At 39.9% G+C, this 72,089-nt stretch overlaps 2 protein-coding genes and 1 long non-coding RNA gene across 3 annotated transcripts in view; 2 read left to right on the plus strand and 1 right to left on the minus strand.

The window, feature by feature from the left end:
* Positions 1 to 12,999: 12,999 nt before the first annotated feature.
* Positions 13,000 to 49,510, minus strand: LOC124270632 (cell division cycle and apoptosis regulator protein 1-like). The gene is made up of 21 exons (XM_046705669.1): positions 49,441 to 49,510; positions 48,895 to 48,952; positions 43,303 to 43,490; positions 42,019 to 42,245; positions 35,419 to 35,533; positions 32,532 to 32,748; positions 29,057 to 29,327; positions 28,168 to 28,393; positions 27,429 to 27,700; positions 26,857 to 27,061; positions 25,563 to 25,649; positions 24,994 to 25,122; positions 24,475 to 24,546; positions 22,940 to 23,131; positions 21,575 to 21,862; positions 20,565 to 20,648; positions 20,262 to 20,301; positions 19,978 to 20,144; positions 17,777 to 17,921; positions 16,113 to 16,334; positions 13,000 to 14,912 (listed from the first exon to the last, which is right to left on the minus strand). Exons 2-21 carry the CDS (start codon positions 48,947 to 48,949, stop codon positions 14,620 to 14,622), a joined length of 3,495 nt encoding a protein of 1,164 aa, XP_046561625.1. The 5' UTR covers positions 48,950 to 48,952; positions 49,441 to 49,510; the 3' UTR covers positions 13,000 to 14,619.
* A 1,931-nt stretch (positions 49,511 to 51,441) lies between these two features.
* On the plus strand, positions 51,442 to 57,932 carry LOC124270633 (60S ribosomal protein L38). Its single transcript, XM_046705670.1, has 5 exons — positions 51,442 to 51,499; positions 53,780 to 53,799; positions 54,564 to 54,624; positions 56,829 to 56,951; positions 57,876 to 57,932. The coding sequence occupies exons 1-5, from the start codon at positions 51,457 to 51,459 to the stop codon at positions 57,899 to 57,901; spliced, it is 273 nt and encodes a 90-aa protein (XP_046561626.1). The 5' UTR covers positions 51,442 to 51,456; the 3' UTR covers positions 57,902 to 57,932.
* Positions 57,933 to 69,342: 11,410 nt separating this feature from the next.
* LOC124270584 overlaps positions 69,343 to 72,089 on the plus strand; it is a 3,126-nt gene continuing 379 nt past the window's right edge. Inside the window, exons 1-4 of the long non-coding RNA XR_006896830.1 lie at positions 69,343 to 69,487; positions 70,682 to 70,894; positions 71,016 to 71,334; positions 71,943 to 72,046. This is a non-coding gene — a long non-coding RNA (uncharacterized LOC124270584). The remainder of the gene's footprint in view (positions 69,488 to 70,681; positions 70,895 to 71,015; positions 71,335 to 71,942; positions 72,047 to 72,089) is intronic.

The raw sequence follows: 72,089 nt of genomic DNA on the forward strand, positions 1-72,089 counted from the left end.
TTTCCATTTTTTTATTAGAGTATATTTTTTGTGGTTTAAACACACACAGAGAGTCCATGGTTAGGGTCAAAGTAGGGTTTGACCATGGTTGTCATCAAATACATGTAAATCTCTCCGTTTAACTCGTCGTAATACTGAGCGAAAACAGCACGGGTAACGCAAAGTGTATGTAAGAAATGGCTGTGGATATTTTACGGACGCTTCTATAACCGGTCCCTCTGATATCGCCTGACCCGTGTCAATTATGAAATAATCGACAACGCAGTTTGACTAAAATGTTCCCGCTGTCAGGATGCGGGTTTTATTGGTCCATTTCCGACGTCTGAAATCATCTGAGGTTATGTTACGTTTTGTCAACATAGGGAGGTCGGCATTTGATACGACTCTAACAAAGACCCCCATACACGGCAGCTTTCACTCACGTCATCTACATCAACCACGCTGTGTTTGACATCACTCGTGACAATACTGTCAATTTGCGGAACAATTACGAACACCTGGTCAATAATAGAATTGGGAATATTTCATCAGATTTGTTTTTCCATCACAGAAAATGATTCTCAGAACGTATGGTGATACAGATTTAATCCGCGAGGAGACTTACAACATGTGAACGAAGGGGGTCTATGAACGCGGGTACCCGGTTCGGTGAATAAATGTATCTGGGTTGAAATTAAGTCATCCCGAACAATAGTGAATTTAGTTGGGTAGCTTTGGTTAACAGACATAAATTGCAATATGGATACAAGATAGGTTGGAGACTGCAAATGTTTTTGTGTTCTGTGTCTGTCTGTCTGTGTTATGTGTTATGCTTTGTCGGGTTTCTGTGTTTACGTTTGTTTGTGTTTATGTGTTTGTTTTTATATATTTTTTTCTTTTATGTGTTTGTGTCCATATACCCGGTATATGGTTTTGTGTTTATTTGTGTTTGTTCATATATGTTTGTGTGTTTATATGCGTTTGTGTGTTTATATGCGTGTGTGTGTTCATATGCGTATGTGTGTTCATATGCGTCTGTGTGTCCATATGCGTCTGTGTGTTCATATGCGTATGTGTGTTTATATGCGTTTGTGTGTTTATATGCGTTTGTGTGTTCATATGCGTTTGTGTGTTTATATGCGTTTGTGTGTTTATATGCGTTTGTGTGTTCATATGCGTTTGTGTGTTCATATGCGTTTGTGTGTTTATATACGTTTGTGTGTTCATATGCGTTTGTGTGTTTATATGCGTTTGTGTGTTCATATGCGTTTGTGTGTTTATATGCGTTTGTGTGTTTATATGCGTCTGTGTGTTTATATGCGTTTGTGTGTTATATATGCGTTTGTGTGTATATATGCGTCTGTGTGTTTTTATATGCGTTTGTGTGTTTATATGCGTTTTTGTGTGTTTATATATGTGTCTGTGTGTTTATATGCGTTTGTGTGTTTATATGCGTCTGTGTGTTTATATATGTGTTTGTGTGTTAAGATGCATTGCTACAAAATACCTGTAAATAACTTTCCTTTTTTTTCACCTGCTTAAGGGATTTCCGGAAAATTATTATAGAACCTGGTCTGTATTCGTCAGGTAAATTATTTAAAACGGGTAAGGAAGTAGAGCAGGGCTGTTGTAATGTTGGCCCACGGGTTGTAAATGTCTACTATTTCCCAGTCCAGAAAGAAACATTCTCAGAATAATAAAGCTCTATTCGAGACTTCAGTTAAGGCATGGTAAATTCTTCATAGCGCGAGCCGGTGAATATCCAGACTTCCCGATGTACTTTTATACCAATAACATAATTGTCAGGCAATGTTTGTATATATTTTGATGTTGGAATGTTTTAAAACTACTCGTTGCTGTTCCATTTAAGGTGTTCAATATCTGCGACGTTTGTAGTGGGGAATATGTATGTAATATTGAACACAGGTGAACATGTTCATCTTGAGATTGTTTTAAATTCAAGTAGCTTCAAAGTTATGATATTGTTTACCCATGAATGACAGGAAAGAAGATCAATATATTAAAATATCTTTTACGTATTTCGACATCCACAGAAATGTTTTCAATTAAAGTACAATGAATTTAATGTGACTCCATTCTACAAGCAGCGAGGGTTTACCCTATTCTAAACAGTGAAGACGTCGTCGTCGTCGTCATCATCATCATCATCATCATCATCATCTTCATCACCACCATCAGCATGAAATACTGAAATCCAGAGACCCGTTTCACAAAGCGCTACGACAGTCGTAAGTCTATGTTAAAGTATGGGAGTTACGATCACCTTAGCGCTACGATCGCTTTGTGAACTTGGGCCCAGAAGTCTCCATATGGTATGGTATGGTATGGTATGGTATGGTATGGTATGGTATGGTATGGTATGGTATGGTATGGTATGATGTAATATGGTATGTTATGATATGATGTGATACGACAAAGTATGTGAAATGCGATGTTATATGATGTGATACATTTTGATGTGATATGACATATTGTGATGTGACTATATTATGCTTTTCTATGATATTGTGTACTATGTTCTTGTATACTATGGGCCTGTGGCCTTCAGTATGAATAAAGATTGACTGAAGTCTCCATGTTATTAAAAATATTCTAACCTGTGTTTTGGTCCACTTGATTAATGCTATATGACCAAAGATAACAAACCCAAAGTTCCAGACAGGCACCGCATTTCTCGTGTCCATATTGCGTAGATCGATGCTTGTGTTAACGTCTTTGCACCGTTGTCAGGCAAGACAAGCTTAAGCCATAAAGTTTGTCTATGTCGATGTTCATGTTGTTGATCACTGAAGACTCGATGTTTTACAGACCGCCGCCTTATAGCATTAATATTTTTGAGTATGGCGTTAACCAATAAACAAACTAATTTAAACCCTATCGTGAAATTGTTAAAATATAAATAAAAGTAGCACAATATCCAATTCACTTAAGATAACGAGTGCGTTCATGAATCCATGCGATCAAAGTAATGATTGGTACAATGCAGGACCACGATGACGTGTGTAATTACGTCATCGAAGATATTAAGTTACAAAGTGTCATTGGAGGGATAGTGACATGAAGAGCATCTCGACACGACTCTCAATGTGTACCACACCATCTTCTTTACTTCAGCGACAGTTTGTGAAGTGCAGATAATAACTTAATGGAAATATACATCCGTGTGTGTTCGGTGATTTTACCAAAAGGACGTCTTGAAATCCATGTTTTTCACTCGTATAAAAGTTTTATCCCTTTCGCCAAGCCAGTATACAAATCACTCCGTGTGATGATCACCATACATTTCGAATAGGTTCACAGGTACTGATACAGGGGAACTATATACTGTAATTGTCACGGGACATTGTCGTTTGTCTTCATAAAGGTTGGATTGGTCGTAGCAAAGTGAGATCATGTGAAAACTTGTTCAATGTATTGGCGATAATAAATCACTGTTTATGACGACACATATATTTTTGCTGACGGCGCTCTATCAAATAATAGAACAAGTGAGTGAGTGAGTTTAGTTTTACGCCACACTCAGCAATATCCCAGCTATATGGCGGCGTATAATGACCAAAGTCGATGTCAGCGCAGTGACCGGAAAAGCCACGTTATTCTGAAATATATTTTCTAAGAGAAAGAATATTGAAAATATACAGTAAAATGTAGGGATTAGTGAATTAACTGTCTCTCGTGAAATTGGAAAATGTCACTTCATAGTAATTTACATTAGAAAATATAATGATATTTCATGCCAATTCACACTGGAGAATATATATACCACATATGGTAATTTACACTGAAATATGTCATGTTACTTCCTGGTAATTTACATTTGAAAATATAATGTCAATTAATGATAGATTGGAAGATATAATATTTCTTAATGGTAATAATATTAGGAAATATAACCTTACATCTAGGTAATTTTAATACTGTTATACTGTTTCCACAGTTAGCAATGAGTCACGTACTAGGATGCCGTCGTTTCAGTGTATCGACGCGAACAATAAGATACCATCCATTGATTTGATAAGCATCGTCAAGACAATAGACTGCGTTAATGGATATGTCTGCGTGAGTGGTGAACCCACCTCCACTTCTATTTACCAAACTCCTGGCTGTTGGAAAGTTAATGTAGTTATTTACTCAAAATAAATCATCCGTAATTTCACTGAAAAACAATCGAAAACCTCTCTGAGAAACTAAATTTTATAAAAGCATCGTTTCCCTTATAATACCTCTCTGTATCTGATGTTATTTAAGACTACAATGTGCAGGTGTTAATACGATGCAAGTTCTTAATCATAGGAGCTGTTTAGAAACCCTTTCCTCATTTGCCACACTCAGTATTTTTTCGACCATCTTTCTCCCTTTGATGTGGTGTTTTCTGGATTTTATTTCAAATACTAAAGAAATGAATTTATTATATAAATCGCAAAAATAAATGCTTAATAAGATATGTTTCAAAGGTGAGGATTTATGTTTGTCAACTTATTTATTTTGAGGGACACAACGTTTCGGAATATATTCAAGCTTACACCTTCATCATCATTTATTATTATTATTATTATTATTATTATTATTATTATTATTATTATAGGATATTTATATAGCGCACATATCCAGGCAACTAGTGCATGCTCAAGGCGCTGAAGAAGAAGTAAGAATATACTCCGAAACGGCGTGTCCCTCAAAATTTCATCCATAAATTCATCCATTTATTGACATCCATAAATTCTCGCTTATATGTGTATCACTTCCAAGTGCCGTTCAAAGACACAAGATATGTTTTCATATAGAATGGATAATGCCATCATGGAAAATTGTTGTACTTTCAAAATAACATATCAAATATAAAGGTTTTCAAGTGATGGTTGACAAGTATATACAAGCATGTGTTAGCGTAAAGTGGGCAAGTAAATAAATGGTTCTGTAATTCTTCAACTGCGTTAGTTTTGTTCGTTAAATCATGTGTCTACGTATCATAGTGTTATCTCTCCCTTTAATCAACGTCACACTGATCATGAAACTTTAAAGCATAATCTTAAATCCTTAACCATTGGGTTATTTTGTGAATGAATTTAAATATTTTACTGTAGTTGAGTTTTAAACATAATCTAGGTTCGGCTTCATTATAATTGACTCTTGATATATTTCTATTTAAATATGTTAAATTGTATTTTAAACGTGGCCTTTATTTTAGTATATTTTAAAAAAAATGTACATTATGTGCGAAAGTTATTACAATATAATACATATGAAAAGATATGTTGTGAAATGAGATTCTCTTAGCCAGTCTTGGCTTATCTGTTGTAAAAAGGTCAAGCAAGGCGTATGGTCAAAGTGCTCGGTTGTTAAACTTATTGGGTAAAACTTTACTTTTCGCGACAGTGAGGTAGCCCAGTTGTTAAGGCCATCGCTCAACACACAGAATACTTGGGTTCAGATCTCACAAGGATACACTGTCTGAAGTGAACCCTTGGTGTGCCTCTTAAATAATGCTAAAACCGGTGTGAAACTCACTCACTCACTCACTCTCGCGTCCGAGGCAAACAGTACGCAAATTCCTCATCCCTAATGACATTTTCCTTTCATACCGAACTACAGCCAACAGATTCTGTAAGCATTTTATCGGATTTTAGTTTTTACGTCTACAATTGAGTCTGTCAATTCTCTCACAGTTCGATTTGACCAGATTGTGATGGTGTCTTTAGCCTCCGTGTTTGACTTCCACGCTCCGTCTTCACAACCCGAGGTTGTCATCATCCGATGACTCCGAGCTATTATTCCGTATCCATTAGAATATATCTGCCTTAAAGATTAATTATATGGCCGAAGAAAGATGCGACAGCGGCTGAATACTGATATTAATAAACTGGAAATTTAATCAGCGTCGCCAGAGAATGAATTGTGATTTCTCATCTCCGAACTGCGCTGAGCTCATTGTTACAAAGGCCCGAGCCTGGAGCAGGTGAAACTCATTAAAGGTGCGCTGTAAAAGACTTACTTATAGAAGTAATTTCTTTTCAAATCTATCTTCCACTCGGCGTTAGGCTTGTAATCCGCTTACGATCGGGACGTACCTTCAAAGACTACACGAAGAAAGCAAAAGGGAGATTTTAAAACTTCCCAAAATCATTTTAATGTAATACTTGCCCGAAATAAACGTACGCGTCAGGATAGCAGAAAGAAAAAACCTTATGAAGTATTCAATTGTCACCTGAGGCTCTCGGAGAGAGATAGGATTCCTGTCTCAACAATAGACTTACTTTTTCAGATAGAAAGGTTAATAACTTATTTACACCGTAGCATTAAATGAGACTTTCTTGAGGCCTTTGATCATTAAGAGGCTACATGCTTATTTACGGTGTGCCATCAAGCAAATGATTTCATCTCACACCGAGAAACCACGGCGGGATTATTTCAACTTTGAAGTATACAAGTCTTGTCCTGGTGAATTAGCAAGTGATAATTATTATGTGTTATGCTGTTACCTTAATGTCTCTTTTATCCAAACGAACCATGATTGAACTTACAAAACCACATGTTTCTTTGCTTGTAAATACCGTTATTAGCGTGATTACTATCGGCCGAGATATGGGGAGTACACGGATTGAATTGAAAGTGATTAGACGTGATCTAAAGATTGAATTGTGAAATTTAAAAACCGTCGACGTGCTTTTTCGTTGCTGAATCCTAATTCTCCCAGATGAAATAGCATAATAGGAAAGGTGGCATATTGACAATCCTCTTCTGCTTTTATGTTATTTTAATATTAGTTTATTCAAAGGTGGAAAAGGAAATGATGTTATTGGTTTTTAAACAAGTTTTTCTTTACAAAGGTTGAAGGGGCTTATTATTTAATGCTCTCGCGAGTCAAAGAAATAGCTGCAATCCTATTTCACAGAGAGCAGTTAATCTTTATGTGTTGGTATTATGAAAGACTTGATAATCGCGCGATCGGTAGGCGGTGGAAGTAAACGCATTAGTCGAACTTTCGTTAAATAATGTCTGTTGATTACAGTGTAACAGGGACATGTTTGATTGAAGAGAATTATTTCACTGTACACGACAATTTTGGTTTTGCCGTTTGTTTTCAAAAGAATCATATTTACTATATGCAAATTATTCATGTATATTTTTGTGAGAACGTCATTGCGTTAAACAAAATTAATGTTCTTTCTTTTGTGGAATCAAAACTGTTATATAATAAAACAATATAATTCACGGAGTTGCGTCCCTTATTTGTGCAAAGATCCGCTGCTTTTGGCTTCGATTCCAATCGTTTTCCTTTTGTCTCCAAGCGCCCTACTCTTCATCGTTGGTTTCATCAAAATCGTAACCACCTACGATAAATGTCACTTATGCAAACACCTCATTTGAATTTACACTGTAAAATAAGCATATTTTTCATACCAACAGGTGTATTTACGTAAATGTATATGGTGTGTATGTTTATGTCAAGTTGATAAATATAAAACTGTTAATTCCGTATCGTGAAACAGTCGTGCAGCAATACGCATCAAGTAAGCAGTCATGATTACATTATACAACCGATGGTTGATAGTCTGAACATCGATCCACCGCGTGGACACGATTGGAGTTGGTTGAATGTGTGGCCTTGTGCATAGAGCACTTCTGTCCTGCTCCACATCGAAGCACCTCTATGGTCACACCTTAGGCAAGTGAGTTTGTTCATAATTGCCTCTGTTCACCCAGCCGAAAATGGGTACCCGATGGTATAAGTCATATGACTATGTACCTTCTAGCGCCTCACAGGCAGCCTGGGTTATCCGGGGTAATAATGTCCAGTATGTTTGTATGCGCTTAGAGCACGTCCCTGCGGAGTACATTGCTATATAAATGGTAAATTCTTATTTACTAAAGAGCATTCGATCCTAACTTTTTCAATCTTCTCAATTAGCAGAGTTTGTTTCGGGATCTTGCTAAACTTGAGGCCAGCTGTTCTGCATCTTAAGTTTTCAGTAGCTTGAGGAGTCGACACATTGAAAAAATAGTGGGTGTTCTCCATATCGTTTACAAACGAAAGAAAACAAAACTGCGGTTGTTTTTTAAAACACGTCGATAATATCCGGCGTGTTTGGTCTATAGGAGAGCCTCGGCTGTCCATCAATCGAAACGTGATTGTCAACTACTGGTCCTTGATACGAACTGTTATTATTCAGTACAAAAACATACAAATAAAGGATGAAAAGTAGGCAAAGAAATAAAGCATAATGGTAGACAGTCATAGCCTTCTGTGACGAACATGTTCTCCTTCCTACTTTGAAAACATATTGTATTGCTATAAGACAGAGACTGAAACTTTGATTCCATGGCCGTGATACGTCTTTGTGATAACAGTACCATTCAACTTTGACGCGGGTCCGATCAGAAGCAAAATTGTGCTTTTTATATTTAATGGTTAGTGCAAACCGTCATGTAGCGTTTGGTGGCTGCAAGAGGTGAGGTGAGGTGAAATTGGGTTTAACGTCGTGCTTGAGAATATTACGCTCATATGAGGACGTGCATGCGTGTGTATGTGTATGTGCGGCTGCTTGTACTAGCCCCGACTTAAGCTGGTTTTATAGTGCTAGCCCATGCCGCAGTGAAGCATGAATACCCCACTCAGACACATTATACTGACTCCGAGCCGACCAGTCCTTGTTGTACCCATTAATGCCGAGCAGGGATCAACAAGTACCATATTTTAACGTCTTTTGGTATGACGTGGTCGGGGTCGAACCCGTGACCTTCCGCTCTCCGGGCGGACGCTCTAACCACTACACCACCGAGGCGGTCGATGGCTACAAGAGACTTGTGGACGACAAAGTAGACATGTTATTAATGCTTTGATGACATAGGATGGGAACGGCAAAAACAGTCTCGAGACGAAACAGTAAAAAATCTTCAATGCAATGGTAGGTAATGTCTGAATATATGTGGTGTTATCATGTATTATTATCGATTTCTGAACTGTTGCAGGCTGCTTCGTTCTGAGTGGTCTGGGAAGTTCCTCGTGATGGTCTAAGTGAATGTTCTGTCTTGAATATATTCAAACGATACCGAGAGAAGGTAAGTGAATTTAAGTACAACAATATTTCAGTACCGCCACAGCTTGACATGGTACGGGGACATAGGTGGTAGCCACTTTGGTGAAACCACAAGCTTGGGTTTGGTGCTGACAAACCTAGAAACATAATTAGGCGAAAATGAGAGTCGAACTGCAGATGATAGGTTTCTCGCATAACAAAGGGAGACAACCCTGCAAAGCTGATTGCATCGCCTCAGACGACTGGATCACCCGTGTCCCTAAACGATGCCAAGAAAACGGACTCTATCCTGTGTCAACATAAGCCATATATACTACCCATCAAAAGTTTAGACTCACTAGTGTAAATGTATCCACTTACTTCAGTCAACTGATCTAGACTAGATTTTGCAAAATATTCTATATAGTTTAGAGGTACTATTTACACATGAACTGATGTATTGTAAAACAAATTCGTAACGTTGAAGAGAGTATTGCCATGAGTTCAATAAATGATGAAACTCAGTGAAAATTGGCAAATTCTTAACACAACTTTAAACCAAAACGCAGCTGTTCACATGCACGATATTTGCACATGCTTTTCAGCAATTTGATTCATGATCCTCGTGCAATTCATCTGCATAAGGTTTGCAGCTAGTTCCCCCAAGTTAGTTAAGAAATTCATCTTCGATGTAACCACATATATATATACATAACATATAGTGAGAGCTTTAAGTGAGTCTAAACTTTTGATGGGTAGTATATGTATGCGATCATTACCGTTACCATCATCGGTATCGACATCCGTATTGTTAACACTCTAATGTGGCCAGTCCTTTTATCCCTTTTATTTTCTGTGTCTATATGGCAATGTTATCACGATATATACTTTAATATCTGAGCAGGGAAATGAAATGAGATGATAGAGTCTTGTTCGGTGAGCAGGCAATAACAAAAGGTCTGGGTTGGCTGGGTAGTGATCTGAGATTGAAATACGGCGGTCTGACCATACACACCAACAAACCCGGAGAAAACTCAAACCCCCAGTTGAACACAACCCGGAAATGCCGATTACTCACATTGGACTAATGGACAAGAACAATGATTCTCCATCGTCAATACTTTACGAGCGAGGTCCTTCAGTTGTGCATGCACGCTATGTCATACATCTTTGTATAGTTTGGCATGAAATGCATGTGGACCCGTTTTTTTGTAAATATCTCTTCATCCAATGACCCAATCGATCTCAAACTGTGCAAGTGGATGTTTTGTCAGACAACCTAATCACATTGTAAATCACCGATTTTATGCATTTGTATTAAAGAATCTGTCTATGTAACTGTCAACAAAATCAACAGCAGAACGCAGACGACTTGCAGAGGGAGGGAGCCAATGACCTGTAACAGCGGCAGTGGTGGGTCATAAAGGTCAACGTTCGTCAATGTAGGTCAGCTATGCACGTGACAGGTATGAAGAGGTGTTCAAACTATAGTTGGTGTTGGCAGCCTTAGATGTCCCGTTTTCAGTCTCCATTTCCCAGTATGTATGTGTTGGTATTTAGCCAGTTCAGAGTCCATTTCCATCACGCAGAGTGCATGTGTGAAAATATAGACATTTCAGACTCCATTTCCATCACACGGAATGCACGTCTTAAAATATAGACATTTCAGACTCCATTTCCATCACACGGAATGCACGTCTTAAAATATAGACATTTCAGACTCCATTTCCATCACACGGAATGCACGTCTTAAAATATAGACATTTCAGACACCATTTCCATCACGCAGAGTGCATGTGTGAAAATATAGACATTTCAGACTCCATTTCCATCACACGGAATGCACGTCTTAAAATATAGACATTTCAGACACCATTTCCATCATGCTGACTGCATGTGTTAAAATATAGACATTTCAGACACCATTTCCATCACGCTGACTGCATGTGTTAAAATATAGACATTTCAGACACCATTTCCATCACGCTGACTGCATGTGTTAAAATATAGACATTTCAGACTCCATATCCATCACGCTGACTGCATGTGTTAAAATATAGACATTTCAGACTCCATATCCATCACGCTGACTGCATGTGTTAAAATATAGACATTTCAGACTCCATATCCATCACGCGGAATGCATGTGTTAAAATATAGCCAGTTCAAAGTCAATTTCCATCACGCGGAGTGCATGTGTTAAAATATAGACATTTCAGACTCCATTTCCATCACGCGGACTGCACGTCTTAAAATATAGACATTTCAGACACAATTTCCATCACGCGGAATGCATGTGTTAAAATATAGACATTTCAGACTCCATTTCCATCACGCGGACTGCACGTCTTAAAATATAGACATTTCAGACACAATTTTCATCACGCGGAATGCATGTTTTAAAATATAGACATTTCAAACACCATTTCCATCACGCGGAATGCATGTGTTAAAATATATATAGCCAGTTCAGACACCATTTCCATCACGCGGAATGCATGTGTTAATATATAGCCAGTTCAGAATCCATTTCCATCACGTGTAATACATGTGTGAATGTATGAACTGTTCATCAATCTTCTTTAATCAAATGATATGTGTTAATTGAGCCAGTTGCGTGCGGTAAAATAATGCCATTTGGAATCCACTCCCGTAATGAATGTTTATATATACATGTAGTCCGTTTCACGATTTAATATATAACCAGTTCAGAATACAGTCATGCATTCATGTGTCAATGAATAGACTCCAGAATTATTTACCACGACATCCACGTGTTAACATTCTATTCAAAAACTATTTCAAACCCGGCTAACCTTTGCTCTCATACAGCGCCTTTCGGCCCCTGTTTAACCTGTACAAATTGTGATTGTTATCGTACTTTACCTGTGCATCGAGATCACGGAAATTAAATTACGCTCAGAGCGATCCTTGTTTGGGGGTGTCCCCTGGCACCAGTCATCACGTTAATGGCATTGAAACTCCAAATACTGATTGGGCATGCCAGATTAAATCTGACGTGTATCAGCTAAATGAATGTGGCTCACGCCAGTCTTGCTCGGATACACGTACCAGGCCACTTTGGACGGTGCATTTAACCTCTGGAAATTGTTGGATATTGACTTATGTGTGGCCTTGGAGTAGACTGTAAGGGACCTGTGACCACGGTCTGGTGTCCATTTCAAGACGCTTTCGGCTTTGCAACCATTATCATATTCAAACACCCATGTGTCGAAGTTGAGGTAAATTATTCGAGTTATTCAAACAACCGGAAAACGATGAATAAAGAATGAATACTAAAAAACCTGAGTGTTTAGTTCGCGATAACTGCACGATCGACAAAAGAGTTCGAAGGAAAGGTATTTGATAGACATAATAACGTTCATATAATATATAGCGCCTTCTTTGAACATTTCCTGACAGACGCTTACTCGTCGGCTCTGTCGAAGTAAACTATTTTGAGATAATTCGTAAACGTGGAAACGTCTAGATACTTTCGATAGAATTGGGAGCCCATTCCACAGAAATGATCCAACTTTGGCGAAAGTGTTGGTCGTTGTAATGGCCCAATGACATGTGATTTAGACATCAGAGCTCGCTCTGGTTGGCACAGGGAGAAAAGATAAGTTGATCACTGAATCCTCTACCATTCCATATGTAGTGGATGTTTTTCAGATCTAGAACCAGGCAACGGCGTATCATTTAATTTCACTTCTTTATTCTTTTAGTGACAAGAAAGTGTGAAAAGCTGCAAACAGATCAAAAAGGGCCCGTGTGGCACCACTCTGACACTCACATTGAAAAGTCCTTAATATTTTTTAATCTGCAGCTCAACACTGTAAAAGCAACATAGCCACGGTTGACAGTCCATGACCTTTGTCCCTACCATACCAGTCGCTATATGGTTGAAATAATGCTGATGTGACGTAAACCTCAACATCAACACCCTACCATACCTGCAATTAACAACAAACGATTTGGATATAAATGATAATTTATTCATGTTTATCATTGTGCACAATACTGGACACATATCTGACACAAGACTCTCTGAGGTATATTCAATAGAACAAGAATGTATCGAATGACAGCCACCAGCTGGTCTTTATCCTTCTTTTATCCATGCTGGTTTCTAGGGTCTAGTCTACTTATGCCATCGGAGTAAAATATAAGGGGTGATGGTGGAAGAATTTCCCAAGACCAATACACACCTCACTACCAGGAAACTGCACAGTCAGTCAACACAGACACGTTTTTTACAAAAAGTATTTTTCAAACAAATTAACCAAACAGAAATATTTGATAACAATCTTATAAATTGTATAAGAATCAACAACCCTGCATATATGCCTTGCATTTTGTAGCATGCAGCAACATTCCATACCTACAAAATATCTGTGATGTTATGGTATGTCAAGAAACACCATGTCTTTGATGATCTGAATGGTTTCATCATATAAATTGCATATTTTTGTCTCAAATATTTGTATTTCATTCGTTTTGGAACACACAAGTACTGAGAGACGATAAACATCTATGCTGCTCGTGACAAGAAATGAAGCACAATGTAAAGATTTCACATGCTCTACAACATTGTTGACCTAACAGCAAAACGTTTGTTGACATTAAATAGAGATCACTGTTGACATCATGAGGCAGATGACGACATCACAACCTATAATGGCTGACATCATGTAGACATGGTGAAGCTAATCAACATTGTTTCAAAAAACAATACTTCTTCACCAACATTATGTCTTCACATAATCTATTACTTGGTTAACATTATCACACTCCTCAGATGAATACCAGTCAGAGGGTGAAATGAACACAATCATGTGGCCTCAGATATCGACACTTTCCAAAGAGATATTCCTGGGAAGTGCATGTATTTGGGTATGGACACACAATGTCACTCGAACGGCTTACCCAAGGAAACTCAACAAGGATAATCCATCTGAACTAGCTGCAAAATTGGAATATGTACAGTTACATTTTTCGCAATCTACAATCTGGCTGAAATATTGCTGATGTGACTATAAATCTTAACTCATTCACAACAATATCTGCCATGTCTGTTTGGCTTAACTAAATTGGGTTTCATTTCTGTAAGACTGGAATACATATACAGAAGTCTTTTCAGGAAATCATGTACATTCATATCTACCATTTGTATGATAGTGGTACACAGAATCTGACTGAAATAGAAGTATTATGCAATTTCACACCTTATCATGTGACCTAAAAACAACATGACCAGTTAAAAATACCCCAACAATCACGAGACTGAAAAAAGAAGCCATGACCACTTGCTAATCTCAAGACAATGTCAGCCAAAGAAGTGAATTTATGTTGCAAGGTACCTTCTTTTTTACGTAACTGTCACGTAAACAGCAGGTGTTCCATAAATGACTTTCTGACACCAGACCTTCAACCCTAGTGAACACATCCATGTACAGATTAACATATTAAATGCAGTTGACAAATGTTAATGAAACAATTCATGACTGATAAAATATGACTGAAATTTTGGTACAATGACATATGTCAACAGGTATGTATGCAAAGGTGAATATTTACATATGACATAATTATAACAAATTTATTTATTGCCAGGTTCCTTCTTGTGATCCTTAACATGATCTTTATCTGACTTCTCCGGTTCTGAATTGTGCACAACAGCTGGCTTGTTTTCCAGAAGAGCTGTCATGGCAGAGAGGGCAGTGGCGATGGTATCCTTGCTTTCTGTGACGACAGCAGTCCACTTCCTGTTACATGTGTCTGCCTCTTCACGCATAATATGCTCCTTCTCCAGCTCCGTTTTCACCTGCCTCAACTCGGATACCAGCTTCTGACAATTATACTCACTTGTATTCAGGGTGCTCTTCATGGAATCTGCCAAACACAAGGCAATATTGAAGTAAACAATGTGTTATGGTGGGGTGAAAAGGGAATTATTGCACTTATATCGAGACATGCATACATGTTCGTGTGGCTGCTTGTACTAGTCTGGGCTAATGTCGCTATACTTCTCAGATACCATGCTTAACATCTATACCCTTCTCCAAACCTACCAGTGCTTATTCAACATGGTCAAGCAGGTTCACAATAAATTCCATCTTGTAACATCTTTTGGTATAATGCAGCCACAGGGTTCAGCTTCCACTATGAGGCTGAGTGAATGTTGTTTTCCAGTGCAGATAGAAATGTCCCACGTTTATCTTGGCAGCTGTACAATGTCAGCTATTGTAATTTTTCAAGTAATTCCTTCTAGTCCTACAGTCCTCTGCAACTGTGTTGGAACTGGAGGACTAGCTGCAGTGCTTGAATAATCAAGTTTGGTCCAGGCAGACCAGTGTTTGATAAGATAAGCAGTTTCTGTGCTGGTTGGTTGGTTGTTAAACACCGCACTCAGCAGTACTCCAGCTATATGGCGGCGGTCTGTAAATAATCGAGTCTGGACCAGACAATCCAATGATCAACAGCATGAGCATCGATCTGCGCAATTGGGATACGATGATATGTGTCAACTAGGTCAGCAAGCCTGACCACCCGATGCTGTTAGTCAGCCTCTTATGACAAGCATGGGTTACTGAAGACCAATTCTAACCCGGATCTTCACGGGTAAGTTTCAGTGCTGTTCAGTATGATGACATAACTCAATAAAATTATCCATTGTAACCACCCATTCCCAATAGTAGGCTCTTCCAACAAAAAGGGTACCTAATAATCCAGAGTGCTCACAGGTATAAGACTCTTTTTCTCTGCTGTCTCTCTTTGAGTTCCACAATGAACACACCTTGTAACTACCTATTCCTAACCTACAGCAGGCTTGACAAACAAGCATGTCATACCTAGTACATAATAAGCCCTGGAGTGAGTGAGTGAGTGAGTACGGTTTTACGCCACTTTTCAGAAATATTCCAGCAATATCACAGTAGGGGACACCAGAAATGGTCTTCACACATTGTACCCATGTGGGGATTCAACCTGGCTCTTCGGCGTGACGAGCGAATGCTTAACCACTAGGCTACCCCACCGCCCCAATAAGCCCTGGAATTCACCACAGTGATTTCACCAGCCTGTTATACTCACAATTATCAGTTGTCATCTCCTCCATCTTATTCTCCAGATCTGCTCGACACTTCTCACTTTTGTCCAGTCTGGCCATGAGACTGTCGATATCCAGCAGGGAGCCCTTATAGTGGATGATGTGGGACTGGGGAGAATCCGCCTTGGCTGTACTGTTCCGAGTGCTTGGCTTTTCGGCTGGCTTGGAAGCTACTGTTCCTGCTTTCTTCAGGAAGTCTATGTTACCTGCAGACAACATAAGAGATAAAGTAGTTTGGAGAGGAGAAATGGATTGAGGTATTTGTATTCACAAATTGTCAGTAAACCAATATCCTCTCAAGACTGTTTTTGTCAAAAATGCTGAAACAAATTTTCCCAGAAATATCAAAGTCTACACTGAAATTACAACCAAATGATCAACAAGAAAGAAGATTAGTGAAAACAAGCTAACATCCACATGAGAAAATATCCCTTATTATCCAAGTATTAAACAATATCCAAACATCAACGTCAGTGAGTTGGCTTGAACACCATGAAGGTCTGGCAGCTAAAAACCAAAGATCAAAGCGATGCAGGTCCCAGATCTACTTCTCTCATCAGGCCCACAAAAATGCTGCCAAACTTTGATATATACCCAGATAGATTGGGGATTTTAACTCATGATTTCAGGTTGGCTTGGACATGCAACTCCGCTCTGTGTAATTGTGGTGCCATAGGCCCTGTATGAACCTAGCCTCACTGTTATGATAGTGTGTCAGGAAGGAAAGTAGATCAGTCTATAGATATTTCAAAGACATGTCTGTTACCATCCCAATTAGGGCTGTATTGATTCACTTGCCCTGTCCTTTCAAGAATTCAATTCCTCAGTCGCGTTCACAAGAAACATATTCATAATGTTTTATAAAAAGGAGTGTTCTTACTTGAATCAAGGTGGTATTTTTTAAAGCATTATATGCAAAATGGAATGCCTCCAAGTTAGGTAGGAAAATTGTCAACACTCATACATTTAGTTTGACATTAATGAGGTGACTGGTCCATGGCGTGAAAAACTTAACACTAGCATTGGGAATTGGTTAAAGTCTCACAATTGATCGTCGAAAATAACTGGTTAGCGTCATTTATCACATTTTCCTGGATATGTTTCTTAATGCACAAAAATAAAGATAAAACATGTAGTTCTTTTCAGGGTTTTTCAAATTGCACAAATTGCATTTGCAAAATTTCACATCTTTAAAGGATGACTAGTATGTTAGGAACATAAATTTCCTGGTGTCTTTAAGATAAATTCAATCATGACTTGCAACAAGTTGGTAACGCTTATGAAATGTAGCTGGCAAAACCAACCTTGTGAAAAATATTGTTAATGCATACAAATGTTCCAAAATTGTTTGTGTTCGATTATAAGAAAACATGATCGATTGCTTGGCCGTTAAGTCACAGCGACTAATCTTTGATTATTTCAATTAATCGGACCACCACTACTTGACACTGTCAACAGGGTCAAAACATGTCAATGAATTTGTGTTGTTATTATTTCACTGAATGTAATGAAAAATGTGTTAGCCTGAATTTGTATTTGTAACCCAATATTCATAACATGTATCACATTCGTCTCATAGTGGATTTGTTACAGCCCTAATCTGAATGTATTAAGATAAAAAACATAGCGTAGAGACTGGTTACCACACCTTTACATATCTCCTCTTCACTGACCGCTGTCCCTGCTGGAGCCTCGTCCACCTTGGTCTCGCCTTCAGACAACACAGGTCTGTCCGTCAGTTTACGGTAGTTCACAGTGTCCCGAGACACTATTTTCTGTACCAGTTTCTTCACCTGTTGTCACAACAAAACATTAGTGGCCTGCAAATGTCTAACAGTTTTCAATTATTATATAGAGTACAATCTGACTGCTGACAGTTCAATCACCGACCATACCGAGGAAATAAGAATCTGGCAAAAAAATGTCCACATACCTAATTTGGTCTACTTATGATCCACAAAGGTAATTTAAGGAGAATGAGTTTAAAAAACATTAAACCAGTGAAGTAATTACTCACTTTCCTTTCATTCCTAAAAGCAGCATAAAACTAAACCACTCACTCACTCCTTCTTTCCTTAACTATACAGACATGATTTTTAATATGTGCTTCTTGATGAACAGGGTTTTACACAGACTTTTAAAAATGTGAGAGTCATGGTGACTCACAATAATTATTTTTGAGAGTCATTTTCAATATTTGGAAGTTATGAAATTTTTTATATTTCTTTGTGTTAATCATTCTCAGTATGTAACTGTCTATGTCACACCACCAAATGAAACTACAGCATTGTTCAATTCAAACAGCCAGGATTACTATCTCCTCTGAGTTCTCTGTAATAATCTGACAGCTCTGTAAAAGTCAAACTATCATCGTACAATATCATTTTTTGTCTTTCGATTGTATCGATTTTATTGAACTGAATTGTGAGGGCCACCCATAAAACTTGCGTCAAGCTTGACTCGTATGATAATATTTTGAGAGTTGTTTACAAAATTGTTGCGTCAAATACGCAGGAATCACGCATCATGTAAAACCCTGGATGAATTACAAAACTGTGCCTGCACTGACACATTAACCAGTCGAAGACATGTACTGGTACTCTCTCAGTATAAGCTTCCTAATTAGAACTGATCTTCAGCAACCCATGCTTGTCATAAGAGGGGAATAAAGCAATCAGGTGCTCATACATGCTGACTGGGTTGACACATGTCATTGTATCCCAATTGTGTAGATTAATGCTCATGTTGGTGGTCACTGAATTGTTTGGTCTTGACTCGATTATTTACAGACTGCCACCATATAGCAGGAATAAAAATTTCTTAAACATTTTACTGTATAGCAGGAATATTGCTGAGTGGTGTTAAACAACAAACAAAGTAACAAACCAAATCAGGTTAATTAGAATTATCTTCATTAACCAATGCTTGTCCAATAGCATGAGGTAGTTGGGTTCACCTATCTGTTTGATGCATGTCATTGTTACCAATTGTAGTCAGTGATCAATGCTCATGCTGTCAATCACTTCACTGGTCTGACCAACTTATTTACCGCCTCCGTGGTGTAGTGGTTAGAGCGTCCGCCCGGAGAGCGGAAGCGGAAGGTTTCGCCTCGAGATTGTTTTGCGATTCCCATCCTATGTCATCAAAGCATTAATGACATGTCTGCTTTGTCGTTCACAAGTTTACCGTGGTGTAGTGGTTAAGCGTCCGCCCGAGAGCGGAAGGTCGCGTTCGATTCAAACCAAAAGACGTTAAAATATGGTACTTGTTGGTCCCTGCCTGGCGCTCGGCATTAATGGGTACAACAAGGACTGGTCGGCTCGGAGTCAGCATAATGTGTCTGAGTGGGGTATTCATGCTTCACTGCGGCATGGTATCTCAGTGGGCTAGCACTATAAAACCAGCTTCAGTCTGGGCTAGTACAAGCAGCCGCACATACACATACACACGCATGCACCTCGTCATATGAGCGAAATATTCTCAAGCACGACGTAAAACCCAATTTCACCTCACCTCACAGACTGTGGGCAAATAGATGGAATATTTCAGAGTGTGGCAACAAACAAACAAAAACAACAACAGTGAGTGAGTTTAAGTTTATGCTGCAGTCAGCTATATTCCAGCTATATGGTGCAGGTCTGTAAATACAAATGTGTCAACCAAGTCAACGAGCTTGACCACCAGATCCCATTAGTTGCCTCTTACGAGAAGCATGGGTTACTGAAGATCAATTCTAACCCAGATCTTCAAGGGAATAACAAACAAACAAACGAAACCACAATATTTTTCACTCTAAAAAAACATCAGCTAAAATAAAAAAGTACATCAACACTGGCTTGTTTTCATCACCTGAGCACGAGACAGATGAAGCCCAATAGTATGCAAGATTTCCTCTACATCCTTGTCCAACAGGTAGCCGGTGTGGTTCTGGTCGAAGTAAACAAAGGCGAGAAGCAGGGCAGGATCCACAGTCAAGTACTTCTTCTTATCTTTTTTCTTATCCTTATCCTTCTTGTCTAGGTGGAAAAAAAAAAATAAAATAAAACATAAATAAATGCAACAATTTCAGGAATTCCATACTGAAAGGTCATAAGCATGATAAAGACATATCAAGTAAGTTTATCAAGCCCTACCTTTATCTTTTTTGGAGTCTCCATCAGTTTTATCTTCATTCTGTAATGATAATGAAATGAAAGCTTTTCAAATCAGAAAAACCAACAAAAATTAAAGAAAGCAACAGTCAGATATACCCGAAGAACAAAGACAAGAGCACAAATGTAACACAAGGGGGACAACTCTGATTACAATTCTCACGATGTCAATAATCAATAATTGAAGAAAGGCACATATCCATCCTCCTTCTTGCTTTATCTCCCTTGATGTTCCCCGACCCAAACAGTTTTCAGTCAACCATAAAATGTTCCATGGATGCAAACCTCTTCATCATTGGCCATCTCCTCCGTTTCCATCTCCTCCTCCACCGACTCCTTCTTGGTAGCACCATCAAATGACTTCTCCTCCTATAAGATAAACAGATTCATTACAAACCTGATTTCACTCATTTCCATCAAATTATCACCTAAATATTGTTAAAACAATAAATGTTTGACTTACAGTACCCCAATACTACAGCAATATTGTCATCAAAATATTACTCTGAAGAAGTTAAAAATTCTTTCACATCAAAAAGGTTAATCTGCCATGCTATGACAAATTAACTACAGCAATTTGAAAAAATCGTGTTCTTCACAGATTAACCATAATAATTGTTCAGCTTCTTTTCAATATGCATGTATAACATCCTGAATACAGGCTGAAAGTTACAAACCTCAATTTCTTCCATTTTCTTCTTCTTGATGACAGGTTCCTGCAAGTGCAGTGGACATATTTCAGTGTTTGCAAAGAAAATGTGCAGTATATTATTGGATGGCAATTCACAAAACTAGTCCCAAATCATAACCCTCAACTGACTCAGTGGAGATGAGGCAGATCAGGTGACATGTCATCTCAAGACATCCCTATACATTCAAAAGTACAACCACTATGTTCAGACCACTTACGTCATACGTTAAAAATTTCCCCTTGAAGAAATATGTTGAAGAATTATGCCATCTAAACTGATGCCAATGAGACAAAACCCCTTCTTCCAATAATGTTTGTTTGATGTAGGTTCACAATGAATTAATACCTCAACAAAGAGCGTTATGAAATAGCAAGGCCCTACAATAAAGTGCATTTAACACAGACTGGTTCTTCATTGTTTGTGCACTGAATCACATCTGCCAAGTTCATTGATACCTATACCAGAGCTTCAAAACTGCACCAATCTGGATTTTGAATTGAAGATGACAATGTAGCAACACTATCAATAATACATATTATTATTACAGTACTGATACTCTTAAAACATCATTATGTACACCTGTTTATAATCAAACTAAAGTACAAACCTTAGTATCTTTCTTCTCATCTTTTTCTCGTCCTTCTTGTCTTCTTTTCTCTCATCTTTCTTCTCGTCTTTCTTGTCATCTTTCTTATCGTCCTTCTTATCGTCCTTCTTGTCGTCCTTCTTGTCGTCCTTCTTATCATCTTTCTTATCATCCTTTTTGTCGTCTTTCTTGTCCTCCTTCTTTTCTTCCTCTTTTTTGGGTGGTGCAAGTACAAGAGCTTTGTAGATTTGGAAGCCAAAGTCCCGCATCAACATCTCATTAAACAGCTCAGCAAACAGAGACACCTGAAAATAACCACAAATGGGAACATCTCTGGTGAAAACAATCAACAAAAAACTGAAAAAAGACAAAAGCAATTTATTCATGAAATAAAGTGTAGTGTCTTACACAAAAAAACACACAAGAATTTTAATCTGTAGTGTATAGTTTGAGACGTCCTTGGTTAGATTGTAATAATTGAAAACAATACATCTGAAGAGAAAACTCCCTCAATGAATCATGGTATACATGTTGAGATAACAATAACATTTTAAGCAACATTTCGTGTCTTTTCAGAGCAGCATTTAGTCATGTTAGTGTGTTCCATTATACGGAAGTAATTCTGATGCTTTGCTATTCAGGAGGAGACTGTAACTAACATAGCATGTTTGGAATATTTGAATAACAGTTGGTGAGTTTTAGAAGATTATGAATGAATGAGAGTGTGTGTATGAGTTGTGATGGTTAGGACAGTTAGTATCTAGGATGTCTGACTTGTCTGTCAGTTATATGTTTGAGTTCAAGCTTTCATCAATGTTGAACTACAGCTTGGACACTTGTTTGTGTCAATAATGAAGTGTGTCTGGAAGCAGGATATTCCCTAGAACTATATCAGTCAGTACTCACTGAATGTCCCACAACGTCCTTGATTCTAAGATGAAAAAGAGCAATAAGAGCCATGCTCAATGACCCTAATTATCGGATTTTTCAGTGTCATATTTCTTTATCAGTTAGATAAAGCTGTTGTACTCACAAATAAATACAATTGATCGACTCGTTCTGTCCATAAGCCTTGGACTGCCTGTGTTTTTTTTTATCCTTTTACAATTGCTTGTTGTCTTTGTTGTCTCATCTGTTAAAGCCAACTCAATATACTAGTTAAATGATGGTAGCCTGTAATAAGACTCTAGGCCAGACAATCAAGTGAATGCTGCTTTAAGCAATGAAACAAGCAATGCCTCTTATGATCAGCATAGTTTCCTGGGAACCGATTCCAACTCCCATTCAAGCTCGATGACATCATCAAGTTCTATTTGTCCCCCTATGATACAGAGCACAGCACCAGATTGTGGACTAAGACAATGCTGAGGTGCAGATCTCACCTCAAAGGAGTGTTCCTTGTTGTCCTCTGGTCGGTAGTCTAGCAGGACACTGAGGGACATGAGGGAGCAGTCAAACTTGCCTCCCTTGGCTGTGGGGGATGGGTTGATAATGATTGCTGGGTTGCTAGGCAAGCAGTACTTCCTCTCAACTGCTGCCTTCTCTCTCTTTTCTTTAGCTTTCTTCTCTTCTTCCTGGAAATAAACAAGTTACATGGAATAAGGGAACGTACATAATTTATGGTTAAGGTGAGAGAGAGAGAGAGAGAGGAGAGGGAGTGTGTGCGTGTGTGTGTGATGATTTTTATGGTAAAGCATGACCAATGTGGATTGGAGTGAGTGAGTGAGTGAGCTTAGTTTTACGCTGCACTCAGCAGTATTCCAGCTATATGGCGACGGTCTGTAAATAATCAAGTCTGGACCAGACAATCCAGTGATCAACAGCATGATCATCGATCTTTGCAATTGGGAACCGATGACATGTGTCAACTAGGTCAGCGAGCCTGACCACCCGATCCAGATAGTCGCCTCTTACAACAAGCATAGTCGCCTTTTGTGGCTGAAGACCTATTCCACCCCAGATCTTCACGGGTCATGAAGGTTGGAAGCCCATGCACCCAGCATACATTCATTCCACTAACCTAAATAACAAAAGACACAGCTATCTTGTCTAAGCCCACAGAGGACAAAAGAAACAGTACAATTGTAATTTAAGAGAACAGACAAATGACTTGGTCTTGTTCAAATCACAACAAAGCATGATTTCTAAATGATGTTCAGTTACATGAGTGCAAAACTAGTTAAAATACATCTGAATATATATTATACTCTTTGTATCTGGCAACACATTGTACGTTTGTTGCTTAACACCACACTCTGCAATAATCATGATATATGTAAGCAGTCAGTAAATAATAAAGCCTGAGGGAATGAATGAGTGTGTATGGTTTTATGCCGCTTTCAGCAATATTCCAGCAATATCACGGCGGGGGACACCAGAAATGAGCTTCACACATTGTGGGGAATCGAACCCGGGTCTTTGGCATGACAAGCGAACGCTTTAACCACTAGGCTGCACTACCGACCCTAATCAAGTCTGGATCAGTGATCCAGTGATTTACATCATGTGCATCGATCTGCACAACATCTGCAAGGTCAGTGAACCAGACCACCCATTTCAATAGTCACCTCTTATGACAAGCATGGATTGCTGAAGACCAATTCTAAAACAGATCTTCACAGGTCCCTGCAATGAATATCTCAAGGCCTAAGAGAAACTGATTTGTTCCAAATGCTTTTCTCACACTTCTCTCACCATGAAGATTAACAAAAAACTGATGGTGTCATATAACGATGTAAGCCTCAACAGCTGTAAGTCACTCACAAAGGGAGATAACTACTGAGTAAAAAACATTCTCACGGACAATCCAAAGCATCAAATACCCCGGAAAAAGGATACTACTTTCCATCATTCTTAAATCATAGACATAATATCTTCTCTTATCATCTGAACACATTCTGATGAAAAACCAACATACGTCTTTCTTCTTTGCAGCTTCCTTTTCCTCTGGCTCAATTTCATCAGGAACCTTGACTGGCACCACGGCTGGCTACAATCAACACAGTTGACAGGTATCATAAACATGAAAAACAAGGGGCCTGAGACAAAGGCTTTTGAGTCACCAAGCACAATTTGTTTTTGGAGACTATTCAGTAGATATTCTAACTAAAACTAAAGTCAGATGAGCTTTACTGTCAGATACATACTAGTAACAAAGTTTATTAGACTGGGGCTTGTAACTTATGACTAAAGACACTCACTGCAATTGTAACACACTCTAAATCAATGTTGATGAAGTAGTTACCCTCATTATCATCCATCTGAAGAAATACTTTGTAAGCTGTCAATGATGAAAGCAATACATTTGATCAAAACAAAACAAAAACATCCGGTTAGAAACTGCATACCTTTATCTTCAAACAAAGTTACCACAATAACGTGTAATCTTAAGTTAACTTCTATGTAACAGGAAAATTATCTTCAAGATAAATCTGACCTGGCTTTTCTCCTCATCTTCATCTTCCTTCTCCTGTTTCAGCGTCTTGGTCAGTCGGGCAATCAGTTGAGACTTCAGACCCTTAGAGCTCAGAGCTCGACACTCTAACTCGTGTCTCAAGTCCACGATCTGTCAAGTAGAGAAGAGTCATGACATCATTTCCATGTCACTTTGCCCATAACAATATACAGGCTGAGCCTATACAAAATCATCACACATGACAATGGTCACTAAAATCCATCAGGAGAGTTACATCATTGTTTATGAAACCTGCAAAGATTTAGTGATTAAGTGATGGCCCATGGTCCTCTAGATTTTAGTAATACGATGCAGGGACCATTCAGTCTTTAAGTGTCAACATTAGGGTTATTATGTGTATCTGTTATTTGACATGCTGGCTTAAATGTAAAGGTATCTAATAACTGGCATGAAGATCCATCAAGAATATACTTGGTTTCATCGGTTTCTACATAACATGCTATGTCAGCATTACATTCGATCCCTGGAAAGAAAATATTTTACTAGCCTTCCACCTATAATCACACACTGCTTTGAGTAACTTGTCTCACCTTCATGGTTTTGGGATCGAGAAGAGCATGGTTTGTTGGTTCAGACTTTTCAGCTGCTTCCTTCTCTTCCTCAGTTTCTTCCTCCGCCTACACAACATAAGAGAGAACGTTGTTACAGAAACATCCTTGCCTGGACCAGATGTTACACCACGCAGCACACTCGTACAACCATCTTGTCCCATCCCCCAATCTCATTCACTTCATATCCAGTTTCATAGGTACTGGGCACTGCCCATACTTTCAGCTTATTTTTCAATCCTGCAAAAGAATCATTTGTGCCTGATCCAAGGATTTGTAGGCTTAAAAGTGCCCTCATGTAATTTCAAATTGCCAAATGAATAAAAGTATATTAAGCAGGGATTTATCAAGGAATCCAAGTGCTCCTGAAAGGCAATAATGGGAAGTCCTCAGTTTCATAATTTCAGAGGTAGTTTAATATGGTATTTTGACATTGCATTCAATGCAATAATATCAAACTAAACATTAATACTTCTTTATCTCTATTTTTCCTGTTATCAGTGAAATACAATTACCATTACAAAGCCGTAAAAGTTGTTGTTACATGAACAGCAAAATTTTTCATTTCAATTTAGGAATTTTTAACAGTATTTTCTGCAGACTTGGGGACAGTTATTAGCCTCTCAGCTGGTCTGGATAAATCCCTGTAAAGTGATCGAGTTTGATCATCATATTCACAGATAGTGATGATTAAATTTTCCAAGTCACAGGCTGATCTTTAACTTTGATGGTTTCTCTTGGACAAGGCACTTCTTCCATGTAAAGTGTACCAACTCTCTGAGCATCCAAGTCCTACACTGAGTGAATTTTGGATGAATCAGCAAGCGCGCCGAACCATCCAGCTGGGTTAGTAGGAAACAGTGATTATGGTGTTGATGAATGACCAGCCCTACCTCGGCCAAAGATCAGGATGATTTCATGTCCATAACATGATTATACCGTCTATGAGTCTAACGTACCAACTTTTCGAGTTTTAGACTTAATCTGAAAGATCAATAAATAACAATTAAATACAACTTTGGAACTAAGGGAACATGATTACAGGAACAGCCAAAGGTTACTGTGGATCAACATGTCTGGACACCTCCTTCACGTCTAAGCTCTCTATTAATCTCATGGCACCAAGCCAACCATGGCAGGACACCGATTGTGTTGAGCATGTTCGGTCTAGCTAGTGACCTGTGGGCAGTTCTTGTACATCTGGACTGTACAGACAGAGAGTGGTATATCAAACACACTGCATTGAGAAAGAAAAAGTTATAATTTAGTCAAGTGCCTGTGGGTCTGTCCCTTCGATGGCAGCAATCTTGCGTTGAAGCTGCTTGGAGTAGGCCACCTGCAGACTGCCCCACTCCAGGCGGGTTGGGCTACAAGTCCATACGTCGGGCAAAAAAAGTACGACAGTTTCAACACGAGCTGGAACCTGTCTGCCTTTGTGGTTGGTCTCAGGCCGGAGATAGGCGATCTCTGCATACCGATACCTGATAAAGGAGTGGTATGCAAGCTAGTAGAGATCTTTCTTCAGGGGTTGGGGCAGGGATAAATGTGTTCATAGATGAACAGTCACATCACATGTGACACAAAAACTGGTGCCTATTTCACAGATGATAGAAAAAAAACCCCTTGTCAAATTAAAGATAAATGTAGCATTTTCCATTGAATCTTATCTACCGTAAATATCTTATAAAAGATGTAAATTTGAAAAAAGAAAAAAATTCTTTAAACCAAAACAGAAAAAAATTCATTCTGCACTACATAAACATGAAAAAACAGTCATTAAAACTAAACTGCTTAAACAAAGAAAAAAATTTGCAGGACTATTTTGGGTGCTCTACGCGATAAACTCACCACTGGGTGCAGGAACTGAGATCTAATCCTGTTAATGCTTTAGTTGTGCGTATAGCAGTTTTAATCAACACTTGAGGGTTTTCAGCTGGATTTGGACCATCCAGTGATGGTGACCATGCTCCTCCTATAGCCATTGGCTCATTCTTCCCTCTGATTCCCACCAGAAACTGTAGCAAACGTGTTGGGTGCTGGAACGAATCTGAGTCTGTCTGGGCCAGAGCACAGGACTTTTGGTACAGTTCTTCCATCAGAGGTGAGGCCAGGAGCATTACCTGCAAGCAAAGTCCCATATCAGTTATGCTTAGCAGAATGGCATGTTTTTGAAAACACATGATCTTACTTGTCAGTTACAGTTTTCAAATCACAATCATGTGAATTTGATAAAGGAGAAAATGATATTTGAAAATGTCTACCATAGTTAGTGAGTGGAAACGGAAAACATTCAAAACAAGAAATACATTTGGAGGAAATAAAGCAATAAAATTCCAGAACTCAATTTTGGCTACTGATTCATGTTATTACTTTGGTGGAGATAACAAGTAGTTCTAGATTTTCACTTGTCTCAGTCTCTTGATCTAGCTTGTGACTGAATCTTGCCCAGCAGAGAGCTGAAAATGTGGCTATTACCTATCACCAATTGTCACATCACATATACTATTATTCAAATACACATGACTTCAATTTTCATATATGTTAAGCAACTTTCAAAACAAATTCCTTGCAACAATGCTGGGCTTACCTTGGCACTGAAGCTATGGTCAGCATCTGGAGCCTCATAGACAGACTCATTGGGTTGAAGCGGCTCCACATCTTTCTGCATGATGTGGAACTGACAGTTGGAGCCGAGGTGGAAAGGTCGGCCAACAGGGAATACATCAGCCCATGAGAAGGCGGCATTGAAGAAATCACTTGGGATATATAAGTTGCTATAACGTGACTTGAGGGCAATTACATTTCCACCTTTCCTGTAACGATCAATACACTGACATTAGGACAGTTGCAGACATGACAAGAGGTATCACATCATACAGTGAGTGATTGAGTGAGTTCAATGTTCCACCTATATGTCAGTGGTCTGTAAATAATCCAGCCTGGACCAGACAATACAGTGATCAACAGCATGAGCATCGATCTACGTAATTGGGATATGATGACACGTGTCAACTATGTCAGCAAGTCTGACCACCCGATCTCGTTAGCTCGACTCTTACGACAAGCATGGGTTACTGAAGATCAATTCTAATCCGGATCTTCACGGATCATCACTTCATACAAATCATGACCATAAACATAGTAAATACACATTTCAAATTCCTCAGATTGTCAGTAGGCATAGAGCCTTTATCAATGAAAAACAAAACTAAAAAATACAACAAACCCCAATTTGAGGCACAATGCACACCCTTATCCTACATTTCTGATATTTTTGCCATTTATGTCTAAAAGGTCATATCAATCAATCTGAAGCTTTGCGTTAACAAGCAATAACAGTTTTGATGTGCTTTTGTTCGAAACCCCCTAAAAAGGTGAATCTTAACTGACTAGAACCTGCAACAGCTGTTTCAAGGATCCACACAGGAAACAACACATTTAGGATTCTATTCAAGAAACACTAGAGATGTACTTACGTTTCAAGTGACAACTTGGGTATCTGTACAACATATCTTGGAATAACCCTAGCAGGCCGTCTTCGTATAGGACTCCGCGGCCTGGGAGCTGGGGTCTTGACAGAATGAGATGGAGATCTCTGTCGCTTCAGTCTGTTTTCTTTCCTTTCACGTCTTTCCCTCTCTCGCTCCCTCTCTCTTTCTTTGTCTCTGTTGTTTTTCACCCCCTGGAATCGACCGGCATCATTCCTGTGAGGTGGACCACCACCAGACCTTTGAGTTGGGAGTAGACCTAACAAGTGGAAACAAGTTCAGACAAATGATTCTCAACAACTGACTGACTGACTGAGTTTGGTTTTATGCCGCTTTTAGCAATAATCCAGCAACATCACAGAGGGGACACCAGAAATGGGCTTCACACATTGTACCCATGTGGGGATTCGAACCCGGGTCTTCGGCGTGACGAGCCAACGCTTTAACCATTAGGCTACCCCACCGCCCCCGATTCTCAACAACACTATAATGTGACACAACTCAGACCTTAGGGTAGAACTAGTTAGCAACAAGGACAAATGTAAGCATACCATGCTGGCAATTTATTCTGTAATTGAGGTTCAGTATTCATGGATGTAACAACTATTTGCTCGTCCACAATCCACGCATCACAAGTACAGAGCCTACTCTAGACCTTAAAGAACAACAGCAAGAAGAAGACCATGCCTGGCCTGTAACCTTGTTAGTTATCCCCATGAGGAGTTTGCCCAAGGATATGTGTGCTACAAAGCAGCACCGAGTTCATATCACATACATACTGCTTGTTTTCTTTGTTAGTTGTTTAACATCACCCTCAACAATATTCCAGCTATATGGTCTGTAAATAAATGAAGCTGGACCAGACAATCTAGTGTTCAACAGGATAAGCATTGATCTAGTGGTGTCTATGACTGACTGTATGCAGCATGTGATATGCAGTATATTACACTTGATACACAGTATACTTTATCCGATACAAGCAGCAGTATGGTATGCACAGAATGAAGATTCACAATACCTTCTATCATTTTCAGTACAGAGTATCACAAGCATTGTCACTAAGGTGACATAATCCCCCGCCGCAAATTATCAAATCAAACTTAAAAAGTAATGAAAGTTTAAGATGAAGTTAAATGTCAACAAAAACATGACCAATCAACCTCTCTTGATATCTTGCTCTTTAGTTGTTCAAACACACAAATATTTTCAAGACTGACTTTGACCTTGACATGAATGTCATAGTATATGAAAAATGCAAAAGTGGTACTAAAGAAATTGCTTATTGAAAAACATTCAAGAGAAGTCTTAAAAAGTCTATGAAGAAAATCCAGTGAATTCAGGTTAACATGCTGAAATCTTCAAAGTGTCGCAGTGACCTGGAAACTTATGTGAAGGTCACCAAAATCGACTGGGCCTTGCACTTTCCCCAGATGAAGCTTGGTGTCAAATATATGGAAAGTCCAGTGAAAGGTTCTTGAGATATCTCGCTGACTATCTTAACATGCAGGTTAGCATACTGAAATCTTCAAAGTGTTGCTGTGACCTTGAAAATTAAGTAAAGGTCACCAAAACCGACTGGGCCCTGTGCCATCCCTGGATGAAGCTTGGCATAACATATGAAGAAAATCCTGTGAATGGTTCTTGAGGTATCTCGCTGACAAGCATAACATGCAGGTTAATATGCTGAAATCTTAAAAGTGTCGCCATGACCTTGAAAATTATGTGAAGGTCACCAAAATCGACTGGTCCCTGCGCCTTCTCTAGATAAAGCTTGGTGTTGAATATGAAGAAAATCTACTGAACGGTTCTTGACATATCTCACTGACAAGAGTAAAACGTCAAAATCACCTTGTGACCTTGAATTGAAGGTCAAGGTCACCAAACCTGACTGGGACCTTTCTTATACTGTGATAAACCTTGATACCAAATATGAAAAGAATCTAGTGGATTTTAAGATATTCTAATTCGTACGTACATACATACGGAAGGACGGGAGCCTAATACTATATCCCCCGCTTCGAGCTAAACGCTTAAAGGTCACATGCAACCAAAAAATCAAACATAATTAAAACACAATTATCACTTATTCATGACATATAATATACATTACTGATTATGGAAAAACATATAATATAAACAAAATTATAAGCGTACAATCGCAAATCAAAAGTGCAATATTTTGTACTTGGGTTTACTTCCCAAGAAACGAAGCAGCCGGGATACCGAACCCAGTCAGAGCGGGTGGGTGTGCACTCAAGTGTAACGGCTGGTTCATCTGCAGATGCCCTCACGGCTCATTGTGTGTGTGTATATAGAGATGTTGGGTTTTGTAAATACATGCTCATTTTTTGTGGATAACATTTCGCAATCAACAGACATCATAACATGTCATGTGTACAACTATCACATCTGCCTGTCTGTGTAATTACATAATGTGACAGAGACCGAACTCGGGCCATAAATCAATGCCTTTTGTTTATGGTGTATAGCCTGATAGGTGTTAAGTTCAAATTGCATGTGGTCAGTGATTGAAGTTTTGTATTGAATATTGTCATTAGCAGACAGGCAGGCAGACACATAGGTGTCAATAAAACAAGACATTGAGTCTGTGACAACGACATATCTATATCACAGTTAGAAATTCTGTCAACGCTAAATAATGACATTGCTTTTAAGTATTGAACTGAGAAAGTGACTTGGTAAAAAGAACGTGTGGTGAAATAGACAAATGAAATTATATAAACAGTTAAATCGTTAATCTACTATCATAACATATAAAAAGCTCGCGCCTGTGAAATATCAACAAAACATTAGAAAATTAGCTCACACCAAAGCCTTCACCGAGTATTCACCGGACAACCCGCTTACAAGCTGTGCGAACCTATTTCACTGCGCATGTGCTATGAGCGCAGCGCAGCCCAGCTGAAGAAACCACTTTTCCCCCAAGCGCTTGGGGAAAATTAGTGAATCGTTTGAACGCCGATTTCGTGCGGGTTTTTTCATCGGGTTATTTTTCAACTTTATAAGTTGAATTTGCATTTTTGATGATTTGTTTTGGTAAGTCCATACTGAAAGGTATCAGAATCTGCAAAGTTGTGTTTTACGATGCATATCACCTTTAACTTCAAAAGTTACTAATAATGTTTGAAAATACACATACCATTTTGAGTGAGTGAGTGAGTGAGTGAGTAGAGTTTTACACCACTTTTAGCAATATTCCAGCAATATTAAGGCGGGGAACACCAGAAATGGGCTTCACACATTTTACCCATGTGGGGAATCGAACCCAGGTCTTCGGCGTGACGAGCGAACACTTTAACCACTAGGCTACCCCACAGCCCTATACCATTTTGAGGTTACTGCCATAGTGAAACAGCCATTAAAGGCTCCAAATAGATGTTCAGATTGTTCAGCTCCTCCTGAAAGTCTACTGGTGGAAGTACAATATAGAAGTGATCAGTACCTAGAGATGGCTGTGGGTTCTGTGCCATGAGAGGGGGTGGCTGCTGTGATAGGACTGGTCCTGCTATAGACTGTGTGATGATCTGGTTCCCAGTCATTGGATTCATGCTGCCAACTGGAGGCACGGGCTGTGGGATACTCACACCCGGGGGGTTTAAACCTGCTCCGATTGTCAGCTGAGGTGCACCCTTAAGTCCTGTTGGGATATTTGGTGCTCCCTAGAAATGGAAAACAATTATTATTACCAACATGATTGAGTAGGGTCTTGTTGTCATGGTGATAAAAGAGCATCTTCTGCTTCTACAAACAAGATTATGTGTGCATTTGAATTGAATGTGTGCACAAATCAATTTCTATTTCTAATAAATACAGTACAGATTGGTTAAAACACACTCAAGGGTCACAAACTATATTTTGTTATAACCATAGTTTGTTTACACACTTTGACAAAAGTAACAAGCGAAATCCCAGATAGTTTTATCCATCAGTCTGTTGTAAGTATGTTCACCATAAAAATTGTTACCTGTATCTAATAATTTTTAAATTGTGCAGTAACAATAATACTATGCATATTTATCATGCTCCAAATCCACACCCTGAAGAATGCTCAACAAAGTTAACACAGTCAGAGGAATATTGTTCTCTTGATTTTTAATTTTCTGCTTCCTGGGGAGTATATGAACCATGCTGCCTGTCAGGCATGAGAAAGTAAGCCTTCGTCACACCAGGCCAGGTTCCCATTTGCTGCTTTATGACTGATGTATATTTCGAACCAAGGTAATACGAGACGACATGTACTACAGTACAACCAGAAATTATTGAGAATTTAAAGATTGTAATTTTTATATATTTTTTCACTCATTACTTACGTATTAAATGTGAATATTAGCAGAACATAACTCCAGATTCAAAGACAGGTGAACAGTTAGTATTTTGTCAAGTCACCATGGGCAGCAATGCAGGCTTCAATGCGGCGGGGTATACTACTGATCAAAGAAGTTAGAAAGTCGTGGTCCACCGGACCACCTTCTTCTTTCATTTCAGCAATATTTGTCAGATTTTTCTTATTGACACTTTCCTTCATAAGTCCCCAAACATTTTTTATTGGATTTAGGTCAGGGCTATAGCTTGGCCGATCTAATAATGTCATATTTTGGATCTGAAATCAGGCCTGTGAATGCTTTGAACGATGCTTTGGTCGTTGTCCTGCTGGAAAATCAAAAAATGTCCATAGAACATGTGAGCAGATGGAAGTAAATGTCCCTCGAGATTATCTGTATACCGCTCACTGTTCAGATTCCCTTCAAATACACAGAGGGCGTTGCCCCTAACACAGATATGCCATCCCACAAGTTAAATTTCAGACTGTACTTTGGCCGCTGATACAAAGGTTTTTCAGTTTGTTTGGTCCAGAATTTCAGTGTATTAGGAAACAGCTACACAGAACTTTCATCTGAGAAAATCACATTGTCCCAGTTAAAATTTCTATGCTGTAAGCACCAGTTCAACCTTCGCTCCTTTTGTTCAGGTTTCATGATCGGTGATGGAATTCCTCGACTTTTCTGCCAACCCATTGCATGCAGCTCAGTTCTAATTGTCTCCTTACAGACAGCCACAGTTCCTCTATCAATCATATCCAGCCTTAAGTTTTCTAAACTCCTTCGTTTGTTTTTAGAAACAAGAATAACAAGCCACCTCCTGTCAGCCGACAGTCAATTTTCTGGGTCTACCTGCACCTCCCTGGTGCTCAATGCCATATCCATTTGCAATATTTTTCAAAACACGATAAACAGTGGACAAAGGGATGCCTGTTCTATTTGAAATCACTTTAGCTGATCTGATGTCCTTGTTATAATACTCTAAAATCAACTTCCCCTTCTCTAAATCATCCATACTGAGGATCACTGAATATGTCTGCTACCAAGTAAACAAAGGCGAATAACTCTTCACAAACTAAATGAGTTGTCTCTCTTGAATGAAACCAAGCACTTGATAGCTGGTCAACGTTGTTTATACTAGAAATCCAATTAAACATATTCCTAAAATTCTCAATAATTTCTGGTCATACTATATATGTTAGTGTTGGGTGTGGCCAACATTTTCATATTGCGATATATTATGATATGTATTGGCGTATTGCAATATGCATTGAAATATATTGTGACAGTGTAACACATGGTTTAAGGTAATGAAATTACTGTTTCCTTTCTTTTGAAACAATGCCTCTTTCCACTGTCAGGACTCCGATTTGATTTTACAAGAGGTCAATTCAAAATGTTTCCAAATTAAATCTTCGCTCTAAAACTCGAGAAAAATCATCTACAGCAGCTTCAGCCATTTTGGTTTGTTTATCAATACAATGAATGCTGGTACCAATCTATTTCTTTATTATATGGTTTAAATGTCATGCAAATGCAACTATATGATCAATAAACATTCTCAAAACTATTTATGAATAATAATATAAAGGAAATACAATTGTTATTAGTATTTTTTTACCACATCATGAAAATTACCAATCATCGTCACGGAAATTGCCGATTGTATCGGGTGAACCGGTTCGCGAAAAATGTACTGCAATATATCGTATTGTGAAGTTCGAATTGCAATATACCGGTTAACCGGTATTATCGCCAACCCCTGCTATATGAGCCTCAGTGTGGAGCAAGACCACAGCCCTGGAAATTCTCAAGAGCCTGGTTTCTATTTCTGCCTCACTACTATTTTATAGCCTGCTGAATCTGCTGTTTACATTTGATTCCCTCCAAGAGCCAACATTGTTCAGATAATTCATGTATCGTCATATTCTACTAGCTAGTTGCTTCCATATAACATTCAGCAGATCACAGATGAAAACTTTTACATTAAAAATAAGAACAAACTTTCACCTGATTAGCCAGGACCTGTATTCTGGTTGCATTCCACTTGAAGGGCATGTTGGCATTATATGTGGCTTCCACTAGAACTCTTGACCCTACTTTTGGCAGGCTTCCTTTGACACAACTGTAGAACAAATAAAGTGTTAACTTATCAAACAACATTACAAACGATATATTTGAAAATTAAACACTATATATAAATCTTCTTGCCTTTGCAAATAAAATTAATTGAATGAGTTGTTTGCAGAAATAAAGTGTGCAAAATAGTTTATGCTTCACAAATAAATATGTAATTTTCTGACTAAAATTGATATTTTTATACTTATCCTGGCTCATGCTAAATGCTTGTGTCCATTTCCTTGCGAATGATAGTGGAACACTTGAAATCCCTTGAAGTTCCCTTCTAAAAAGCGGACGTAAAATCACCACTCACCCATGAGTTATCTCACCTGACCGGCCATGAGTTGTCACTCTCTCCGTATGTATGCCTGACACTGGGATTTCCAGGGAAATCCAGAGTGCCATAAGAGGGGAGGTTGGGAGGGCTGACCTCATGAGTCAGGATAAGTATAAAATATCAATTTTAGTCAGAAAATTATGTAATTTTCTGAGTAAAATTGATATTTTATACTTATCCTGACTCATGCTAAATGCTTGCAGAATCCGTCGGAATCGGTGGTGGGTCAGGCCACTTCTGGATTCTCTGGCTGTTAATTTACGTCCTGTATTACCCCCCATGGGAACTTATGACGGCACTGCTGATGATTCTGTTCTTTCAACTTCCTCTGATGAGTCTGGGGGGAACCACAACTTGTCAGATTTCTTCCGAAACTTCTCCAGACATTTTCATGTGGATTTTTAGATATACTAATGTTCCATTAGTTATCCATTACAACTCCATCTCTTGATGTCCGCATCAAGTGGAGATGCGACCCGTCTTTATGTACGTGTATGTCCTATACAAGTCCAGGGTCTATCACTCATGCTAGCCTGTCCTAGACGTGTGCATGGACTTTAACCATTTGCTCTCCAGAGCGTTGGTTTTCACAAGTCACATGATAAAAGGGTGAGAGTTTTCTCAGCGCCTTTGTGGAACCGTTAGTTGTTGTGCTACAACAAGTAGCCCAAACAGGGTAAATGCCTGAGACGTCTTCGGTGGCAATGTCTCTGAGGTAGTGGTTGGCAAACACTGTGTCCGATTTCCAATAGCAGCCCTCCATTATTGTTGTAATCGAGCAGTTTCCATGCAGAGCAAGTACAGACACCAGGGCTCTGACTTCGTTGGGATTGGAGGCTCAAGTCCTGCTGCCTTGTAGGCCCTTAGTAAAACGGCTCTCATCCATATCGATATAGTTGTCCGTGAGACTTCTGTAGGCGTCTCAGTGGATAAGGGGATAAATAGGCGCTTGAATTTTCGTCTCCTTGTTTTTGTTCTTTGTAGGTAGACTTTTAGTGCTCTGACAGGGCATAAGGATAGATCCTGTGTATCCTGTGGCCCAAGGACTGTAGAGAGTGCTGGGATGTGGAACTGTCTGTCAGGCTGGCCGGGCAGTTGGTTCTTGGCAATAAAGTCCCATCTCAGTCCTAGATGTATGATGTCACGATGTCTTGATTCAAATCATGTTCTTTCAAAGTCCAGAGCATGTATTTCTGACATCCGTGCTGCTGTTGCTAGGGAGATCAGGAACAGCGTTTTCTGTGTCAGTAGTTACGTAGGCATCACTGGTGAGATGTTGTAGAACTATGTTGAGATCCCAGGCAGGAGCCTTGAACTTCTTTTGTTGGTCTTCCAACTTGAACAAGCATAGTAGTGCCAGTATTTCTGGTACTTTGTTCAGCTTGACACCCGTCTTCATGGTGATAACTGTGCTGAGAGCAGCCAGGTATGTTGAGAGTGTTGAACCTTTTAAGTGTCTCGTCTGTTGCAAATAACACAGATATTCCGCCACTTGAGGATGGGTTGCTTTTACCGCTGTAAAGCCATTCCTCGTTGCATACTGTTCAAACCTCTGACACTTGTCGTTGTACAAGTTGCGAGTTGATCTGCATAGAGCTAGTGTCACTGCTTTCTCTGCTCTGGCGGAGTACCCTCTAGTCTTCAGGCAAGCTTTGATATGCTCCACGCGTGTAGCTGGAACAATGCCGGATTCCAGTGAGCTTGTTTGGTTTGTGGATAGACGAGCAGGTTCGACCACTCTGGTAGTTTCAGGGTTGGACTTTTGAGTTCTTGTATGAGGACGTGAAACCATACCCTCGCTAGCCAATAGGGCGTGACCAAAATCAGTTGCAGCGTTGTCGTCTGCTTGATTTTCTGTATTACTTGTGGTAGTAGTGCTGGAGGCGGAAACGTGTAAGCGTTTAGTCCTTCCCATGAGATGCTTAAAGCGTCTGTTGCCCATGCCTGAGGATCCGGAATCGGTGAGACGAATGTTGGTAGTTGTTTGTTGAACTTTGTTGCAAACAGGTCTATCAGCGGAGATCCTATTGTCTGTATGACGAACAGGAACGCTTATGGGTGTAATATCCATTCCGTCAGGGATGGTTGTAGTGGACGAGATTGGGCGTCTGCTATGACATTCTTTGCTCCTGGAATGTGGCATGCCTTCATGTAGATGTTCAGGTCGTCGATGATGCTGAACAGGATAAAGCTGAGTTGTAGCAGACTTGTTGATCTATTTGATCCTTGTTTGTTGATGTAGAACGCTACTGTGGAGTTTTCCGTGTGGACCATGAGCCTTGCGTTCTTTAGTACGCTGGACCAGTGTTGTAAAGCGTTGATCACTGCTTTCATCTCCAACAGGTTGATGTGCAGACTCTGATCCTGACTCGACCACTTCCCTGCTGCCACCCCATCCTTGTAGCGATGAATCTACGTAGAGATGAGTGTTGCAAACCGGCTCTGACAAAAAGGTTCCTCCGCAAACATTCGACTTCTGAGTCCACCATAGGAGGTATGGTTTCAGGCTGTCCGGTAGAATCAGCGGATCCAGACTGTTGAGATGGGCGTTCACAAATATTTGCAGTGGATGCAGTTGTAGTCTCCCTCTGCGAGCATTGCTTGACGTATCATATGTGGTATCTTGACCCAGCGATCCTCTTGGACGACTATGCGATTCACTGGCGTGATGAGTCGTTTTCCTAGAAATTGAAGATCCTGTTTCGGCTCCAGTTCCGACTTGGAGATTTACTAGCCATCCTAACTGAGTGAGAAGCCTGATGGTGAAGTCTAGTTGCAGTCTGAGTTGAGTGGGATCTTGATGAACTTGAATTCAATTGTCCAGGTAAAAAGCACTGCGTAGACCTCGACGATGTAGATATGTGACGATGGGCTTGGTCACTCGAGTAAACAACCAGGGGGCCGACGATATTCCAAACGGTAGAACCTTCCACTGGAAGTGATGTCTGTTGAAAAGGAATCTTAGGTATTTCCTTGAGTCTGGATGTGTAGGTACGTATCTTGTAGATCTATGCTGGCGAGGTAGTCTGACGGATGAACGAGATGTCGGAGCTGAGGAAGATGTATCATCTTGAATTTTGCTGGTCTGCGAAGGTACTCCTGGTTGAACTTTCTCATGTTGTAGATGAGCCGAAACTTCTCCTTGGAATTCTTCTTCGGTACAAGGAAGTAAAAACCGGGCGTGATGAGATCTTGATTTATCTCTTCTACTGCATCTTTGTCGAGTAGAGTCTTGATTGCGTCGTCTAGTTTCTCTGTCTGGTCGGCTGCGTATCTGAAGGCCATCAGGTTGCTTGTAAGCGGCGGGGTTGTTTCCAACTGTATATTGTACCCTCTGTGTAGTATCTGGGATATGTAGTCTTCCTGTAGTATTCCCCAATTCTCCCAGTACCGTTGAAGACGTCCACCCACTGTCGAAGGTTGTACAGGAACAACTGGGGGTGGAAGACTCCAGTTGTTCCAAACCTGTCCTTCAGCGCTTGGTTCCCCTGGCACCCCTGGGTGCTCGGCCTCTTCAGGGTTACTTCTGGGGACTCCGGTTGGGCGACGAAAAGAACCTCTTCCTCCTCTTGAGCTGGAATACTTCTTTTCTCTGGCTCTCTGGACTCCTGCAAACTTGGATTTGTTGGAGTAGAGCTGGGACGTCTGGCGAATCACATTTGCCAAAGTATCTATGGACTTAATCATCATGACCTCCCTTGATTTGTGTGTAACCTCTTTGGCGACTTCTTCAATCCCTCCTCCGAAGATGGATGATGCTGACCATGGGGCTCTGTATAAGGACTTGGTGAACCGCTCACTCCAGGTGCACGCTGACAATAATCCTTGTCTCCTCAGGAGAGTCAGGCCCACTGATGTGGATGCTAGATGCTCCGACATAAATTGGTGGTCCTTTTTCTGAGTCAGTAGCGCAGAATATATCATCCGGTCATCTTCGTCGGTGGAGTTCTTGAACTTCGAGATGAGTGCTTCGTTGATAGCCCTAGATCTGGCTAGTCCGAAGAAGATACGTCTAGTAGTCGTATCCAGTTGTGCTAACTTCTTGTTATCTATCTTGTTATTCCTATTGCGGGAGGCTGTCCGGTACTTGGGAGATCGGGACGATAGGCGGAAAGGTGAGTGTGTCGAAATTATCGTTGGACATCTTGTATGTAAACGCTTTGTCTGTGTCCTTGGAAGGTGATGCTAGGTCCAGGCCATTAGCAATCCATGAGGTTACTTCTGTATCGGAGAATATGATTTCACCTTCTTCCTCTGATTTAGACATATCCCGCACTGACAATCCACGACAACGTGAGTCTCTGTGTGAAGATCTATATGACGAACTGCGCGCAGGTGAACAATCCTGATGTGATCGTGTATCCTTCCTGGTGTCTTTCTATAGTCCTTCGTGAAGGTTGATTCTTAGACGTAGTCTCCCCTCTGTAAGATGTTGAGTGTCTGCGCGCAGGTTCCCGATGTGCATCTGAGTCAGATGGGGATGACGACCCGTATCTACAACGTCTGTAGGGTTTGGGAGAACGCTTCAACCTGCTTCTGCGTGGAGGATCCTTAGCGGTTCCTTCAGGGATGTCTAAGGCTGAGCTGACGTTGGTAGCGTTGTCCAGGCACCTACTTCAGATGGGGAAGATCGTCGGATGCGTGAGCCTTCACGCAGGCTTCCCTCTTCTTCCAATTGCGTTGGAGAGACTGTTGAATCTTCACGCAGGCTAGTAGTCATCGTAGTGGTCTTCGTAGCAGCTTTCTCCTGCATGAAGCGACATTCAATCATCGACATCATCTGGTCTGTAACTGTTGCATGAACAGTCCCGGGTTGAAGTTCTGCGATGTCTGAAGAGACCGCTGCAGGGATGATGATGCTTCTGACAACGATGTGGCGTCTTCTAAGGCACGCTGCACTTGTGAAGAGTTGACGCTGATACTATCTCTGGTAACCCATGTCTGCGTCGACAGAAGGTCTTCTGTCTATGTCTGCGCTGATAAAGTTGCCGATGTAGCTGTAGAAGCTGGCTTCGTCTTCTTGCTGACGACTGTGACTTCAGGTATGACGATGGGGGGGATCATCATACATGTCTGCTTCTTCCGGAGGTACAATCTCGGCAGAAAAGGATCTCGTCTTCTGCGTAGAGCTGTGTAGAGACTTCGACGAAGTCTTAGGGGTAGTAGCCTTCTTCTTCTGCGTTGAAGATCTAGTCTTCTTCGTCTGCGAAGAGGTCAGCTCCATTGACAATGATCTCTTATTAGTTCCAGGGTTCATCACTGGCACAGCGACCTGCCCCTGTAAAACGCTCGGCAATTCACTGGAATTATGAACATCGGCAGCAGTACTTAACACACGGTTATCAGCGCAATCACTCGATTTAGACGTGACTTGTGAATACCTTCTTACCCAGTCCTTTGCACGTGTATGAATGGAATAAAGGTAGTTATTAAATTCAAAAGTGGTTAAATCCAGACAATGTTTACAGCGAGAGCTGAAAGAACATGAAGTAGTGCAATCAGGACATAATAAATGTGGTTCAGCCGCAGACAAGCGGTACCTACAACGAACACAAGTTTTCATCAAATGTAATGACAATGAAAAACATGTCAAACAACGTATAATTTAGATCAAATTTCAAACCATATAGTAGAATACAATCCTAAAAGCAGTATACAGCAATAATTTTGATGTAAGGTCCAAAATAGAAACGGATATGTGCCGTATAGGGACCCAGGTGCTCTCACAACCGTCCTCAAAGGCGAAGAAGGAGAGAGTGACAAAACATGGCCGGTCAGGTGAACAAAAGGACGCCAAAGGGGCAAGAGAGATAACTCATGGGTGAGTGGTGACTTTACGTCTGCTTTATAGAAGGGAACTTCAAGGGATTTCAAGTGGTCCACTATCATTCGCAAGGAGAAGGAGACAAGCATTTAGCATGAGTCAGGATAAGGAAAAATATAAGCATATAACTCACGAAAAATACTGTAGTAATACAATGTTTTTTCACAACTACAATAAAACTAAGTTTATGATCAATGACCATAGAAGTCTCATTCACTTTCAAGTGCTATCACTAAATAAAGGAACATTTCTTTTCAAAGAGAATTTAGCAACTTTAAAACAAGTTCTTTCAACCCGATCACAATTAAACTTGTTATAGTCCACTTACGTAGTCTGAAAAAAGACATCATCATCTACAAATCCGAAGTTGTCATGTAGTTTTGTGACTGTTCCTGTGAAGACTCTCTGTTTGGGCGACTGTGGCTGTGTGATGCGTGGTGGTGGGTAGCTGACTGTAGCTACTTGGGAGGTAGCTAAGGTGGTCGGAATGGCAATGCCTGGCTGGGGTAGTACAGCTGCTGCTGCAGCTGAAGCAGCAGCCTGCTGTAATTGTTGCTGAAGAAGAATGATGAATCAATAAATAACTAAAAACACTAAACACTATCATTTATGGTATTGACACTTCAGGCTGAAGTGTGCCTACTCATAGTTTATGAAGTATGAGTTACAAAAATGTCAAAACAGAAAAGAATCTTAAAATAGGTACCACAGATTTATCTAGGCATCCTCACAGGCCAACCGTCAACCCCAAGTCTGCAGTAAACATAACTTATAAGGGTAACGTTATTTTTCAGGAAATTATCATTTGCAGAAGCCCAAGGTCTTTCTTTAAGACCGAGGGCTTCTGCAAATGATAATGCCCTGAAAAATAGTGTTACCGCTATTATAGCTAAAATGCATTGATTTTTTACTAAAATAAAAACCAAACAACTGTATTGAATTTGAAGCTTTCACTGCTAACAACAAACGATAGAGGTCACTGACCCACTTTTCACAATTATGGAAACGCCTTTGCCCATACTACCAGCTGCCATTTTTTTCAATGCTCAACAACGTTAGAGTTCCACTCAATGTTTTTCATTACTGCATGTTGTAATTTATGATATAATTGTTAAGGTTGGCACTGGCAAGAGAGTGCATAATGGCACTGGAACTGGAAACAGGTACATGTGACAAATGTGAGTCAGAAATATCATCAACATTGAACCCAAGTTCAAACCAGCCATAGGTGATTGAACATCAAGAGCTGAGCTCCTTATGACATCACCTAACAACAGGTGTGATAATGGCCTGTCATCAAGCAATTTGGGGACGTTATCAAGTTACAGTGTCCCGCTCATTTCTGATAACATGTGGGCGTTTTAATGATAATTCTATCCATTTTAGCTACAATGTCAGATATGTGTAGGTGTAAAGTAAGTGGCCAGGACAAAGTCATAAAGTTGGGTATATAACATAAACTAGGAATTATAATTTGGGAACATCATTCCTAAATTACCAAGGGTTCTTCCTTTGGAATCCTGGAAAAATTCTTAGGTATGCATTCATTTCACATCAAGTACACTTGTACAGTGTTCACTGAAAAATTCTTCTTCTCACTAATTAGAATTACCTGAGCCTGTAGTGCTGCCATTTGTGCATTGTACTGTGGCTGTGAGATTCCACCACCTGGTGTACCGAGGTTGTACACAGGTGTTGCTGTCACTGAGCCAGCATTCAGTAGTGCATTCTGGGCCTGAGCTAGAGATGTTGGGGTGACGGTGGTGGGACCTGTTGCAGGTGACATGTACTCTGGGCCAACTGAAAAATCAGAACAAAACTATCGACTGTGCTCGGCATTTTTTAACACAGCTTTCTTAACATGTTTGTAAATTTACAGCAAAGTATGGAAAAACATGTCAAGGCTCTTAATACTGGTCAACCACTAATATCTGTTGCATTAAGGTAACTTCACCTTTCTGGCAACGTACATTCATGTGTGTCTAGCTGGTTGTATTTAAGACCTGAGATGTCAGTTTTATGCTGATGTACTAGTGTTGGGAATCATAAACCAAATCCACTATCAATTATCGGAGGACTTGTTGTGAATGATTATCTATTATAATCAAAATATATACATTTTTAATGTAATCACCAATTTTAATGGTTTTTCCACAGGTTTTTTCTAATTAATGTTTTTTATAACTGATACTGTCATGCAATGAAATGCACGCATGCAAGAAAGACATTGGAATTGTTATCAAACGATAAAAGTGGTAAAAAATGTACAATGTGCATAGCTTTATGCTGTCAAGAGCATGTTTGTGCGTGCATATTCATTAAATTTAATGGTTAGTTTACTTCATTCAAGTGTGTTATACTAAAACAACAAAATTCTGATCAATCGAAAATATGTTTTTTACAATCGATAATTATTTTTAATCCTTCTGTCGATCGATTTCCGATTATTTTTTATCATCATAACACCACAGGCATGTATATTGAGATTCCATGAAGCTGATTAACGTGGAAACCCTACTGAAATGCAGTGTACTGAGCCCAAGCCAACATGTCCATCTTTAAACCCTGCTTGGCAGGGTAAAGAACTGTCAAGTATCATCTTTTAACATTTTCATGTGTTGCAACAGGAGACGAACCGACCTGCGCTCTGGGGAGCACTCTGTGAGCTAACATTAAGGCGGTCTATCAGCTGAGATTGTTAGTGAATGTTGTTCATCACATTCAGAAGTTCTCTAGAGCCATTTAAAAGTCCATCGAAGTTTATCATCAAATGGAAATTCCCTGTAATTCGGGAGGGGGGTGAAAACTCTATAGGGGTGGTGTGCTGGAGAGGGGGGTAGGGTGCTGGAGGAGCGGGCATAGTGCTGGAGACGGGGTAGGGTGCTGGAGGAAGGGGTGGGAGTGCTGAAGGAGGGGGTAGGGTGCTGGAGAGGGGCTGGGGTGCTGGAACCTCGTGAATCAGTTCTGTTAGCCATGAGTTCAAAACCAGAGATCAACTATAAGACAAAATATTATGGATGTTCACTTCTTTATTGTATACATGATTCTGGACTTTTCCTTGCTCCTTCGTCAGATTAACTTTATACTGAACACCAGCAGTGATAAGTTGTGTCAGTGACACTGACAGGCCATTGTCTTCGATTTTCACAACTGCCACACTGCCACATAATTACCGTATATTACCGGAGATAAGCCGACCCCATAGATAAGCCGACCCCCTAGCTTGACCCTTGAAATGAGTGTCAAAATGGTACCGGGATTTTCCGGAAAGCCGCCCACTCAATAAATCGCCCATGTGCGTTTATTTTAGGTGGGCGATTATATGGGGTTAAAACTTCTTTTTCATTACTGCTATTTAGAAATAAAATTCACAGTAAACTTCGTTATTTATGTGAAAAAGCAAGCTTACATTTATAATGTCCAGATACACCACGAAAGAAGCAAAAGCTATGGCGATTCTTTTCCATTTGTGACATGTCGTAACATGCCCGTGCCTTTTTCCTTTATATTTTCATTTTTACGTAATCTGAAATTTATTATATATAAAGATTTTTTAAATAATATGTATGGTCGCCTATTTCCCGATATCTACTCGGTAACATGACACAACAACAGTCAATACCCCCATTTTGGAAGCTTCGTATGAAAAACATGCGAAGCGAATCGTTTGATGTCGGGTATCGTTCGAAAGCTCTGAACATCAACAATATCACTATACCCTTGTCAGGAGTATTTTCACAGTTGTAAGAAGCGATTTTATTGGATAAAGATTGGTTTCTAATGACGCTTTTTCGCCACAGTCTGCTATAAGGGTCGTGATTGGTCAAAATCAGACCCATGACCTAAGGCAGCCAATCATATTACGGCAATGGATACCGTCCTCGTAAACGAAAACATTTAGATGTAGCCGAAAGTTTTGGGGAAAATAAAGCCATTCTGAACATATCGAGCAAGAAATCGCTACCTATACGTAAATTATGGAACTTATTGGACGTATCGTGCTAGGTTATGACCTGTGACCAAAATGCTTCATGCATATATTTTCGCATTAAACATTGTTTCCGAGCGTGAAGATTGTGGCGGCGAGAGCCGAGATGTCAGTGACTTGATTTACATTACATGATCGCACAAAAAAGATGGAAATAGTAATTTTATATGTACGTTTGACAACTTTCATGAATGCTGTTGTTGATTTTATTCATTAGTTTATTCAATTTATTTAATAATTTCCACGAAACATCGTTACTTTGCTATGACTACTGCATGTTGAATTGCGAAGATTTCATTTTGGCAACATTTTGCGTGCATCTACACGATATCTAATCGGGATGAAACTTGATTTTAGTTCCCGACTATTGAATTATTTTATTTCTGAACTATCGCCCGGGCAGTTATATGGTCCATTTTCCCCCCAAAATTTTCCATTTTACAGCCCTGGGCGGCTTTCCGGAAAATCCCGGTATGTTTCGTACATAAGCCGACCCCCCGGGATGAGTCGCGGCCAACTCACACCACTAGACATCTGGCAGTCGGATGTAAAACGTACACAAGCTGACCCCACGCTATGGCCAGCTCACACCACAAGACATCTGGCAGTTGGATGTAAAACGTAAGTATGTTTGGTGAAAATAGTATCTAATAAAGATTATACTGACCATTATTCTAGAAACCTGTGTTTGTTTTCTTTCTTATAATCCCAACGTTCACTGTAAAACATACACCAGCCGACCTCACGCTATGGCCAGCTCACACCACAAGACATCTGGCAGTTGGATGTAAAACGTAAGTATGTTTGGTGAAAATAGTATCTAATAAAGATCACACTGACCATTATTCTAGAAACCCGTGTTTGTTTTCTTTCTTATAATCCCAACGATCACTGTTTGTATGCATCAACAACAAGACGCCATTTTGTGAAGTCGGTGCATGTAGAAATATGAACCAATGACTGACTGACTGAGTTTAGTTTAACGCCGCTTTTAGCAATATTCCAGCAATATCACGGTGGGGGACACCAGAAATGGGTATGAACCCATGAGAAAACGTACCCACGGTAAATAAAACTGAAGTCATTTTTCATTCAAAACACTATATTACACAATAAGTCGACAATAATACAGAATGAATACAGTGATGAAAATAATTTGTAAACACTATATTACACAATAAGTCGACAATAATACAGAATGACTACAGTGATGAAAATTATATGTACATTCATTAAACATTCACATCTACCGGTAATTTATATATCGTCCGCTGTGAATCCATCGAACTCGGTGTCGCTGTCTTCTCCAGCCAGTGCCTGCCATGCCAATTCATCTGTGTTGTCGTCATAATAGTCATCTAAGTTTTCACATCCAAGGACGTCATCTTCATCAGCTCTAGGATCATTGGTGATAAAATCTTCAAATAGGGCCTCGTCCTGTGATCCATCAATTGCATTCGAGATGCCACACTTTAGGAATGATTTTTGAACCATGTCCTTTGGGATCTCATCCCAGGATTCCTTCACCCATTTCGCAACTTCAGGGAGAGGCGCTCTCCTCATAGCATTTGATTTTGTGAAGGTATGATCCCCATCCACCATCCATTCAGCCCACTTCTTGCGCATGTTCATCTTAAAGGGTTTGTTGAGTGAGACGTCTAGTGGCTGTAAGAGAGACGTGCAGCCGCCAGGTATAACGGCCTGGTGTGTTTTATTGTCTACCAATCTCTTTTTAACAGACGCGCACAAATGGGCCCGGAACATGTCCCATACCAGGAGCGACTTGCATCCTCTGAGGCTACCTGGTCTTGCACACCACACATCCTCGATCCATCTGTTAACCAACGCCTCATCCATCCATCCCTTGGGATGTACGGCCACAATAACCCCGGTCGGGAATCTGTCCTTTGGCATTGTTTTCTTTTTGAATACTATCATTGGTTTAAGTTTGGTGCCATCCGCCATACATATCAGCACTACCAAGATGTTGCTTTTCATTTCCAGTCGTTTTCACAGAAATTGTCTTTGATCCTTTCTCATCCAAGGTCTTAGAGCCTGGCATATCAAAGTTCAGCGGCGTTTCGTTCATGTTTCCAATTTGTGATGGATCGTAGTTGATCGCCTTCCGTTCTTTAATCACGAATGCGTGGAATAAATCCACCTTAGTATCCACCTGATCCGGAAGTTTCTGGGCAATATGTGTCCTCTGCCTTAGTACCAGATTTCTCCTGTTCATGAAACGTGAACACCATGTTGAAGACGCTTTAAATGACGAAGGCAAACTGAATTCTTCTTTCTTGGCCTTGTACACGGTCAATGCGCGATGGCGAATCATATTTCTCGTGAAGATTAAGCCAAGTTGTCTTTTCTCCAAAACCCACTCAGCCAGGATATCTTCAAGCAATGAAGGGGGATACAGTATATCTCCTTGATTTCTTGTTCTTAGGCATCTCATTTAATAGTGCCTTTTCTTTTCTCCAGTTCCTCACTTGCTTCTCATTAATGTCAAATTCTCGAGCAGCAGCACTGTTGTTGGTTGTCTCGGCAAACCAACAGGTTATAAATTTAATGTTATCATGGTAACTGGACAGTCTGGTAATGTTCTGAACAACATGATAAAAGACACAGATTGACTAGTAGTACTGTATCTACATTTCTTTACTTCACATGTTCAATACAAAAGATACTTGCCATTCTGATAAGTTTAGTGCATTCAATCATTAAGTATAAAAATAAAAACTGGTTGATTAAAAGTTGCAACAATCACCAAATTCATGGCAATACTTATTTTTAATTGACAAGAAACATCACTTCATCATTATGGCAAAATCTGATTTAAAATAGTGCAACACTGCAATGATTTTGTCAATATCACAATAGCCGGCAACTCCGCAATATCTGTGATAGCTCACATGAATTTTGATGACTATGATCTATCGCAAACATCAACCAGAGTAGTGGTAGTGGGGTAGTGGGATAGCATATACGTTAAAATGTTCACATATTGCAGGCAAAAGTAAGAATAAAAAAAAACAATCACTTGGTACATGAGCACTATCCCAGATTGTACCCAATGTTTGATCGTAAAGCAGGAGGCTTATTAGATTAACTCATTAGCTTAGCTTCTAAAACTGGCAATGCTAGTTTGATCCTTTGCATGCCACTAATCCCTAAATGTTATTCCAGTAAAGTGAAATACTCCCCAAACTGAATTACCTGATGCTGGTCTGGCCCAGGGTGGGTTCTTAGCTCCCCCGAACTGAGATGCCATTTCCTGGAATACAAAAATTAGCATGTGATGCTCTTGCTCTAAAGGGTGTGTACTGTGCTTTTATATGCAAAATAGTAAGCCTGAACTATGGAAAAACTTGGTTTGCATTCGACATAGTATTTGGTGACAGTTACCTCCCTTTGGTTGTTCATTTGTTTTTGTATGCAGGCTACTTATCAGTTGACAACAAACTGCAGTGCCCTACATTTGTCTAACATCTGTCTTTTCGATTGCATTACTGCAAATCACAGTCACACTCAAGTAAACAATGTCCGCTAATCGCATAATTTTGATATTATGCGGCGTCTGATAGCAACTTGCAGGTTGGGGAAAGGCAACATTCTCACACTGGGCCCGGGGCTTCAACAGATCCCCATTTCATCGATTTCTTCCATCATAGAACACATATGCGGAATAATGGGAAATGTTTTCTTAAATATGAACGATCAGATTTTATTTAGTTAAATGCATTCGTGATACGTCATACATACGAGGGTATATTCCTGTGAAACGTCTATAAGTCGTGTTTTCCAGCTCACAATGGCGTTCGGAGGATTGATAGTATTTGTAAGAAAACTGTTTACATATTAAGGCCACCACATTAACGAACTAAACAAATTGCGCTTAGCTACTCTTTTGTAATATCACATCCCCACAATATATATATACATACATGTTTACAACATTTAAGTATTGAAAGGCCTTAATCCCCAAGACTTAACTTACAACGAATGATGAACTATTCTACATGTAATAGCAATTAGTAGTCCGGTAATAGTACTTATTGTTCAGATGAATTTTACCGTATTAGATATACGAGCGGTTTAGCGGTATGTTGAATTTTCTAAACATTTTGTTATCCACATGACGGAACACTATCACCAAAAACTAGGGCTGTGTATTGCCCCAAATTTCGTATTGCGATATATTGCGATACACTCTTCTGTATTGCGATACGTATTGCAATGTATTGTGAAAGAACAGTTATTGAGATCTGTCCACTTGGTAGTATTCTTTTACCTTCAAATTGAATCACAGTATATAATTTATGTGAGTAACCATTGTGCATTGTATAGCTTCTTTCAAAGTGAAAAAATGGAAAATCCAGAACATTCTTCTGTTTATATTTTTATTTTAAAACAGCGGGGATCGACACTCACAAAAAATGTTAACTGGCCCTCCGGGCTAGTGGATTTTGTATGTCACTAGTCCTCTCCAAAAAGTACTAGCCCTACGCTTTACTATATAAAAGACTTTCAACAAGTCTTTCTTTTAATTTTAACTGCTGTCCAAAGGAAAGTTAACGCAGATAAATGTATGATTAATCATTTCATATATATGACAAATTCAACTGAAACTAGCTTACACCATGTCCTCCATCGACCCACCCATACTATTTATACACTTTAACTTCTTTAAACAGCAAAGGATGTTGAATTTCAAATAATTTAAAGAGTTATAGAATTTACTGTACACATCTGTATTACTCAAGAAAAATTTAATTGAAGTCACAATCATGTGACATGATCTTGAAGTGCACATTCTAATCAAAACGATGATTTATGCACCTTTGTCTTTGAATAAAAGTATTATTAACATTACCTATTTCATGAATGACGTTTGGTACACATTCACATTAAGAAATGATTTAACAAAGCACTCATGATGGGCAAAAGTCACTCTGTATCAGGTAAAGTACACTTTCTTTAGGCTAAATAGAATAATGAAAAAAATGAAACATGAGAAACATAACCTTATAATAAGATAGAAGCCTACGTTTATCAAGGAAAATATCAGCTCGTGAAACATTATTGCTATGGCATACACCATTTAAATTTTTTAGGCCTAATCCAACTGCTGATAAATACCAAAAGTATGTTTATCATATTATTCAAATAATACAACTTCAACTTAAATAAATTATAGTATAAGTACCCAGGACAGTATGGGTGCAACCTATCATCCGATGTGTGAATAAGCGAGCACATAGAGTTCTGACCACGTGATATTGCGCGAAACGAGTTAATTTGGAATTGATAATGATCATAATATATGGATTTATAATCATGATTTTCGTAGAGATTAGACTCAGCTACATTTTTGAGTCTATAACAACACATCCATTCTATTCACTGGAAATCAAAACCGGATTCAGTCATATAACACCTTTCACTACGATATTACAGCGCATGCCGGATTCAAAATTTGAACGTAATTTTATTTGTTTTTACGCAATAAAGCAACGAATAAATGATAACTTTGTTTTGCGAAATCACCTGATGGCTTTGAAAAAATAAATTGGTTTTAGTTCCGCACTCAGCAATGTCCCAGCTTTATGACGGCGGTTTGAAAAAGACATACGCAACTTTTGACCGCGTTGAATTATATCAATGGTGAGCTCTCATTTTACTGGAAGTACGGTAAGAGTTGTCTTCCCTTCTGGACAGCGGCGCCACTGTACTTCCTTTCTACTGGAATCCATAGCTGCTTCTGCTAGGTGTGTTTACATGCTGATAAAATCCACCTTCATCTTTTGTCCACGATTACGATGTTATATTTTGCCAACCTTATTTGGATATAACATTGATAATGAAGTTATTGAGCGATGCTATATTTTTGCTATAACGCTTCAGTAACTTAGTATTTGCGTGTCAATGCAGACGTGTTATGATGATTGCCTTCGGGGGAATAAGAAAATGTGGTTGAGATTTGTTTATGGAAAATCCTATGAAATAATTGTTCTCTTTTACCACATACACAAAGTGGTATGGCTGTTTCTCTTATATGGCCATATTTTCAATTAAAAAGCCCGAATTTAAACTTCGGGAGGCAGGGGATGATTCAATGGGCCCCAGTCTTCCGTTTGTGCGAATTCCCGGAGATGCACTTGTATTTTGACTATGTTACCTTTTTACTTGTTGATGTTTGTGCATGATGAAAACTTGACACCTCTTATCTGAAATATAGTGAGAGATTGTTATCTTTTAAACTGATGCAAACATCATATTTTGGTTATTGACAACATTGTGCCAGAGGAGAGCCGTGTAGTGTCTCTAGACCACCAGTGAAACCGTTACAATTTGATGGCATCGTAAAACATGCTAGAGCTTCAGTTATTCAGCTAGAATAATTCATTGTAACCTTGAGCATGAAGAAAGAAAGGGTAAAATCACAGTCCACAGCAATGATTGCATTTGATCATACAATCTGTATACATTGATAGCATGTTATTGTACCCAAATAAAGTGTTGATCATTTTGCCTCAGGAAACCTGTCAGACATTATTTAATTTAAATCAAGCATCAGGTGACTGCAAAGCACTGAAAAAAACATTCAGCTTTCCTGTGTATAGTGTAATGTGAATAAATCTTGAAATTGAATATGAAGGCAGGGATTGGGAAAGGCAGGGACCATGGGCCATTTTGCACATTAGAATAAAAATTGAACCACTAAAATTTTGAAGTTCACTTTTGATACAAGGGCAGTGGCCCATTCTAAATTCAGAAAATGGCTAATGATCCTGAAAATGACCCATTGTCAAAGTTCTCTATCCCAATCCCTGGAAGGTAATTCATAAACATCAAACTCTCAAGTTAATGCATCAGGCCACATTTTCAACAAACCTGTATGTAGTATACTATGAAAGAGTGTACTATTGATATAACAGTTTATTGAGGTTCATTTTTTTCCCATGATACATACCACAAAATATTTTTTTGTGATATTTATGTGTTTAATGTTATACATATGCAAATCATCTTACAAATGTTACTGTATTTCCATCTTTATTTAAATCTTTAAATATAAGAAGTTAATTCTTAATTCCCTCCCTAAAGTGCTCTGAAGTGCATGCACATTCCGACACTTCTGTAAACAAGATCTGGGTCTGAAAGATGGCGGCATGGTTAGTCAGTATCACCAACATCTTGTTTTGTTCTATTTATGAATTTCAGTTCATGAAATAAATTGGAATTATCCATCTTGTCTTAATATGTTAGCAATTCAGCTTCGTTTTTTTTTCAAGATATTGATACTTTGACCATCTATACCGATCCTTTGTTTTAAACAAGGTAACTAATACAATTCTGCAGTTGGTGTATTGAAACAATAAAATACCCATTCTTTGGCATGTCCTGACCATGTTGACATGAATCTAGGCAGTGACAGCATTACTGTCAAATATCATGTATAAGAATGTTGATTATTATCCTGCCTGGCTTGGATATATCATGCTTAGCTTGGATATACAGAGATGCCAACCACTCCGATTTTGGAGGAGTTACTCCGATTTACAATTACAAAATCCACTTTCCGATTTGTCTATAAAAATCTGATATTTTTAGAAAATACAAATATGTTTATAAATTTAGAATATTTGGAAGAATTTTAGTAAATAGCCATTTAGATATGTTCTTTTGAGTTAAGTATTATCTGGTTAAGTATGCCCAGAAATTTCATATTTCCAGGCTACATCTAAAGATTTTTCATAGGGGAGGCGCCCCAGATCCCCACCATCAAAAGGGGCCCCTCTCATGCTCACCCCAACTCGCACCTTCAGGGCTCGGGAATTGCTTTTAGCAAGGCATGACTCCGCTTTCATTTGATTCAGGGTTGGCATCTCTGGATATATTCCATTTTGCATGTCTTTTTTTGACAAACAACAACCAAATTCTAGTAAAAATTCCTGAATATTTGATTTTAGTGATTGTGAATATAAAATTCAACTATTGGAGGCATATGGTTCGATTATCCACTTAGCTGTAATTGCTGTCAAACTTGCCATGTGTGTGTATTCCTGTATTCATTTCTGTGTATATTCTTGCATTACAGATCCAGAGGCAAGCAAGATGGTGAGTGTTCTTTCTTGGAAATGTATACACCCTTATAGTGTGTGGGTAACATTTCTTTGTGAAAACTGATGAACTGAGAGCAAAATATTTTTCTCTTTCCATTAAAAATCATTAATAGTTAATGAAACAAAAGATGTAATATGTGAAACTGATGACTTTAGTTTTCATGTCAACAATGATTGATAATGTTTAGGGCTGGGATGATACACTATGTCACGATACGATACATATTGCGATATTTTACCTAAGGTAAGTATCACGATGCATACACCTGGAAAGAATGACACAGTATTAAGGTTTAAAATGATTTATTTCAAGGTGTTTTTGTATAACAATAACACTATTGTGGTAAACAAACGAGTAACTCTATCATATATGCTTGCATATTTTTCTCTAGTTAAGTAGTTTAACATGTTTAAGATAAATACTGTTTTGAAAAAAACTGGTGTATCGTTTTGTATTGATACACCAGACGACGATACGATAGTTGTATCAAACTTAAATGTATCGCGGTGAATCGTCCCAGCCCTAATAATGTATCTCAGATTAAGTTCTTGGATATGATGCTGATATTAGTTACCATTAATACCAGAAGCTCAGATGATTTTGCACATGATGAAAACTTGACACCTCTTATCTGAGATATAAAGTGAGAGATTGTTTTAAAATCTGAAGCAAACATTAGTGCTCCTGCTATAATGAAAGAGAACTAAGCTCTAGATGTACATGCTCTATACTTATTTGATTAATTTCTTCACTTTCAGCCTCAGCAGATTTCAGAAATCAAGGACTTTCTCCTAACAGCAAGGAGGAAAGATGCCAAATGTAAGTACATGTTCAGACAGTGAAGTAATATATGCCTGTGATAGTCTGTAGTCTTGAGTCTTTTCAGATGTCTCTTGGTCCTATAACATTTGCTGCAGAAAGTCAGTGCACAGTTAATTGCTATTTTTGGCTTAGTTTATGAGGAAATATACACAGCAATCTTAATCTCTGCTTATAAAAAATGCCTAGAACAGGGTCCCGATCCACAAAGCATTCGTAGCGCTACCACATTCGTAGGCCACTGGTGAACTATAGAGTTACAGGGCTCCAGATAAGGGCCGTATCGACATATGTACAGCTAAAAAATATGCATGATACGGTGGGAAATAATTTAGAAAACGTAGCGGATACGCACCACACCAGTGGTGTACAGTCTCAGAATCATTTACAGATGTATTTATCTGAAAACGTATTATTTTATTGTTTATTGCTCCATTTACACAAGAGTAGCAATGTTGTGGTGCATATATGAAACGAAACACAAGATTACTGATACTGCATTAAATTCCATTGTGGTGCATATATGAAATGAAACACAAGATTAAGGATACTGCATTAAATTCCATTATACTTGAAATGTACTCTTAAGGCAAAAATAAAGGAGTACGTACTCCTGATGTTGAAAAATTATCTGGAGCCCTGGAGTTAAGACTTTAGAGTTAAGAGCTTTGTGGATCGCGACCCAGGACATATAAATTAAATAGCAAATCATTATGTCTAGTGATTTTTTAACTCGATTTACATTTTTCATTGACAGTTTGCTAATACATGTTCATTCATACATAAATTTGCTCGAGGGACACAATTTACTGTAGAAATGCATTCTTGTTTATCCATACCAAACTTTAGGAGTGAGGAAATTGTTGAATGAGTGGTTTGTACTTCCTGTGTTATCAGAGCAACTTAGACATGGTTATACTAATGTTAAGACCGCCTCCGTGGTGTAGTGGTTAGAGCGTCCGCCCGGAGAGCGGAAGGTCGCGGGTCGATCCCCGACCGCGTCATTCCAAAAGACGTTAAAATATGGTACTTGTTGGTCCCTGCCTGGCGCTCTGCATTAATGGGTACAACAAGGACTGGTCGGCTCGGAGTCAGTATAATGTGTCTGTGTGGGGTATTCATGCTTCACTGCGGCATGGTATCTCAGTGGGCTAGCACTATAAACCAGCTTAAGTCTGGGCTAGTACAAGCAGCCGCACATACACATGCATGCACGTCGTCATATGAGCGAAATATTCTCAAGCACGACATTAAACCGAATTTCACCTCACCTATACTAACGTTAATAATTTATTTTTTATGACAGCCAAGAGGGTAAAGTTTTATTTCACCATATGGGATAAATATGTATGGTGCAAGGGCCCCTGTTGTTTTCATGCACCCTCAGTGCACAGTTCAAAATGATTCCTGGCCCCTGATTATGATCTTGGTCTTTCAGTACTTTCAACACTTGTTGTTTTAACAAATGTTTTCAGTTTATCATGTTGAGCTGGCTCGTTTTGCTATAACTGAAAGGCCGTTTAAAGCAGCATTTCAATTCACCAGCATTGTGTCTGAAGTAACCCTCTTTGGTTAATTTTGAATACTGTTAAGAGGTTTGGTTAAGATGCATAGGAGAGGAGATACTATTGAGTATCAAGGCAATGAAATCAGTGCTATCAGAGAGGCAAAAATAGTGCTTCAAAACATATAAGTGTAAAATACGAGATCTCTTCCCAATCACTACCAATAACTTCTGTATCTATAAGCCTGGGGGTGGTGGGGTAGCCTAATGGTTAAAGCGTTTGCTCCTCAAGACCCACATGGGTACAATATGTGAAGCCTATTTCTGGTGTCCCCAGCCGTGATATTGCTGGAATATTGCTAAAAGCGGTGTAAAACCATTCTCATTCACTATAAGCCTGCTTAGCATTTTGCATCATTTTTAATACATTTTAGAATTATCAAATGGACTTCCATAAGTGAAGTTTGTGGTCTAAGAATCTATTCTACCGCCATGGCTGCCATGTATTTTCTTGAGTGCTGTTTAGTGGCATCACTCAGTTACTTAGAGGTCATAGTTTCAAAATTGATTTGTCCAGATAGTTTGTCAGCACATACCCATCATGCATATCTATTTAGCAAACATTGTCAAGTCATTTGGATCAAACTCTTTTCTTTTTTCTTGAGTTTAGGGATCTAGTATCTTTAATTTCACATTCCAGCTGTCAAAATAAAGAAGAACAAGGATAATGTGAAATTCAAGGTGCGATGCAGTCGTTACCTGTACACCCTTGTCATCCAGGACCGAGAAAAGGCTGAGAAACTGCGTCAGTCCCTTCCACCAGGTGAGTAACTAGATCATCTCGCACATTAACACTTCCTATAAGCTGCTGAGATGTTGTTGAGAATGGTAGTGATGGTCACAGGGCATTGCATCGGTTGGGAATGAATTCCCTACATGGGTACAATGTGTGAAGCCCATTTCTGGTGTTCCCTGCCATGATATTGCTTGAATATTGTTAAAAGCAGCATAAAACAGTACCTCCTGCATTCCGCGACGATATTTTAAGAATTCCATGGCAAATTTAAGTAAATTCTGCATCCCATTTTTCAAATTTCTGTAGTTAAAAAACTAAAAACAACAAAATAATGAGATTTCAATCTTCAAAAAGATCATTTTTGTGAACAGAATTGCAATGTCGGATTCAAAAATAGTATTGTATTATTGTTACGTTTCGGAGGATAGTCAATCTTGATTCATCATTCAAAATATGTAAAATCCGCAGCAGAAAATGGCAAATTCTTTAGATATTCTGCATGAAAATGTGTTTTCCGCTGACCAGACGTCTTTCTGCATCAAAATGTAATTTCTGCGATTTATTCTGGAATCGCAGAATCCAGGAGGGACTGGTAAAACTAAACTGACTCGCCTCTAGCTTGGGAGGATGGTGAATTCACCTGACAATTGACCATGGTGATTAAGTGTGGTTCAGGGGGATTTATCTAGGATTCCAATTGAAGTATTCCCCATGACAAGCTGTCTTGGGCAAATATTTTTCTCAAATTGGTCATCTTTGAAAAATTTCATGTTTCACTGTGATAATTCATTCCTATTTTCTTCGATACCAAAAGTACCTCTGTCTTTGAAAATGAGCAGAATTGTTGGGTTCATCATGCACATTTGTTTGTCGCAACTGAAATAATATTTGAAATATTTAATGATGTAGCCTTCCACTGAATTGAAGTTAATGATTTCAATTATTTTTCAGGTCTTGCAGTGAAAGAACTCAAGTGAAAATGCTGTAAATAAAACAAGAAAAATCTCAGGCTGTTTTATGTATTTTTTGCTATTTGTCGTTGAAATACATTTCCGACCTTACAGCTGTGTATTCAGCTGAATTCTCTGGACCAGATCTGTGGGGTATGACTTCAGATTCAAAGCTGATTGAAGTATTTCAGTCAGTACAGGCACAGTGGGGTAGGTTAGTGATTCACTCATACCGAAGGCCTGGGTTCCTTTCCCTACATGGGTACAGAGTGTAGAGGTGTCTGGTGTCCCCTGCTGTGAGATTGCTGGAATATTGCTAAAAGCAATGTAATATCCAACTCACTCAATGGACCTTTGAAGATAGGGGTAGAATTGGTCTTCAGCATCTTGAGCTTGTCTGAAGAGGTGACTAATGTGAGCAGTTGCATGTCATCCTATGCCAACTGTTAAGATCAATGCTACCACAATAGAAACCACAGGATTGTCTGGTTCGGACTTGATTAATTACAGTCCACAGTCATATAGCTGGAAAAGTGCTGAGTGCCCCTATAAACAGGAAACAAACATGATTTCAGTGATCTTTGATATATTGGGTCCCCATACAATCAGGTGGCTTAAAAGAACCGATCCACCATGCAGTGTTGAGCAGTCGTGCTTGCCTGGTCCGGTTTATTCTTCCACCTAAAAATTTTGTGGAGGGCGGTGGCGTTGCCTTGTGGTTCAAGTGTTCGCTCGTCACTCCAAAGGCCTGGGTTCGATTCCCCACATGGGTATAATGGGTGAAGCCTATTTCTGGTGTCTCCCGCCGTGATGTTGCGGGAATATGGCTGAAAGCGGCGTAGAACCCAACTCACTAAGAATTTCGTGGAATGGGGCAACTGAAATGGATTGAGTTGTCATCGAGTCGTCATCGAATGAACTGAACACTGGTTTGTCTTGTCCATCTATAATTATTCGAAGGTCAAAGTGATACACTGATATAATTCTGACCGGCATGGAGTTAAATTCACTTCATCGCTGCATTTCAGAATGTTTCCAGGCCACACCATGTATGTATGCTTACAGCGTATTGTATCGTAAACACGAAATGGATACCGTGTCCTAAACGCTCAATGGTTAGTTTATTTACAGATTCCACTGATACACATGTATTTTACCAATTCCCAGGACACACAATACCATTTAGAAAGTGATCAAATGTAACATCTTATATTTGGGATGACACTTTCTCAGTAAATTCATATGTATTCGACCCGTGAAAATCCTGGTTCGAATTGGTCTTCAGTAACCCATGCTTGTAATAGGCAACTAACGGGATCAGGCTCGCTGATTTGGTTGAGCGACACATCGTATCCCAGTTGCGGTCCCTGATCGACTACTGGAATGTTGCTGAGCGCGGCGTAAAACTTGATTCGCTCGGTCACGTTTATTCATAACTTTCGGCCGGGGGAGTCGTGCCAATGTACAATTTAGGGCTACACAAAGTACGTGATCCAGACTACAAGTTATCCTACTTCCATTCTCTGGAAGCCGCGGGGGGTTAGATGGCCGACTTTGTGTGTGTGCGATTAAGTGCCTGACAGAGTGGGGTTCGAATCCCGGACCAGACTCCAGTAACCAAAGTACTACAATGTTTACTGAGAAAGTGTTATCCCAAATATAAGACCTGTTGAATTCTCATGGCGATTCCCTAAAGAGCAAATGTAGCTGGTGTCTGTTGAGTAGACAGGTTGGTCATAGATTGGAGCACATCGAATACCCATGCTCGATTCCTTGTGTGAAGTGTATTTAAGCACGCACGGACGTACACACTCAGTCACAGTGTCAGCAAAAAACGACGAAGTATTAAAACTGGGTATTAAAGCTGGATACGGATGCGAACCGGCAACTGAGGAACACAAACACCTCGACCACCAGTAAACTGCTCGCAGAACCATGTAACATTAGATTCGATAAGACAAGTAATCACTGACAAACAAAAGTTCGTGCAAAACGATTTATTTTGTTAGGTGTACAAAATATGAAAAGAGGTTACAATTTACAGTCTCAAGATTGTAAAACGCTTCGAAAACTATGACAGTTCGAAGTAAAAGGTTTTGTATAAAGCACCATGCAGTCCCCACTCAAAAGGAATCCATTTTCTGAAAACAAGTCAAAAGGAGAACCATTAGTTCTGGAACAGCTCGCATTATTAGTGAACAACCTATTGCAACACAACACTTCTCAATGGGGTAACCTTACACAATATTCAAATAATGTTAACAGTGGAAGGAATGCATACTAAATCTAATCAGATTCACTGTTCAAACTGAATGGTTAAAATTACGAAGGATAATGCATGTCTACAATTGTGAATATGCCATCAATCATAGCATGCTGATTGTTTTGTCAAGAAAAGCCGTCTTTTGTTGACTACAAAGGACCTTGTTCATCCAGTCAGCACAATTACTATCAATTATTACCAAGATAACTGATGAAAATTAGGAACAGTTTTCAGCATAAACCACATGTTACCGCCAAACCTGATAATCACATGGAATGGCCACGTTTATCAGTGTAAAAATATCCCCATGGCCACTTTCACGGTCTCCATATACTAATATTTAGCGGCGGTGTACCACAATGTATAACATACAAGATATGAATATACCAATACTCTGTGGCGAAGTACCACAATGTATAACATACCCAATGCCCCTGCATTATCAAATAGTGACCAGTCTGCATATAATGTGCACCACACTAACCGAATTCACTTCAATAGTCAAAACTTCACCATCTGTGACGTATTAAACCGTCGCTCTTTAATTCAGCCTGAAGTTTATTTGTAATGTCCTTATACTAACTCATTGGCAATATTTTACCAGTTTTCCTGTTGGAGCATAACACCGATTCTAAGCTATTGCCACAAAGTGTCTTAAAGTACCTGTACCAACCTAGTGGCTACGTTTGACAGTCTTTCTTTTGACGTATAAACCCGACTCGCATTTATTCAACAAGGAGTGAGGGGCGGTGGGGTAGCCTAGTGGTTAAAGCGTTCGCTCGTCACGCTGAAGACCCTGGTTCCATTCCCCACGTGGGTACTATGTGTGAAGCCCATTTCTGGTGTCCCCCGCCGTGATATTGCTGAATATTGCTAAAAGCGGCGTAAACTAACCTCACTCACTCACACTCAACAAGGAGTGAATAAAGTTCCTGCACTCACCTAGTGGCCACGTGTTAAAGTCCTCCTGCTCCTCAGTCTGTTGGCGATGTTGGATGTGTCGCGGGAGGCGCCAGATCCGTTGTGGATGAGGAAGGTGCCGCTGTCTGCAATAGAGAGAAGTTCAATTCAAGCCATCAGATCGTTGGCTGTTCACACAAATGGCAAATAACATTATATAATTAATATTGCCCATTATGTGAAAGGATGCCTTTCAAACCTCAAGGGAATGCATGAATTGACAAATAATCGTCAGTGAATTCCGTTTTGCATCACCGTGACTGATCCTGAAACCCTGGTACCATGTCAGTGTCAATAAGTCCGATTCTTAAATATGTATGGCTGAAGGAATACAAGTGAATACAATGAATGTACAATACACTCGGTCTATGTAATATACTCTCCCAAAAGAAACGCATCATGAAAATAGCAATTTCATGTAGCAATGAATTAAAACGTGATTCATTTTACAAAAGGTTTTGCTCTGTTTATGAGTCCTATGGTGTTTATGTTTTGAAACATCACAACAAAACGCACCATCCGTAAAATACCCGTATTTAACAGCATGATTTTCAATTTCGGCGTGTAGTGTCACAGAATACACAATTCACATGCAATGCACGTGAAAGTTGGGGATCAGATAGTCTCAATGATGGGTATAAAAGGTTGATCGCTGTCTGTCGATTATTCACTGTATTTGGAATATTGTTGACGAACGCAAAATGCCACGTCTAAGTGAAGCCAACCGTCATATCGCCATTGGTTTGTTTGAAGCTGGCCAGTCTCAACGTGCAGTTGCCCGACGCATGAATGTTCACCAAAGCACCATTTCACGGCTCTGGGAGAGATATCGCCGGCAGAATTCGGTAGCAGATGCCCCTCGTAGTGGGCGACCTCGAGCGACCACTGCGGCGCAGGATCGCTACATCCGGGTACATCACCTGCGTCATCGAACAGCTACGGCGACCAGTACCGCTCGACAAATACCCGGATTGAGGAGGCTTTCTGCACAGACCGTCAGGAACAGGTTGAGAGAGGCTGGTTTACGTGCCAGAAGACCTTATTTTGGCCCTGTGCTTCGACAACAACATCGTCGACATCGAGTTCAATGGTGCACCAACGTTCAGGCCTGAACCTACCGAATTGGCGTAGAATCTGGTTCAGTGATGAATCACGATTTCTATTGGAACGACGCGATGGAAGAATGCGGGTGTACAGACGTCGACGTGAACGTTTCGCCGACGCTTGCGTTCCCCAGGTGGCCAGATTCGGCCGGGGACAGTGTTATGATGTGGGGAGCGATCACCTGCCGTAGGAGAAGTGATTTGGTGATGATCCAGGGCAACCTGACAGCTCAACGGTACTGTGACGAAATCCTACGCCCACACCTCCTTCCAATCATTGATCGCCAGAGGGAGTTGTTTCAACAGGACAATGCCAGGCCCCACACAGCACGTCACACTAGAGACTTCCTCCAGAACCACAACATCAATGTGCTCCCCTGGCCCTCAAGATCACCGGACTTAAACCCGATCGAACATCTGTGGATGCCCTGACAGACGGGTGCGACGCCGTAACCCTCAGCCCCAGACACTTCAGCAACTCGCACAGGCACTACAGGCAGAGTGGGCTGCGATTGGGCAACACGAGATTCTGAGACTTATTCGTTCGATGCCGAGGCGATGCCGTGCAGTTCTGGATGCCCACGGTGGTCACACGAGGTATTGACTTCAGCGCCACCACACGTCTCCATGTGACACTCAAACTGACTTTCCTCGAGTTGGTGCCAAAGACGGATAAGTCTGCATTCCCAGTGTGCAATTTCGCTATATTTCATTGACTCATAAAGCCTACAAGATGTTTTCAAAATAAACATAAAAATACAGTTGAAATTCCTATATGCGTTTCTTTGGGAGAGTATAAGGGTTGAACTAAATCAGAAAAAGACGAATACTGTTTGAATTGATCGGTTATATATAGTTGCTAAGTGGTAGTTTGAAGTCGTACCCTTTCTGACATTGTCAAGTTGTCTTTCCATCCAGATAATGGCGGCATCCACGGGACAAGCGCACGTTTCAGGAACGCTGAGATCGGAATGAATGGACGTGAGATGGAGGTCGGAGCGGAAAGCCATCCTTCCAGCAAACAGGAGCATGTCCGTGCCGGCCATGTTGTATACTCAGGGCCAGTCTGTCTCTGGGTACAGGAAACAGTTGCCTCCTGGAAGACGAATATTCCTCACGATAGGAGATATCAGCAGAAATCGACGTTTAATATGACCTAGCATTCCTGGTTTCGATGAATGAAAAAAATGAAGCTTTATCGATTCAGATTTATTGTCTCAAGACACCAAAATGGTCGATATTTATATTTTCCGCAATGTGCATATACTTAACTTTATATTATGTTTTTATTAGTACCGATATATACTGAGTCAAAAAGAAACTTCACATTCTTTCTTCAGGGCACTATAAAGAACAAGAGATGGTAAGATGGTTAAATTGTTATTATTTCATTGCTGAGATCTGTGTGATGTACTCGATACACTGACAGTGCCATAATCAGTTCCATTAGGCTACACCGCCGTTCCAAAACATGGGTATACAGAATGTCAAGTCACAAGAATAAAAATGCAGAAATTTCTCAGTTCAATATCGTGTATGGCCGCCCCGCGCATTCACCACTGCCAAACACCGTCTCCTCATCGACTGCCTGATGCTTGTGAACACGTGGTTGGGGATTCTGCGCCATTGCTCTTGCAAGGCAGCGCCAAGTTCCTGCAAATTCTGAGGTTGGTTCCTAAGACCACGAAGCCTTCTCCCAAGTGCATCCCAAACGTGCTCTATTGGATTAAGGTCAGGGGACCTCGATGGCCAGTCCATGACGTTGATTCCAGCGTTTTGAAGGAAATTTCGTGTCAACATCGCGGTATGCGGCCGAGCATTATCATGCTGGAACTGTAGACCTGGGCCATGAGCCGCCATGAAGGAACGAGTTCAGGGGTGAGCACCTGGTCGCGGTAAGCAGCAGCTGTGAGGTTTCCACGGATGACCAGAAGTCGGGAACGGTTGTTCCCACAGAAACCACCCCACACCATGCAACTTCCGCCCCCGAATCTGTCGACTTCCTGTACACAACATTGGGCATACCGTTCACGACGTCGTCTCCAGACTCTATGCCTGCCGTCCGCGAATCTGAGGGTAAACCTGGATTCATCGCTAAAGACGACTCGATTCCAGTCTCTCTGGGTCCATCGGAGGTGACGTTGGGCCCACAGCAGACGTTGACGTTGATGAAACGGCGTCAATATTGGCCCACGATATGGACGTCGAGAATGGAGATTGGCAGCCCGCAACCGATTTCGAATGGTCTGTGAGGACAGTCGACCTCTAAACTTATCTCAGCCCTGGTTCGTGTAGCCGGCAGAAATCTGTCACGTAGGTGACGTAGGACGATTGACGGTCTTCGTGTGACGACGTGGACGACCCTTGGGCGATCGGAAGTGGTGCCAGTTTGTTGTAGACGACTTCGCAAGTCAAACACAGTACGACGGCTGCATCCCATTGCTCTTGCGACGTCAATAACTGATCTTCCCGCTTGCAACATGCCAACGGCACGTTCACGTTGCACATTTGACAATTGTGGCATTTCAAGTACCGTTAGAACTGTGGTTTAAAAGTGTTTTTAAATTCTTGAGGCCAATGCAAACACGTGCATATGAAGAAAACTTCGATGCGAAGATCACGTGATCGACTGCACGTGCAAAACCTGATTTGGCACTAACGTCATTTGCACGACGATTGGATGGGTTTGAGTGGGTTTTGCTAACGTTTTTCTAGAGTCGAAAGGTAGGGATCCCATTTCGGATACATAGATGTATCATCAGAGAAACATTATTCATTATTTTTCAAATTACATTTTGTGAAGTTTCTTTTTGACTCCAGTATAGTTTGGATTGAAGTAATAGGGGCCATTGGAATATATATATTCCAGTATACTGAAGGAACCCTGTGATAAAACAGCAATGTACATACTTCAAAATATTTAAGGTTTAAATGTTTAAGATGAGCAAGTTTAAAAGTAGTTAGAATTTATCATTACTCTATGTGGTCTGAGATAAAGTATCATAACCGCGATCGATGATGTTTTTTCATTCTCAAAGGCCACTTCAAGTGCCAGTGGTCTGAAAATAGAGTCACGTCATTAGCTGCTGCGAGACTCGAGCCGCTAGTAATTTGCGGAGATGGAACGCCCTTCGCATACAAACCCTATCCATGTATTGAAATTGTCTGCTATTATTCTAGAGTCTCAAATATATTTGTACTTGTTTATAAACAATAGGGGCGGTGGGTAGCCTAGTGGTTAAAGCGTTTGCTCATCACGCCGAAGGCCCGGGTTCGATTCCCCACATGGGTACAATGTGTGAAGCCCATTTCTTGTGTCCCCCGCAAGGGTAATGCTGGAATAATGCTAAAAGCGGCGTAAAACCCAACTCGCTCACTATAAACAATATAATCAGATAGTGCCTTAATCATCTCGACAAAACACAACCGGTCACTCACAGCTGGCTCAAGACACATTAACACAACATAATATAATACTACTTTGGTGACTTTACTGATGAATCACAGTAATTTTACAATGTGAGTGACTGAGTTACGTTTTCCGCCGCTTTTAGCAATATTCCAGCAATTTCACGTCGGAGGACACCAGAAATGGGCCTCACACATTGTATCCAGTAATATGACAATGACGCAATATTTTCCTTACCTTTATTTCGTTGGGAATCCATTCGAAAGTTGGCCTGTCACTCAACCAAATCAATAAAGCTGGATAAGATCTATTCAAACAACCAGTTACGCAGTGGATGTGGTAATTTGGCAGAGCGTGGCAAGCGATCGACTTCTTGTTCTGAGGAATGACGATTGTCTATGACGTCACAATTGTCGTAGCCATGTCATCCTTCTTCAAAGCTAACCGAAGTTTTGAAGTTTCGTAACTTACATGTCCACATCAACACTCAAGGTTAAAAAAAATACGTTCTTGGTGCAGTATCATATTGTCCTGAAATTTACATTGTACACCCAGCAACCTTTCAGCCCTCAAAGCTGGGGCAAAGTGTCAGATTCACGATGATTTCCGAACACACAATGACGTCATTTTCGTTCTGACGTCACAATCTATCCTACAAGAGAGTCCCTGGCATAACTTGATTTGGACTGGGACAGTGGCCGTTCCGCACCTGTTATACGCCGCTTTCAGAAATAATAAACTCTGTCAAAAAAAGAAACGCAACCCCTGTCCTCAGATATGAAAAATTCGTTTGAATGAAGTTATTGCTTCCAAACTAAATGTTATTCGAATGTATTGAAATTATACACGTAATTAATGAAGATTACCATCCAAACAACTGCATTTGTACGCATAAGTGTATTTTTATTGCTTATTCCGTCACAACGCATGAAATGACCCTCATGGTGACTTCGCAAAAAAACACATGCAAATCATGAAAATGGCAGTTAATGTAGGGTGTATATAAAGCCCATGTGCTTTCGTATTATATTCATTCATTTGTCGCATGAAAGCTGTGTGAAAAATGCCACAATTGAGTGCTGCCGACCGAAATATCGCCATTGTCGTCGTGTTCAAGCCGGAGAAAGTTTTCGGAACTGTTGCACGGCACCTAAATGTTCACAAAACAACGATATCCCGACTTTGGAGCCGCTACAACAACTTCAATTTGACCAACGATCGCCCGAGAAGTGGAAGGCCAAGAATCACGACCCCCCTTCAAGATCGGTACATCCGGGTCCATCACCTGCGTAATCGGCATGCCCTACCAACCGTGACTGCCACACAAATACCAGGTTTGAGGAGAGTGTCAGCTCAAACGATTAGGAACCGTCTGAAAGAAGCGGGTTTACGTGCCTGTAGACCAGTTGTTGGACCTGTACTACGCCCCCTATCATCCGCCGACGACTCAGGTGGTGCAACAACGTAAGGATATGGACTTTACAAAACTGGAGGCGCATCTGGTTTTCTGATGAATCCCGTTTTCTTTTGCAACATCACGACGGAAGAAAACGTGTGTATAGGAGACGTCATGAACGTTTTGCGCCCATCTGCGTCCGACAGGGGGGACAGATTTGGCGGAGAAAGCGTTATGGTTTGGGGATCCATCTCATACAACCAGAAATCAGACTTGGTGATCGTTGAAGGGAACCTGACAGCCCAACGTTACATCAACCACGTATTACAGCCTCACCTTCTCCCCGATTATTGACCAACAGACACAGATTTTTCAACCAGACAACGCCCGGCCTCATACTGATCCGGCGTCTTATCCGTTCTTGTCAAGGAGATGCCGTGCAGTATTGCAGCCAGCAATATCACGGCGGCGGACAACAGACATAGTCTTGTAAATAATTGCGGGGAATCGAGCGAACGCTTTTTTTAGTTTTTTCCCCGCGGCCCAACTTCCCTCCCAACTTATCCCCGCCCCAAAAAACTTTCTTTGCTGTATCTAATATATAGACAGTTTGCTATAATTTCATTAGTCTTATCATGAAAATCCTAAGATGTAAAATTGTATTACTCCTCACCAGTACTCTACTCTGGGTGCTGTGGTAGTTACGATGAACATGTCATGATCTTTCACAAGTTTACCGTCGTTTTCTTTTAATTTCTTAATTTGTTTCAGTGAATTATTCTCTCTTCTCCCAAGTCAGAATGAACAATACACAAATATTAACTGGACTTATGTTTTAATATTTGAACGAGTATCCCTATTTCACATAAAAATAATTCATGACATCTGAACGTAAGATTACAACTCTTTCGATTGCCATTTTTGACCGTTTTCTGTAGTCGTTGTTGACGTCGTCACATCTGCCGGACTCCGAAGACTGTCGTGTAGAACGAAAAGATTATGGGTCTGTTAATTACACGTTTCATCCATGGAGCTTGATAAATTTCAACAATACCCATTCGTCACCACCGGTACATGTCGTTAACCGTCTAGCACCCGTTCCATGACGCGATCGTAGCGCTAAGGATATCGTAAGTCCTACTCTGTCGTAGCTGTATGGAACGGAATCCTGGTCCCGGAAAACAGAAGTGGTCACGGATGTCAGAAGTGTCATCTGAAAAGACCCATCGACTTTTTCCTGGTGAAAATGGACCCTTTAGCAGTTACGGAAAGCAGGCTGGAAGCAAAAGTGCTAGTTCTGTCTATGGCGTCATGACGAAGGTGACGTCATGATTTGTTTGATTTCCAACGTCAGTGTGATAGACATTGACATAGACAATACTTTATTACCTTAAAATTTGGATCACAGAGCTTGACAAAAATACAAATGAATAAAACATAAAATATGAAATTGCTAAGAACATAAAAGGAGATAAATATGTGCTTAAATATAATTAAATGAATAAAATGATAACTGGACATTCACCATTTTGTAAAAATGACAATACTTTGAGGTACAAAAGACGTTCGAGCTTGTTCAGTCTTCGTGATTGGCACTGTATAGCGGCGGCCCAAAGGTAAAAGCTTATACTCTAGATTTAAAAAAATGTGTTGTGTCATTAATGATTTGTTCAGACGTTGAAAGTACTTGCCGCTCATAGAGAAGTGAAAGATTATCGAAAGTAACCCCGGCTGTTTTACTAGCTGTATTTACAATTTTGTTAAGTTTTGATTTGTTTTTGACTGAAAGAGACTCGAACCCGCACTGAGAAGAAAAAGTGAGTATACTCTGAATAAAAGTGGTATAAAACAACATCATAACAGAATTCTGACACCTTAAAATATCGCAGTTTGCGCATTAGATAGAGGCGTTGTTGACATTTACTATACACTGGCTGACTGAGCATGGTTTTACGCCGCTTTTAGCAATATTCCAGCAACATCACGGCGGGGGACACAAGAAATGGGCTTCACACATTGTACCCATGTGGGGATTCGAACCCGGGTCTTCAGCGTGACGAGCCAACGCTTTAACCACTAGGCTACCCCACCGCCCCTTTTACTGTACAGGGCTTCTGTGTTGGTATTCCACGTTAACCTGCTATCAATAAAATACTTTGACCCTAAACACCCGGAGCACTACTTCACAGTGTTTCTCGACTTAACTTCATATTAAGCTACGAAAGAAAAAAATATTATGTGGATAAAAATGCTAACGGAACGCTTCTCAATTTTGGTTAGCTCAGTAGGATGTCGTCATGGCGCTCACTACATTGTGACGTCATAGACAATCGTCATTCAGCAGACAAGTCGATCTCCTGCCACGCTCCCCCAAATCACTATTTCCACCGAGTGATTGGTTGTTTGAAAGGGTGTTAACCTACTGAAGCTGTTTTGGTTGGCTGACTGATTAACTTTTGAATGGATTCTAAAAGAATTAACGGTAAGAACTTGCAAGATTTACGTGTAATTTTGTGTTGTTATCGTTCTGTATTACCAGTACAAAGTAAATGTACTTAATGATTTCACTGTAACGTCAACAAATGAAACGTAGCATACGATAATGTATCAGATTATCTTTTCATATTGTTCTGAGGACATTTTAGCACTGTGTGATAAATTTTCATTGATTTCTGAATCTTTCGCCAAGTGACCACTGGCACCTGAACACGCCTCTAAGAATAAAGAATGTTTATTTCTAATCACGGATGTATTGAGTTACTCAACAGAAAGATCCCCATTTCAATGTTAAAAGATTTCTTTTTACAAAAGTAAATGTTTTGTAATAAGTTAATGTTTTCCATTGAGTACTCACTGTGCTCACCGTCACGATAAGCACCGTCAGATAAGATCTGAAAGAATTCAGAATATTGAATTGCCGCTGTTAGATCAAATACCAAGTAACATTTATGGGTATTTAGATACATTGAGTGGCAAAGAAACTCCATGTAAACCTCGCGGTTGATTTATCATATATCTATTTTCAATTGGAAAGCGAGCTACATTGTAACCTCCTGCCCCTCAAGTAAACACAAAAAGGAAAAGGAAACTTTAGGCTCTTGATTAACATTCCAAGAATTTTCATTAGTTTTAAATATATATATTCTTTTCCACATATTACGAAAATATTACGAACTAGTTTAATGGTACATTTATCATTTCACCTTTGAACATCAATGTATTTCTCTTTTTTCGTCCAAAATATTCAAAACTTACAATATAGTACATGGTTCATGCGGTAGCAAATGCATATTTACCCCTATCTTTTTAAACCTATTTACAGTTTACACAAACTATGAACGATGACTTATCTTATGTCAGTTCTCACATTTTTCAATTGCATAGCAAATCCTCGTCATTCAGTTTAGTACAACTGGTTTGTACAATACTGAAATATATACAAAAACGTACTGTGTGAACTAAGAGTTATACACAACGTCTTTAAGCATGAATAGATACTAAAAGATTCAGTTCATGATACATTCTGATTTTAGTTGATGTTAAAACGAATCTTCTGACTTGATCTTTAGGAATTTAGAATATTGAAACAACGGTGTTATGGAGAGATATGTCATACATATAGGATTCAAATGATGAGACCGAGTTTCTGATAAGTTGCGGAATATTTGTCTTCCAGGCGGCAACTGTTTCCTGTACCCAGAGACAGACTGGCCTCAAGTATACAACATGGCCGGCACGGACATGCTCCTGTTTGCTGGAAGGATGGCTTTCCGCTCCGACCTCCATCTCGCGTCCATTCATTCCGATCTCAGCGTTCCTGAAACGTGCGCTTGTCCCGTGGATGCCGCCATTATCTGGATGGAAAGACAACTTGACAATGTCAGAAAGGGTACGACTTCAAACTACCACTTAGCAATTATATATAACCGATCAATTCAAACAGTATTGTTTTTTTCTGATTTAGTTCAACCCTTTGATAAGGATATTTGAATATAAATTGTTCTTTCCAGACCTAGAAATAATAAAGAAGACCAGTATGACGTCATCCACCCGTCCGTACCTCCCACCCTGCCTACCCGCATGAGGGGGCGTGTCGGGGTCATTGAGTACGAACTGCAGGAAGCAGAGAGACTGAGGCAGATCAGAGAGAGAAAACAGCAACGAGAGAAGCTTTGACCCAGGAGAGAGTAGTCATGAGGGAGGAGAGAGACAGGAGAGACGCTATGTCGGTTGTGGGGGTCAGGAAGAGAAAACTGGAGGAGGGGACATCATCGATGAACGTGGCGGAAACCAGACCGAAGAGATCTCGCAAACAAAATTCCAAATATGGTATATACTTTAGTCTTTAACCGTAGTCTTTCAAGAAAGTGGTTGACTGTTCGTTGATGGTTCAGGCAGGGTATATTTTCAATCGCCGCCTTCAAAACATATATAAAACAATAAAGCAAAGATTATCCTAATGGTGCTGGAAATGGAAATAACTGTGTTCATAGTAATATTCCGTTTAGTTCGATACATATATAGACCCAATTGCGTAGATCGATGCTCATGCTGTTGATTACCAGATTGTCTGGTCCAGACTCGATTATTTACAGACCGCCGCCATATTGCTTAGTGCGGCGTAAAGTTAAACTCACACTCACACACACACTCGATACATAGGCCGAGTGTATTGTACATTAATTGTATTCACTTGTATTCCTTCAGCCATACATATATTTAGGAATCGGACTTATTGACACTGACATGGTACCAGGGTTTCAGGATCAGTCACGGTGATGCAAAACGGAATTCACTGACGAATATTTGCCAATTCCCCTTGTGGTTTGAAAGGCATCCTTTCACATAATGGGCAATATTAATTATATAATGTTATTTGCCATTTGTGTGAACAGCCAACGATCTGATGGCTTCAACTGAACTTCTCTCTATTGCAGACAGCGGCACCTTCCTCATCCACAACGGATCTGGCGCCTCCCGCGACACATCCAACATCGCCAACAGACTGAGGAGCAGGAGGACTTTAAAACGTGGCCACTAGGTGAGTATGGACACATTACACACTTTTTGCTGAATAAATGAGA

Source organism: Haliotis rubra, unplaced genomic scaffold (assembly GCF_003918875.1).
Source record: "Haliotis rubra isolate DU_JTF1 unplaced genomic scaffold, ASM391887v1 Scf153, whole genome shotgun sequence".
NCBI classification, from domain to species: Eukaryota; Metazoa; Mollusca; class Gastropoda; order Lepetellida; family Haliotidae; genus Haliotis; species Haliotis rubra.

Bases quoted from the DNA above. Each gene is read 5' to 3' on its own strand.
- LOC124270632 (XM_046705669.1), bottom strand. From the start codon at position 48,949: ATGGCATCTCAGTTCGGGGGAGCTAAGAACCCACCCTGGGCCAGACCA. The intron at 35,534-42,018 runs GTAAGTGGACTA...TTTGTTCTACAG, and splicing joins GATGTCTTTTTTCAGACTAC to TTGTGTCAAAGGAAGCCTGC. The intron at 20,649-21,574 runs GTACTTTAGTTT...TTTATCTTATAG, and splicing joins GAAGAAAGATACTAAGGTTT to GAGGAGAAGTCATTTGATGG.
- LOC124270633 (XM_046705670.1), top strand. From the start codon at position 51,457: ATGCTGATAAAATCCACCTTCATCTTTTGTCCACGATTACGAT. The intron at 51,500-53,779 runs GTTATATTTTGC...CTTGCATTACAG, and splicing joins CTTTTGTCCACGATTACGAT to ATCCAGAGGCAAGCAAGATG. The intron at 56,952-57,875 runs GTGAGTAACTAG...ATTATTTTTCAG, and splicing joins GCGTCAGTCCCTTCCACCAG to GTCTTGCAGTGAAAGAACTC.